A 72,089-nucleotide genomic window follows, 5' to 3' on the forward strand; every position below is an offset into this window, starting at 1 on the left:
ATTCACGTCAGAAGGGGAAAGCCAGCTCCTGGATCCAGATCTCACCCCAGAGCCCCAGGCCGAGCTCTTCCTGCCACGAACGTCACTTGGGGGTGAGCTACCTTAATGCCTCAGTCAATTAGGTTTCATCACCTGCAACATGAGCTCACGCGTTCCTCTTTCCTTCTAACGGGGAGGGAACATACCAAGGCAGTGCTTTAAAATATCTGCCCAGATTTTTCGAGCTGTCACTACATAGATATACCTCTCACAGGAAGGACACGGGACCCTGTAAAGAAGACCCGCACAGCCTCAACACCAGCTACATCTCCGTTGTTTATTGTAATCAAGTCAGCCCACAAAATGGGAGCTGGAATTGTATCGCATCTCATGAAAATGTGCTACTTACACACACACACACACACACACACACACACACACACACACACACACACACCTCTTTGCTACCCTGTAATTGACCGAGAGTCCCCTGCAAGGAAGTAGGCATGTCTGTAAGGACCCAGAGTACAAAGTTTAAGTCCAAGGGTCATGTGACACATTAAACCCCCCCTGCCCACTATAAGCTGGTCCTGCCAGCTTCCGCAGGCTGGGAACAGGTTTTCCTGTCCTGCTCACTCTCTCCAGCCCAGTCATTAGTCCTGAGTCACGGAGCACAATGTAGACGCTGTCCCAGCCGCTCCCCATCGCGGGACAGAAAGCAGCCTCGCCCCAACAGTAAGAAAAACCCCCCAAAGGTTCACATTGATTTGATACTTGCACTTGGACTCAGGAAATCCATTGAAATTCACGTTTGCCTCGCTCAGTCACCATACCAAGACGAGAAATTGTTAGCAAATATGCTTTTAAATATAGTCATTTCTGGATATTTTCACAGACCACTGGAATCCTCCTGTGACTAACAAGTTTGGGCTGAAGTCCACCCACTTCGCCGCCCCGTGCGGTGGGTTATTACTCTGTACACTGCTAGCTCCCCAGAGGGTGTCACTTAATTAAATGCAGAGGAGTCTTCATGAATAGATTTCCAATTTACCATTTCTGTGCCAAGAGTCTCAGGGGTCTCGTTTCCATTCAGAAAATTCTACTGCACAAAAAGAGAGATGAATGAAATCAAAGGTCTACTCTCTCTCCTAAGAGTGAGGCCTGCTCTATCTGAACTCTGGATTCAGGGTGTAGCTCAAAAGGGAACCCTCTTTACCCACGGACATAAGCACCCATCACAGGCCAGCATGTCCCCAGCTGGGGGCACCCCCTGATTCTAAAATTCCAGGTAGATACTGCAGGGCTACTGGAACTGCAGTCCTTAAAACTCCTACAAGCCCATTTCTTCACCCCATCCACCATCTTGGCAGAAATTCTTGTAAACCTAATTTTAAAAGTCGGTGTCAAGATCCTGTGAAAACATTAAGGCTTGTCGTGGAAGAATGTGTGCGGCATGGTTCGGTCCTAGGGACAGTTCCAACTTCTGGTCCCCCTGTCAGGTTATCTCATCTTTCTAACAAGCTTACAAGAATGTGTAACCTCTGGGGTGCAGTGTTGGGCAGCTTAACACAGAGCACCTCACCCCCATCTGTCCTGCTCCACACACAGCTTGCCTTAGTCTCAGGGAATGAACGACTTAGCTTCTGAGAGGGCATCGCTACAGAGCAAAAGTTTGTCTACTGAGCGTCCTATCAACCAGTGTACGTCATGGTAACTGGCCTGCCTACAGATATGTAATGATTGCTACTGTTTAAAATGGGAATTTGGGGGAGGGGGGTCCTATGATCCTGTTGCATCAGCCAGCGTCCGCATCCCACGGATTCTGCTTCCAAAGTAACTGGCTAAGCATCCCCTCTGTTTTCACTGCCCTTCCTCAGGTGAGAATGTCATCATTGTCTCCTAACCAATGTTCTTGCCAGCCTGTCCCATGCACCACACACTGCCTTATTATTCATCCTAAAGAACTGGTCCAGACATATGTAATACTTTAAACAATAAAGAATAATAAAAAAAGGTCACCAATAAAAAAAAATTATGAAAAAGAACTGGTCCAGTTTCTGTCATTTTCTTGCTCAAAAACCCTCAGTAGCCTCCCACTGACCACCACACTCTTTGATCTGCCATTGAGTCCTCTCCATCAGAGGGTCCCCAACATTGCCTTTCCAAACATCCTCCGGTATCCCCCTTCTCAGATGTTCCTGTGGTTTCTCATCTCCCACCCTTCACTCCTGAGAATTCAAGCCACCTTCCTACTCCCACCCCTGCCTGTCAGAATCCCACCACCATCTTTTCAAATGCTCCCTCCGCTATGAAGGTGTTTCTGACTCCAAATCCACTTCCCCTTCCCAACAAGCACACCCAGACATGACCTTGCCCTCTTCTGAGTCCCCATTGTACTTTTTGGAAGATGCCATACCCCACCCAGGATTCGAGATAGTTTTGAACTTGGTCTAACCACAAATACCTTAGTGTCACTTGCAAATGTATGTTCTTACGATGCTTAGTATGATGTGCTAAGCCCATACCAAATACTCGGGAAATATCAGTGGGTGATGTGAATGGATAATGCATCCTCCAAAAGCCACCTGTTGAAGCCTTCATCCCCAAGGTGATGAGAGTTGGAGGTGGGGCCTTTGGGAAGTGATTAGGTCTTGAGGGTGGAGTCTTTATAAATGAGATGAGCGCCCTAATAAGAAAAGACACCCCAAGAGAGATGATCTCTCTCTGCCTCTGCCAGCAGAGGGCACAGTGAGAAGGCAGGTCAGGAAGAGGGTTCCAACCAGACACCAAGTCAGCTGGCTCCTGGATCCTGGACTCCCAGCCTTCAGAACTGTGAGAGGTAAAACTCTGTTGTTTAAGCCACCTAGTCTGCGGTATGCTGTGATAGCAGCCCAAACTGACTAAGACAGTGCAGGCAAACAGTAGACATTCATTTGCTTTCAAAAATATCTAGAAGATTTTAAAATTTTCAAACTTGTTAATAAAGACTTTTAAAACAAAGCATTGTGCTGAAAGGCTTAATAGTGTACAATACCACGCAAAATAAATCAAGTGTCAATCAACTGAGTTACCCCAAAGTGAGCAAGATCCTGTGGATTTGACAGTTCTAATGTATAATATTGTGAATGCTGCTATTTAATGTCGCAATGATCTGAAGCCAGCCTTATGTCTCCATTTCCAATATGTGTCCCTTTCATCTGTAGAGTTTCTTTATAGGCTTTTTGTTAAAAAAAAAAAAAAACAAAAACAAAAAAAAAAACATTTCAAGTTGGTACTGAATTTTTGGCACTTACAAACCTATCACTTTAAAGAGGGAGCTCAAAAAGTAATGAGCAGGCCCAGGTTTGAGTTCAGCGCCCAAAATAAAACCCAATTTCTCTGCGTTAATGAGATCCAGCCAAATGGCCAGTCCAATATGCAACATATGTGCAGCCAACTGGTTGCAGTCCATGCAGTCGGTTCCTTCTGTAGATTAATGAGATTACGGCATTGTTCAAGGGAGGCCGAAAATGCTAATTTGACATCTACCGTGATATACGTTACAGTTTGGGGGAGTTCTGCATTTTAAGACATTTTTTAATTACTTTGGGACGCTGTGCCAATGAGGACCATATGCCCATTCCTGTCCCTCCATGGCCGTCTCCACGGTCACCTGCACATGCCCAGGCAGTGCAGACAGCCGAACCTGTTTATCACAGCCTCTGTCAGCATCATCGAAGGGCAGCCTTCTCCCTCCAGTCACTCACATATTCAGAGCTGAAGAATGAACTGACCTGCAATAAAAACTTGTTCACAGCAATAGGCGTTCACCCGAGTTGAGGAGAAAGCCAGCGTGTCGTCACAGGGGCACACCCCAAAGGATCTTCCCTCTGTGACTTGGAAAAGACTGGAATGTCACTCAGAGGGTGCACGTGTCCACTTTTAACACAAGTATCTGTCACGGAGCCATGTGCTCTGGGCTGCCCCAGGAGGCTGCTGGAAATGATGGACGCCACCTGTGTTAACATACAGAACGTTATTTCGTTTGCAATGTTTCTGAACCCTCTCAGAAACCACCTCAGAGCTGTACCTCCTTCCTTCCGTCCTCAGGAGAGCCTCATCACATAATCACCTCCTTGTATGCTGATGGACTTCACATGGAGAGGGGATGGGGTGCAGTCAGCACTGCCTCACTCTCCAAAGCCTTTCCTAAAAGCCTATTTGGAGCTGAGGTCAGAGTCTCCACAACAACAAGATGCAAACTGTATCATGAACAAGAACCATAGCTTGACACTTAGGAAGTAACTTATGTGCCAGACATCCTTTTAATCAATCCAGTCCATCCCCATCGTCACGCTGGGAGACAGATTCTATTATTATCTCTTTGCTACAGATGAGGAAAGGGGAGCCCAGAAGTATTAAGTGTTAAGCCCAAGGTCACCCAGTTAGCAAGTGTTAGTGTCAGGATTTGAACTTGGTCTGGGACAGACTGCACCCTCACCCACTGCACTAAACCAAAGGACAAAAATGAACAAAGACGGCCAGCCATCCTGCTGAATATAGAAAGACGGAGGAAACAAGCTCATTTTCCCACTCTCTTGAGCAGTTATTGAAATGCTTTGTTTACCATGAAAGCATCGTAACATTTTGGGGTTCCAAACTATGAAATAATGGCGTGCAGAATGAGTTAAACATTGGCTCGATGGCAGCCCTCCAGGGAGGAGACATACAGGAAAGCAATGCAAAACAGCACGCAAGCAGATGCACCCTGAATCCACCCAACAGAACAGAGACGGCAGCAAAGAGAACACAGCACCTTCTCCCCACCCAACGCCTGCTCCTCTGACAAGGTGGGACCCCTGTTGCTTTTCTTCTCTTTTTAGGGAGATAATAAAAGGCTCCAGCAGCTTCCCCAGCACGGGTTGTGTCTTGCAGAGGTGTGTAGTGGACAGAAATGTCAACTCCGGAAGAGGGTGGAAAGCAGTCAGGAGGCAGTCACAGAACGGCTCCTTGGTGCCAGCACCTGCCACCTGTTCCTTGGTGACACGCCCTCTTCTGGGGCTGCAGCCCAGGGAAACTGAAATGGAAAAACCCGTGCGGGCTGGGCCTGCAGGGAGGTGATTGGTAGGAAAGCACAAGTGAGTCTCCACCTTTTCTCCCCCCAGTTAGTAGACTGTTTCCCGGCAGTGGGGGTCAGTGGCCACACGATGAGCTTTAGAGTTAGACTGAACCTCAGTTCCAATCCCAAGTGCACCACTTTCTGGTCATGGAACCAGAGAAGTAACTCACCTGCTCCTACTTTGTTCAAGCCACCGAGTTCAAGTCCAAGCTTTTTATATGACCCTTAGGATCTGACTCCTACTCATCTCTCCAGTCTCATTTCTCACTCAAACCCATGGTCTAGCCAGAACTATGCCAGCTCTAACCTCTAGCCTTTGCATTCTCTGTTCCCTGAAAACACTTTCCCTTCCCTTCCCCCACCAACTCCTCATCACCTTTCAGGTCTCAGCTGGATGTCACTTCCTGTCTCCCATGTGTTCACAGAACACCTGGTGCTTACACTGTGGACACTCACAATCACACCCATTGCAATGGGCTGTTTGCTCCCCAGTTCCTCACTCTGCTATAAGCTCCTGAGTACCCTCCTGCTATCGCCTTCAACAGCACCCTGTGACGCCATCTCTCTTACCTCATTGTTGCTCATTTGCACCAGATTGTAAACCCCACGAGGGCAAGGACTACGTGTCATTGCTGTATCCCACAGCCCACACAGTGTTTGGCACATAGCATGAATGTAATAACATGGTTGACTAAATGAAGAAACAACCTCTCTGATCCTCAGTTCCCCGTCTGTAAAATGGGGAGAAATAATATGCATCTCAAGAAGTGTGTGGAAATCAAACCCAAAGCACCTGCTGCACGGAGCGAGTCGCTGTGGCAGCCGTATTGACTCTTGTACGCAGCTTCATGGAGCCAAGCGCCCTGTAAGTCTGGAGAAAATCTGCATTCAGTAGGCTGCCCACACCCCATCTCAGAAGTTTCTCTTTCATTTCCTTAAAAAATGTCTAGAGATGAAGCCACGTGTCTCCCTCTAGCAAATATGTGTGTTTCCCAGCCCTCTGTTAGTCAGTCAACAATTGTCTCAACATTAACATATGCTAGATATTCAACTACACTAGTCACACATTTATTTGATATCCAAAGTAACAAACCTTTGAGTCGTTCCCAAAAGTCATTTACTTTCTTTCTCTCTCTCTCTCTCTCTCTCTCTCTCTCTCTCTCTCTCTCTCACTCACACACACACACACACACACACACACACACAGTCTCCAGGACAAAGAGTTTCAAAGGGCAAAGAGTCAGTCACCACTCACTGAGGGCTCACCCAATGCCAACTAGAGGCGGAGGCGGAGGGACAAAGATAGAGGAGACAGGAGCCATGCCTTTGGGAGATCGCAGCCTATTGGTCGGAAAGGCGCATAAACAACTCCATGGTGAAGTAAGTTGTGGAACAACTGTGGGAAATTCAGGGTAGTACCACGGGAGCCCAGAGGAGGGAGCAAGAGCACAACCTGGTCAGACCTTAGAGTGGCCTTAGAAGCAGGCTCCCAATGTCTGCCATGACTTGGCGAGGACTCCAGCCCACTCGCTCACATTCTGTCCTCTGCGGAGATGAAGAACAGTTCATCAGCACCTGCCTCACAATCATGGCCCCGATCCACCGTAAAGGCCGGCCCCAGTGAACACAGCAGTCACCGAGTCATGGTCCCTGTCTCCCAAGTCGTAAGGCAGGACTTGGAATCTATCCGGTTGAACCACAGGAACTTTCTGGACACTAACTATTCTACCCTTTTGTAGATAAGCTCTTGGTTGGGGGTCGTGCGAATAGATCCGTCTGTTTCCCCCAAGGGCTGCATTCAGTGCTGGCTTGGTCCTGAGCTCTTGTGAACTTTGTGTTATGAAAAACAGGGTCCGACTGAGATTTAGAATCATGACTAGATGGGGGGAAATCCCACACCGCGTGAATTATAAGCGCAGTCAAATCTTCGCGTTCTGTCTTGCTAACGAGGAAGGACACGCTTCCTGCTGAGCATGCTTCCCGAGGAAGGCGCGTGCAGGGAGCCTTTCCAGAGGTAGCCAAGCAGTCCTCCAACAGCTGTGAGCTGGCCGCTCAGAAAGGCGCCTTTGACCAACCCCCTCTCCCACCGGTGTCCCCATCCTGGGAGGCTCCTGACGCAGAGCGCTCTTATCAGGGAAGAATAAATAGCTTTATTTTCAGTTCACAGAACAATCTTTCTGTATGGGGCGCAGGTAGAGTGTTTTGGCCAGGTTCAAGCCGCGGACTAATGCAAGGACAGGGTCCTCTCATTGCCACGTGCAAGTCCCAGCTGGAGGGCGCACAATCATAGCCAACAGCTATAGTTGTAAGCTTGAACCTGTGGTCCGAACACGTAGCCCCACGTGCCTTGTGCTACAGTTCAGGTGCATGTAGTTGAGTGAGGTTGAAACTCACGAGAATGCTGTAAACAACGTGATCACGCCCCTACTCTGCCTCATGGCATCTGCTATAAAATAAAGACATGGCTTGTGGGCGCTGGCACTGTCTCCTCATCAGGGAGCAGTGTCCCACCGAGACCCAGCTTTCACTCTCTTGTCTGTCTTTTCTCAATCCTTTCACACACACACACACACACACACACACCCCCCTCAGGGTCACTGAACCAGGCTGAGTTGGCATGGCACATAAGGCGCCCTGGGGCTGAATATGCCATGGCCGTGCCAGCTCACCACATTTCTGAGAACTACTCGATACCACCCACGCACGACATATCCAGAGAATGAGGGGCTGGGACACAGGCCTGTGAGGTGTAAGCAGGAGATGCACTGGTAGCATGGAGTGCCCCTGGCTCCGATGGGAGGATGCGACAAGGACACTGGCCCTTAGTCTGCTAGGGCTGCCATAGCCAAGCGCCACAGGCTGGGTGGCTTAAGCAACAGCACGTATTTTCTCACAATCCTGGAGGCTGGAAGGCAGATCCAGGTGTCTGCAGGGCTGGTTTCTTCTGAGGCCTTGCTCCTTGGCTCATAGATGGCCTCTTCTCCCTGTGTCTTCACACGGTCTTTCTTCTGTGTGTGTCTTTGTCCAGTCTCCTTCTTTTATAAGGACACCAGTCATACTGGAGTAGGGCTCACCCCAGTGATCCAAGTTAACCTTTATGGCCTCTTTAACGGCCTTATTCCCCAATACAGTCACCTTTGAAGGTACTGGGGATAGAACACCAACATATGAATTTTGGGGAGGCACAATCAGCCCATAACCAGGCATGCAAAGGGAGACACGGAATGAGGAAAAGAGGGATGAGGGATGCTGCTAGGAACCCCCCAGTGCGGGCATTCAAACGGGGCTGATCATGAAAAGCAGGAGGATTCCAGCCACCACCTCTCCTCTGAGGACTTCCAAGCCTGCTTATCCAGCGTGACCTCTCTCACATTCCAGCTCCACTTCCAGTGGCTTCCTGGATGTGTGCCAACTGGATGACCTGCCAACATCTTAAACAAAACACAGAAAAGCTCCAATGGAACTCATTTCTGACTTCTATTATTGTCATCACCAAACTTCCAGGAATTTTTTTATCCTCCCTCTCTATGACCACCACGGCCCTTTGTTCTTGCTTTGCTGTGTCCCTGGCATGCACCCCCTTTTCTGAGGCCGATTGCCATGACATCTCCTCCAGCCACTTTGATCTGGGCCACTGAAAGCATCTCCCCACAGGTCGCCCTCCCTCCAGGCTCTCCTTCTACCAATCCATCGACACACCCTACTCTCCGATTGACCTTCCTAAACACTGCTTTCACCAGGAATCTACCTCTGCTCCACAACTTTTCAGGGCTCCCTGCTGCCACCAGGGAAAATCTTAACTGTGCAACCTAACGGTCAAGTTCTTCCACGGTCAGGCCTCTTCAAGTGTCATAGTCCACTCCTCCCTCAACATCCTGGGAAAAAATGGGAAATGAATGAATGAATGAATGAATGGACACCCCTACACAAGCCCTCCATTCCATAAGGTAAGTTAACCATCTCACTTACTGTTACTGTCATCTTGTAATATGCCGTGCCTATGCTCATGTGCCTGACGCTCCTCGCTCTGCCTATCTCATTCCAATCCTTCCTCTCCTTCAGCGGTTCTCAGCCTGTGGGTCGCGACCCCTTTGGGGGTCAAACAACCCTTTCACAGGGGTCACCTAAGACCATCGGAAAACACATATATAATTACATATTGTTTTTGTGATTAATCACTATGCTTTAAGTATGTTCAATTTGTAACAATGAAAATACATCCTGCATATCAGATATTTATATTACGATTCATAACAATAGCAACATTACAGTTATGAAGTAGCCACGAAAATAATTTTATGGTTGGGGGTCACCACAACATGAGGAACTGTATTAAAGGGTCGCGGCATTAGGAAGGTTGAGAACCACTGCTCTACTTCCATCAGCAGCAACCCTGCCTCCAGCCTCCCTGCCTGCCTGTCCTGATCACTGAAGAGATCACTCAGTGGCTTCTGCGGTCTGTAGTACGCCGTTGGGCACCTACGGGTAATACTGCTTCCTATTTTCCACTACCTGTTCCGGTGTGCTGTCTTATTCCACAACCACATGTGCGAGTCTGCCTTACTCCCCAAACTCCACAAGGGCAACACCATGCTTTATACTCCTTTGCAATCCCCATGCCACATTAATAATAATAACAATAACCAAAACATTCATTAGTGTTTACCACATGCCAGGCACTATCTCATTTAATTCAAACAACAATCCAGCAAGGTAGATCAGCCCCATTTTACAGATGAAGTGATTGAGGGTTAGGACGGTTATATAACTGGCCCAAAATAACGTAACGAGTAAGTGGCAGAGTTAGGACTCAATCTCAGGTCCGTGCCCCTGCTAGTAGTACCTTTCACAGATTAAATGTTGAGCATACTTTTTTTAAAATTAAAATTATGCCTTCCACCAAAGCAACTGGGGTGTGAGGCAGGAAGAATAATGACCCTCAAAGATGTCCACATCTTGATTCTCAGAGCCTGTGAATATGTTACATGACATGACAAACAGAAATTAAGGCTGCAAATAGAATTAAATTGCTAATGTGAGGACCTTCAAATAAGATTACCCTGGATTACCTAGGTGGGCCCAGTGTGATCACAAGGGTCCTTAAAAGCGGAAGAGGGTGCAGAAGAGAGTCCCGAGTGATGCAATGTAAGAACTAGACCTGCCATTGCGGGCTTGGAAGACGGACGAAGAGGCCATCGCCTGAGGAATCCTGTCAGCCACTGGAGGCTAGAAAAGGCAAGGAGCCCAGTGGGCCGGTGTGGATCAGTGGTGGAACGTTGACCTATGAACCAGGAGGTCACAGTTCGATTCCATCATGGCACATGCCCCAGTTGTGGGCTCGATCCCCAATAGGGGGCATGCAGGAGGCAGCCAATCAATGATTCTTTCTCATCATTGATGTTTCTCTCTCTCCCCCTTTCTCTTCCTCTCTGAAATCAATAAAAATATATTTTTTTTAAAAAAGAAAAAGGAAAGGAAACAGGTCAACCCTCAGAGCCTCCAGGCAGGGATGCAAATCCTGCTGGCTGATGCTGATTTGCACCCAAGGAGACCTCCAGCCCACACAACTGTCAGATGATGGATTTGGTAGTTTTAAGCCACCAAGTCTGTGGCGATTTTTTACAGCAGCGCGAGGACACTAACCCAGGGTGTGCACGTTCCCCGCGAGCCCTCAATTGCCCTGGTGACCGGACAATGCCTGGTGACAGGTAAACAGGCTGCTCTCCGTGGAGCCAGAATGCCTGCTGGCACCACCCTGAAAACTCTTCGTGGGCAGAAATCGCACCACTTCCGGCGCCACCTGCTTCCTGGCCTGACCGTTTCCCACCCCTTCCGCGATCTACTCTGAATTCTCTCGGGAAGATGGTTACAATGAAAACACGATGGCGTCCTTTTAAAGCGTCGTCCCGAGTGCCTTCATGCCGAAGCTCTCCCCATACCTCACTCAGCGCAGCCGTCTGTGCTCAAATGGCAGCTTCAAGTGCACAGCTCGGCTTTGGATGGCAGTTTTTTGAGTCAATTCCAAGAATTTCACTCTTAAGAGGCCCAAATAGCACCGTTGAAAAATGTGTTTTCCAAAACGGCAGGAAAACCAACAGCTTGGTGCTTTTTGTCCTGTTAACGTGAGTGAAACGCACCTGGTCGGTGACAGGAGCCTTAGCATATAGACCCACAGGCTCATGCCCCTTGTCACGGAGCCATTCTGTCCCAAATTGTTTCTTGAGGGTCTTGATCCGTGTCTAGGCTGTGGACACAGTGATGGGCTTGGAGCTGGGAACCCACATTCCTATTCCCCACCCCTGTCCAGCGGCCTTTGATGGATTTCCCATAAGCACCGGGACCCTCAGCCCCTCTGCCATTTCCCTTGTAAATCAATAATGAGTCCATTACATCTTAGCTAGGATCAGTTGGATGTTTATGTGCCGGTGGTAATGGAAACAATAACAGCTACCACCCTGCTGTTTTCCAGCTACTTGACACACACATTATCACTGAGCAGGCAGCTTCTGCCCTGGGGAGAGGATGGACTTGGAGCTGCACCACCTTGTCTGCACTCTTAGCCCTGCCTTGGGCACATCCACTAACATGTATGGCCTCAGCTTTCCCATCTGGGAAATGGCAATGCAAACGGTGGTCCTTCTTTATCAAGGTGGTTGTGGAATTGGGTGTTTAGAAGCGTCCCCTAACTGTCAGTACCACGTAAGTGTTAGCCCTGCACGACCTTGTGAGGTATGAGGAGACGGTGGCTCAGAAAAGCATCCATTTGCCCAACGTCACATAATTTAATGGGGGGCAGAGTCAGGGTCTGGAGCCGGGTCATGGTGTCTGTAAGGCCCTGTGCTTCCACCTACTGCACCCTCTCACGCCGTCCCGGGTCCTTCTGAACCATCCTCGCCCACCTCATCCGGCTGGTCCAAAGAGGAAACCGGGTGTCCCGCACCGCACCTCCACTCGGGAACCCCACCTCCACTCGGGAGCTCCCAGGAACACCCCACCTCCACTCTGGGAGCTGCTGGGATCACCCCACCATCACTCAGGGAGCTCCCAGGATCACCCCACCTCCACTCGGGAGCTCCTAGGATCACCCCATCATCACTGAGCTTCCGGGATCACTCCATCGTCACTCAGGGAGCTCCCAGGAGCACCCCACTTCCACTCGGGAGCTCCCAGGATCACCCCATCATCACGCAGGGGGATCCCAGGATCAACGCGCCCCCCCCCCCCCCCCCATCTCTCCGGGAGCTGCCGGGACGCTAGGGAAAGCCAGGAACTCTGAAAAGTGCGCCCTCCAGCCCGGCCCAGGCGTGCCCGCTGGAGAAGCCGACAGCTCGGCGGGCCCTGGCGCTGCGCCCCTCCGGTTCTCGGCTGCACATCAGGGGAGAGTGAGGTCCCGGCCGGGGGTGGCGTTGCGGGGCGCACCGCGCGCTCGGCACCTCCCCGCCGCTCCTGCCGGGGCCGAGGGGAGGGGGGAGGGGGGAGGGGGGGCCTCCCCGCGGGGAGGAGGCAGTCGTTGGCCGCCGGTGGCCGTGCCGCCCGCAGTCGAGCCGCCAGGGCGGTCCTCCCGGGACCCGGGCGGGAGCGGGAATCCCGGCCACCGGCGGCCACGGCGCGCACCGGCCCCGCTTCCCGCCGCCGGCCCGCGGCCTCCCCCTCGCCGCCCCGTGCGGGCTGTGCCGCCCCGTGCGGGCTGTGCCGTCCCGCGTCTCCCGGCCGCGGCGGTCCCTACACGTGCCCGGGCGGGCGTCGGTGTTAGTCGCGCCGGCCAGCTGCTGCGCGGCCTCGCTCTCCGCGGCGCGGGGGGTGCGGGCGGGGGGCCGCCGAGGGGCGGGAGGGGCGGGAGGGGCGGGAGCGAGGCTGCGGAGAGCCTCCCCCTCCGCTGGCCCCGCGGGCCCGCAGCCTCCTCGGGCCCGGACAGGTAAAACCGGTCGGCCGGGTCCCGGCGGGAGCGGTTGGAGCCGCCCCACGTGGGTCTCGTCCTTTGCCCGCGGTGGCGCTCACCTGGCAGCGGCGCTCCACCCCGGCTCAGAGGCGGGGACCCAGGCAGGGAAGGGGGGCCAGCCCTCCAGGGCCCCGCAAGCGGCTCTCAGGCCGGCCAGGCGCGGTCACAGGCCGACTGGTTTGAGGGGGGAGATGGGGGGCGGTGTCAGGGCTGGAGGGAGCGGGGCGCTCTGACTGCTTCGCCTACGGTTATGAGGCTGATCTCTGATACGGCCGTTACCTAAATTTCAGGTCCTAAAACCTTGCCCTGGTCAAGTGTAGTTGGGGACCAGCAGCCCGGCGTCACGTGGGAGCTGTTACAGGCAGAACCTCAGGCCCTGCACAGGTCTACAGCGTCTCGAGCTGCTCTGTAGCAGATCCCTCCGCAACTTCAGGCCCACGAACGTTTGTGCAAATAGATGCCTTTCTCTACGCCTTCCCATCGGTGCCCTGTAGTGTCAGCACGTTACCTTCAAAATTCGCGGGAAAGGCATGGCTTGTGAAGAAATGGAACCCTGTACCTCTTTGATGCTCAGCAGGCGTCCTCTGCTAATCACTGCTCAGGGGTGATGAGTTGGGCGAAGGCGGAGCTTGCGCTCCAGTCCAACCCAGAAAAGCTCAGAGACTGGCTGGAGAGCCAAAACCCAAACGAGAACTAAATAGCTGTATGAGATAATAATTCAGGAGATGATACAAGGCAGAATAACTCTCAACTTTTACGTGAATATTCTCTCTCTATAGATTCATACAGATACCTACATAGTGCCTCACACATAATAGGCAATCAATATTTATTAAATCAATAGCTGGATATAACATAGTCTCCTGGAAAGAGAAGGACTTTGTGTTTTCAGCCAAACAAGCATGGATCTGTTCCAAAATAACATGTAGTACTAATAACCTACAGTCCACTTACTGTCTTTTAAAATATTAATTATACACATATCTACCATGTGTACATGGCCCCTGTTAAACACAATGGGTTGTAGGATCCCAGAGGGGCCCAGCAGAGCTTTTGCACGTACCCTGATAAAACATCCCGGTCAGAATAACCCAACAAGCCTTCCACATGCCCATTAAGGCTCCTGGGCCACAGTACCCTCATAGATCATAGATTATAACTTTTTTCAGTGCTGTTTCCGTTTCAGGAGTTATTGATCTGCAAGCGGAACATCCTCAAATGGAAGCTTCACAGAATGGCCTGTGCTGGCTCCAATGTATTCTGTCAAGTTCTCAAAGCTCCCTAACTAGGCACTGAGCCATGGGAGTTGTGCATAGTGAGTGCCGGTGAGGAGCAGGAGTGGAGCATCCTTCGTCCTTTGGTGCTTAGAAGGATCTTTACAATTTTTAAAATTCATGTGTTTTTGTTTTCACTGAAAGGTTTTGTTGGCCTTAGCCCACCGGGAGGTGAGGGTTCTCTTCTGCTCCTCACCAGCACTCACTGTGCACAACTCACATGCTTAGGTGCCTAGTTAGGGAGCTTTGAGAACTTAGACCTGGGGAGCGGGCCTAAGCCATCAGTCAGACATCCCCCGAGGGCTCCCAGACTGCGAGAGGGCACAGTCCAGGCTGAGGGAACCCCCCCCCTCCAGTGCACGAATTCCGTGCATGGGGCCTCTAGCTTTCTAAATAATGCTCTATTAAAAGAAATCTACACTAATAAAAGAGAAAGATGCAAATTGACCATACCTTCTTGACACCCACCAGCCAATCAGGAGCAAGTATGCAAATCAACCCAACAAAGATGGTGGGTTAATTTGCATATGCAGGCATGCAGGCGTTCCGCACCTCCCCAGCCCCTCAGGGCCTCTGGGCAGCGTGGGAAGGCAGAAAGGCAGCTCTGGTCGGAGCGAAGGCGGTGCTGGCAGCCAGGGGAAGGAAGGCTCATTCTTGCACGAATCTTTGTGCATTGGGCCTCTAGTCTTTTATAAAAAACGTGTAGGGGGGAAAAATCTGTGAGGACGTTCATTAGAAAGCATTGAGATTCATAATGGAATTTTTAAAATCCCAATCAGAATTTAATTTGTGTAAGCAGAAAAAGTAAAGAAGAGAAATCTTTACAATGTAAAACATCTAAACGTTTATCCCAGGAGGAAGTAGGAAGAGTCAACTGCACATATTTCTAGGCCATAGTTCTATCTTGTTGTGCATGGGACATTTGTCATTCTTTCTAGCCACCCAGCACCTAAACTTCTTTCCAGTGTTTGAAGAACGTCCCTCCCCCTTCTCCACTGCTGATGCAAAGGCCGCTTCCCACTGTGTACCTTGGAGATGCCGGCCCCTGGGTTTCTCAGCCTTCCTGTGACTTTGTTCATTAGATGCATCCCCTTCAGACTTTAATTAAAAGAGAAAGGCCTTGCCCTAACTGGTTTGGCTCAGTGGATAGAGCGTCGGCCTGTGGACTAAAGGGTCCCAGGTTCGATTCCGGTCAAGGGCATGTACCTTGGTTGTGGGCACATCCCCAGTAGGGGGTGTGCAGGAGGCAGCTGATCGATGTTTCTCGCTCATCAATGTTTCTAACTCTCTATTCCTCTCCCTTCCTCTCTGTAAAAAATCAATAAAATATATTTTTTTTTAAAAAAAGAGAAAGGCCTGCCCAAATGTACTGTAGAGATGGGTGGGGCAGCAGCAACATGATGTCCAGAGGTGACAATGACAGCAGTTATGGTACCAGCCATGGTGGCACCAATGCCAAGGGTGTGAGCAGTGCACGTGGTAGGATCTGGTGTCCAGAGGAGGCACTTGGTAGCACAATTTGGGCAGTCTTCATGGCCTGCAGCTTCCCAACGGATTCTGTGAGCTGTCCAATATCCTTTGCCAGGGATGGGGAACCTTTTTCCTGCCAAGGGCCATTTGTATATTTATGACATCATTCATGGGCCATCTAAAATTATCAACTTAAAAATTAGCCTGCTATATTTGGTCAGATATTTAATTAACTCATCCCTAATGCCTTGGCAGGGCCGGACCAAATGATTTCGTGGGCCTTATCTGGATGTTCCCCAGCCCTGCTTTAAATGAATTCTTTACCTTTGAAAATCATCTAGGTTTTTTCGACTGACACAGCTATTACTCGCAAGATATTGGAAAACTGCAAAATGATTTGGAGCAATTATATCCATTAGAAAGAAGTGGCAATGAAATCTCATTAGATTCCCTTTTGGGACAAGGATATTCTAAAGGCAGCAGTTTTGCCACCAAGAAAATTAAGAAAATAAACCAGGAGCATTAGTCTGCATATCTGTGCATTTAAGCATGGGAAATAGAAGTGACAACTTTTATTTTTAAGCAAATTCTAATTCTTAGTAATGTTTTTAAAGGAAGATTAAATTATTTTCAAGATCTCCTTAATCAGTAAATCTTTTTGTAATTGGTGAATAAAGTGGTCAGCAAACTAGAGGAGGAGTTCGAGAATTCTAAATGTATCACCAAACATCAAGCAGACCGTGAAAAAAGAGGCTTGAAGAGAACATCTAGGAAGTTGTGAATGACAGCATGAAATAAGCAAAGGTCAGTCTAGTTCGATGACATTGGACAGGATGCTTAACATGAAATCCATTTGATCTCTCAAAAAATTACGAAAATTCCATCTGAAAACAGTTAAAAACCAGACAAACATGACACTTGCTATTCCCTAAATTATAGCACAAAATAATAGTTAACACAAAAATAGCAACAGGAGAAACACCTTTCATTAGAGGCTCAAGGTTCAAGCAAACATTCCCTAATTAATCCTTTCAGCAGCATCAGGAAATTATTATTTAGCGTTTTCATAGATAGCACTTAATGTTTTCAAAGTGTTTTACCAACAGTAATTAGCTGTTCTTCTCATCAGCCTTTTGAAGTAGGTCAACATCATTATCCCCATTTTAAAGAAAAGCAAGGCACTGAATAAATATGTACAGAGCGCAGAGACCACTAACATAATCCCCATTTGATCAAGTCCCATTTTTTCTGCCACTCCCATCTTAAAAATATGTGAAAGCACCTTTTTTAAAGAAATGCCTCATTTTAACCCCCCTCAAAACCCCAAAGAAGCAGACAGAATTGCCTCCATTTTGCAGATGAAAGACCTGAGGTTATCACATGTATATGCACACACTCCTCGGGTCAGAGGTGGTGGCTTTTTTTGTCTGCATGTCAGTCCTAACTCAGCCCCAGCCCCAGATTCTGAGAGGACTGAAGCTGCCCAGACAGGTACTCTCTAGCATCTAAGACAATTCCCTCTCAGAGAGAAACAAGTCCCAAGCATACGGGCCACACAGTGTAATGGGTTTTGTAAGATCTGTTCTTACCATAAACAATTCTGAGCTTATTTTTTAAAAATATTTTATTGATTTTTTTACAGAGAGGAAGGGAGAGTTAGAAACATCGATGAGAGAGAAACATTGATCAGCTGCCTCCTGCACACTCCCTACTGGGAATGTGCCTGCAACCAAGTTACATGCCCTTGACCAGAATCGAACCTGGGACCCTTCAGTCCGCAGTCCGACGCTCTATCCACTGAGCCAAACCGGTTAGGGCTGAGCTTACTGTTTTTTAAAAATATTTTTAAATTACTTTCAGAGAGGAAAGGAGGGGGAGAGAGAAATAGAAACATCAATGATGAGAGAGAATCATTGATTAGCTGCCTTCTGCACACCCCACACTGGGGATCAAGCCTCCAACCTGGGCATATGGCCTGACCAGGAATGGAACCGTGACCTCCTGGTTCAAAGGTTGATGCTCAACTACTGAGCTTATTTTATTAATTTATTTTATTAATTTTATTAATAGCATTGGTGATGGGCCACAAATCCCCTCGCACAACTCTGAGAGCCATTTTGAACAGAAGGAAGGCACTTGTTACCTGCAGAAAAAACCAAAACTCTGCCAGGTTCCCTGCTGGCATTAGGAAAAGCAGTCTTGCTGAGAATAATATGAGCTGATTGGTCTTTGAGAAGAGTACTTCAAAACTGGGCAGTCAGATTTAAGAAAATAGTTTTGACCGAAACAGAGTCAACTTAAACCTATTTACAAAGGTTTTCATCGTATGTGTTATTTCTTCAGAGATAATATGAAAATTAACCAAACAAGTATGTCCTTTTTTATGCTCTGTAATTATATTGGACTTCACATTTTTCTTTCTATGAGGATGAAATGTCAACCGTGTATTTTATTTTTAATTTAGTTGGGCTCTTTGCTCAGTTAGTAATTATAGCAAAATATGAAAAATAAAAAGTTGTCAGATCATAGTCTGACCTCCTTTTATTCTCCACTGCATGAATTTTGACTATATCAAGCAAAATAAATTAAAATTACTACCATGCTATTTTCCATCCAAATAACTGACAATTACACTAAGTGAAGCAAATTAGGCCCTGAAGTATATAGAATTATTCCACATAAAAAATAAAAAAAAGAGCCAGAGCCAGTCAGTGTATCTTCGGTCGCTACCCTGCAAATGATGCTCTGTTATCTCAGAAAAGCCACGTTAGGAAACCTGAGTTTTAATACGCACTATTTTTAAAACCTGCTCTTTCATTAGAAGCACACTATGGTAATTCCGGTCAAGTGTTTATTTTCTTTAGTTATATCTTACTGAATGTTTCGTCTGAGGAAAGCACCAGTTGGAGAAGCCAAACGTGTGCAAGGACAGAATTCTTCAAATAGAAAATGACCTAAAAGTTTACATTGGGGAACTTCCAAAAGCAAGGACATGCCAAAACCGAGCAAATCAACACACCAGGAATTTCCCTTTGGTACCTCCCAGGAGTTCTTGTTACTTAGCTCCACTTAAGAATGGAAGCCAGAGACCTTCCATGAACCCTTTGTAAAATGACTTCTTTTCCTAATTTAAGTACTCTATCTTTGAGCAGAGGTACAACTGGAAATCCCCCCTCCCCTCTGAGGGAGTTCTGAGAGGAATGCTACCGTGTCCTGATCAGATGACCTTCGTGGGCAGCTCAGTATATTGGGCGCCATTTGGGACCCCCAAGAATGGTGAGCAGTAGAAATCAGCAAGAGGGAGGAGCCACGAGGAAGCCTGGGGCCCCTGGATCTGCCCCTCTCCCTGCATCACCCAGGAGAACGGCTGCATGTGTAAATCAGATTTTTGACCTTGCCGATCTTCTCATCAAACTGTCCACACTCTACAGACAAAGGTGTCCAAAAGCAGGTGCTCAGTCAAAGTTCATTGTCCCTCTAACTCGCAGGGTTGAGAAAGACTTGAGTGTCATAACATGAGGCCCTCGGAAAAGGATCAAGTGCTGCTTGAATGAAGGCACCATCATCTCCATCTTCACATTCAGGGCCATTTACTCTGCTCCAGCTTGGCATGGGTACAAAAGAGTAACAATAGCTGACGGTTGTGTGTGTGTGATGTGTCTGGTGCTGCATAAATCTCATGTAATACTTATCACAACACCCTGCAGTAGGCATGATTCCACTCCTCACAGGCCACAACACTGAGGCATGAAGAGCTTAAGTAACTTGTTAGGACTGAAGCCTCGTTTCTCTGACCTCAGAGCCCACTCATTTAACCAGTTCCGAACTAAATGTGCATACTTTCTTGGTCTGGGCTCCTCAGTGAGCAGAGCCTGCGGCTGTGTGATGCTATTTTACCAGGAGTCACAACCCCTCAGAGCAGGAGCTGGGGAAAGGGAAGGAAGGAGAACAAGGCTGCATATGGAACTGGCCACCACTAACTGCTCTTGGTTTCAGGACTTTGGCCCTAACATGTCATATCAACTGCATCTCAGCGTGGAGCGAACAAGGGAAAAGTGTATCCCTGTGTCTCACCCTCTGTTGGTGAAATCAACAAGGAATCCCAGGGCTGGCAGTGAGCGGTGTGTGCATGAGCAGGTGAGCTACTGTCAGCTTGCACCTGAAGTCAGACTGTGCAGAGAGAGAGGACCTGAAGGGGTCTGTGAGAGGTCTCATACACAGACCATGGGATTGGATTTCCAAACGGAGCAAAAGTCAGAAACCACATGGAAGCCATCGAGGCTTGGAAACCATTGGTTGCTGTGGAAGAACCATCCCAGCTCTACCACAGGACTTAGAGGGGTACAAGGCTGTGTGTACGCACACTGACGTAAAACGGTCTCATGTAGCAATAAAACACGTCATTTCACCCACTCCTCTTCAACTGTGTAAACAGCTCAGACATCACCCCCCTCTGGAAGTCCTCCCCAATTCTCCAATGATTACATATAAAAACAAACAAACAAACAAAAACCACCAAATACCAGGTTCCCTGCTGGCTCTAGGAAAACTAGTCTTATTGAGAATAATGTGAACTGATCGGTCTTTGAGAAGAGTCATTCAAAACTGGGCAATCAGATATAAGAAAATAGTTTTGAGCAAAACAGACTCAACTGCAACCCATTGAAAAAGGTTCCCTAAGTTCGGATGTGTCCCGTGCATAGAGCCCGGCCACTGCCCTTTCCATCTTGTGTTGCAATTAGCTCTTTATGTGTCAGTCTTCCCCACTGGCCTGCGACATCCTTCAGGGAAGGGACTGATCTCATACATCTTTGAATCCTCAGCACTGGACGGTGTGGCCTCGCACCCATTAGATACTCAAGGGTGCTGTGTAAGGAAGGGGACCTTGGAGGTGTGCGGACCGTGAAGGCCTGGAACAGCCCCTGTGGGCAAGGTGAAAGTGAACCAACCAGAGAATCAGGGACGAGAGTTCAGGCAGTGCCATGAGCCCACCGGGTTTGGAGGCTGTGACGTTGTGGTGGCAGCCATCTATCTACCTGTGGGACTCAATTCACCAGCAAGTAACTGGAGAGGAAAGGGAGACTGTGAGCCAGATGGCACAGGTTTTGATGAGTGTCATGACCAGGAGGTCAGAAGGTGATCATTTGACAGGATGTTAGATGGCATTTCCTGTTGTCTGAGAGTCTCAGCGGAGATCCTGATCCAAAGATAACAGGTTATAAATGTTCACAGACTCAAAGAGAGGTGGTATCAGACACCTATATCTAATACTTGCTAAGAGGCGAGGGAAAAGAAGTACTTAATATACTATCCATCTCTAGGCTATAAAAGAAAGAAGAAAGCATTTATCATTGAGAAATTATTTAAAGAAAGTTGTCCTTCTGGGGAAGAGCATCGTGGGATTTCCCCTCACCTTTTCAGGGAAGAAAGGAGGTTCATGGTCACTACCCTCGAGCCAAAAGAGGGGCTCTCTTGGCCCAGTAGCTCTACAAGGCTTGCAATTGTCAGAATTCCAAGATGACCACCCCACACCCCCTCCCCGACCCCAATGGCGCATACCCTGTATAAGCTCCCTTTGAGTGTGGGTGAGACATGCAGGTATAATGAGGTATCCCTCCCATGACTATATTACATTATATTACAAAAGGGGCTTTTGAAGATGTGGTTAAAATCCCCTAGGACTGGTTGGCTTCCTCTAAGGGACGATCATCCTGGGTGAGCCCGACCTGGTCAGGTAAATTCTTTAAAAGGCGGCTAATGGTCTGAGAGGTGTTCTCGGTTCTCTGGAAGAAAGCAGACAGCTGTGTTGGGAACGGTGGGGCCACATGGCAAGGCACTGTGTGTGGCCTCTAGAAGCAGAGACCAGCCCATAGCCTTCTGATCCAGGGTTTCTCAACCCAAGGCAATTGGACCCCTCTCCCCAGGGACATTGCTGAGCATCCTCCAATGCACAGAACAGCCCCACAACAAAGAACTATACGGCTAACATGGCACTGGTGGGTCCGAGGTTCAGAAATCTTCTCTAAGCCTCCTGTCCCTGCCCTCGTGAGCCAGAGGCAGGAAGAGGGGCCCTAAAGGACCAGAAAAGATCTCTCATCTCCTCTGTGACGCCCTCCTGCAGAACCCCAGATCAATCCCAGGACGGGAGAGAGCAAGCTTTGAATAGAAAGAGATGTAAATATTGATGGGACTTTTTCATACCTTCCCCCTCTCCCCCAATGAGACTGCCCCGTTAACCACAAGTGATCAGGAAAGCTCTGGGAGTCTGCGATACCTCAGGGGAGGGCCAGGGGAATGCAGCTGCGGCATTTAAAGTCAGTTGGTAGAGAAACAATTAAGGGATTTCCTGAGAGCCTCCTACTGGGTCCAGCTAGTTTAATATGGCCGTTATAAGGTAACAGGGTCAGAGAGAAGATGGTTGGGTGAATGGCACGCACCTCAAGGGGCAGGGGTTTTGCCAGAAGGTGGAAGTCCCATCGCTTTAGGTCAGGTTCTCTAGAAGCAGAGCCCAAGGCAGTGATCCTTGTGCAAGAGGGTCAGTAAAGGGATGGGCCCCAAGAACGCCCTCCTGTGACTTGCCCAGAGGGGCCTGAGATTTCGCATTTTTAGCGAATGAGCCGGTGATGCTGAGGCTGCCGGCCCAGGGACCACACTTTGGGACCCAGGGACGTAGGGCAGTTCTCAGAGAGGAGCAGTTGTGAGCCGTCAGCGGCCAACGCTTGGAGGGGCCAGGAGATGGGATGGGAATCAGGAACCAAGGCATGTGGGGAGTGGGAAAACCCCAATGGGGCTGCAGGGGAATCCGGGTCCCAGGAGAAGGCCAGCTTCCTGCTCTGGCAAAGAAAGGGAGAAACCTCTCAGAAAACAGGTTGTTCCAGGCCAAGAGCACCTGCCTGGACTGAGGGTGAGAGGGGACCTAGGAAGCTGCCGTTTCCGCAGTGGGACTTGGTTCCCAGGTACTTTGGGGAGGAATCTAACGTTTAGAGGTCAGTATTTTCCTACAGCATAGCCCCTGAATATAGGGCAGATACTTCATCCGGCATTTCAGCAGGAGAAATGGCACTGCTCCAAGTGCTGGGGACAACCTGTTATATTGTTCTCCAATGTAGTACATTCTGAGGTGACTTGCAAGGGTCCGTGTATAGATAATAGGATTTTTGCCTTAAATTCTGGTATCACAGACGTCACTTTACTATACACCTGTATTCATTTCCTTTTGCTCTTGTGACAAATTACTGCAAACTTGGTGGCTTAACACAACGGGAATTTACTCTCCCACAGTTCTGGAGGCAAGAACTCCAAAATCTGTTTGACTGGACCAAAATCAAGGTGTCATCAGGCCTGAGCTCCCTTCAGATGCTCTCAGGGTGAATCTAATCCTTGCCTCTTCCAGGTTCTGGTAGCTGCCAGCACTCCTTGGCTTGTAGCTGCATCATTACAGTCTCTGCCCCCATGGTCACACTGCCTTTAGTGTGTATCAAATCTCCCTCTGCTTCCTTCTTAGGAGAACATTTGCATTTAGGGTTCATCTGGATAATTCAGTTTAATCTCCGTATCTCAAGACCTTTTAATTAATCATATCTGCAAAGTTTTTTTGTTTTGTTTTTTTTTGTTTTGTTTTTGCCATGTAAGGTGACATTCAAGGATGTCAGGAATTAGAATATGAATATATTTGGGGCCATTATTCAAGCTACCAAAAAAACCATTAAAACTTTGAGAGAGAGAGAGAGAGAGAGAGAGAGAGAGAGAGAGAGAGAGAGAATTAGAAAAACATCACAGGTGAGACCACGCTGTGGTTTGATTTGGGTACCATTGAGCCAACGCAGCTAAGTTCATAGATACAAACTAACTGATCTCCAGAGGGAAGAAACCAGTCTGCTCAACAGGCTTTATAATCTGCTTTGAACACACCAGGTGGATCTCCAATTGCAATGTTTCCCACGCTTTAACTTAACAAAGCCAGTCCTAGCTCCCCTCCTCTCCATGTGTTGTTTTCAGTAAATACACATTTGGTCTCGTGCGAATGAGGAACATGCCTCACGCCCTGTTTCAGGATCCATGTATCCGGTCCCATTTGCCTGAATCCACCCCCAACCCACCCTCGCTGGTTCTTCAAGTGCTTTCAGAAACAATCAGTTTTGCTGACACATGAAATCCAATTTTCCAAGTTTCCTCCAGCCAGTAGAAGCCAGAAACTGCCTTCCATCCAAAGATAAGGATTGCATGTCTCCATGCATATTGTCAAATGTGCTTGACAAAGAGAATAAAAAGATGGAAAACTGGCTCTCAGGCATATAATAACCAACATATTTTTATTCTCTAAATGAAAAGGAAGAGATGCTTAACTGGTGCTATGTAAATACAATAAAACTTTTCTTACATTTAGAAGATTATATTCAGAATGCGTGCATGGAGAAGACCAGAAGGTGCTAAAACCTCCCTATTTACATGAGGCACTTATATCAGTTGAAGAAAGTTCCAGAGAGTTCCGGTTATATCCCCATTTTCTTTTACTGGTGTGAAGAATAATGTGAAAGAATGCAGATCTTGCAAAACTTCTGATTGCTACTCATTTGAATTCAGAATTGTTGTTTTAGAAGCAGCTAGGTCAAGGTCAAGCTTTCATGCAGGAGCTGAGTGGAAGAAAAGAAATGGCTAAATGTGTGTAGCTCGAGTTAGTGCTAAGAAACCCACCATAATAACCACGAACACCACAATAAACAGAAAAGAGAGAGTAATCCTAGAACAATAGCAATAATCTTAGAATAATAGAGACAGAGTAGTCATGGATTTATACTCCCACCACTGACCAGCCCTTACCTACCTGTCGATCCGTGTCTCCTGTTTGTACCTACCTGGAGCCATATTAATATTAAACACCCCTTCCCCAGGAATACCTACCCCATTTTTGCTCTACACTGACCAAAATCTAACCATAGTTCTAGCTCTACTTTTTCTTTAAAGTCTTCCAGCTTATGCTGACACACACACACACACACAGAGTATTTCATAGAATTGTATCAATTGTTTTTAAGTGTATCATACACTCCTTTGTATTATTTAATTACAAGGATTACCACGTAGGTGATGAAGAGGAAGTAAACCTGTTACCACCCTCACAGGGTTGAGATCCCATTCCTAGACCCATCACTGGAGAGCAGCAACCCCTCCCCTCACCCTCTCCCCCTCTCTTCCTCCACATCCCCCCTCCCCCCTGTAACGGCTGGGAGGAGGGCATGGACAGAGTCAGCGCCTGATTACTGGCTGAAACCTGAGCCTAAGACTTTTGAAGCCTTGACAATGTGCGTGGAAACAAGAATTGCATTGCAAAGCCTGGTGTTGTACAAGAAGTAGCGAGTTGCACACACTTTTCTTGGTTCTGCAAAAGCTACCTGGACGGTGCACTTACAAACGTAGGAACAAAATCCGAAGAAGAAAAGAAAAGGCCTTTGAGACTGGCTGTAAGGGGCGAGGGGCCAAAGCTACACCAGGTGGTGATGTCTGTGTGGTAGGCAGGTGCAGCCCTGCGCCTGGGTGGAGCAGCTTCACCATCATTCGCACTGGACTGGCCCTCCTAGAAAGGTGGCTTTGGGGGGCATCCCTGGCAAGTAAAGACTGCTGGAAAGCACACAACAGAACTCATCCAACTTGAGGTTTCAAAGAGTGGAGCCCAGAAGATGAATCCTAACTGTCTACGCCAGTTGTATCCATCCTAGCCTGACACCCAGTTCTGACCATGAGATGTGACAGGAAATCTCCTGGTGTATGGGGTGGTGGAGGGGTGACACCTGTGCCCCACTTTTTCTGCTTCTGTTCACTCCTTCCTGCTTTAAATCATGATGTCTAGACATGTGACGGCACCCTTATGGCCACTAGGTGACTCATACAAGGACAAAAAGCCAACACAGAGGATGTCGCAGTTGAAAGGTGCAAAGAGCCTGAGCTACAGATAACTGTCGAGCCAATTTCAAACCTAGAATTGCCTTCTTCCAGGCTTTGTTATATGAGAAAATTAAGTATCTTTATTACTAACGCTATTTCTCAGTGGGTATGCTGATGCTCGCAGCCAAATGTATCCTAAACGACAGAGCACGTCGTGTTTGTCACTGAGCATATCAGCAGCAGCATCCATGCTGGGAAGACTTGACCAGCGGACCAAAGCGAAAGAACTTGGGTGAATTTTCCCCGAACAAATACGAGACAAGTTTCTAGGGGCTCTTAGAAGCATGGCCATGGTTCTTATAGAGATAGTTGGGGCTCAAAGTCATCACAGTCTACCCCTAATATAAATAGGATTTTAATTGAACTCACAGGCTAGAAAGTTACGGAGGGCAGACTAGGACAGTCATAGCTCCCACAGGATTTAGTTGATTATACTAATTGAGTTGTCTGTCTCGGTGCTACTCATAGTGCCAGTCTGCATCGAGACAAGGAGGTGGCACCAGAATGTAACCCAACCTTCTGCTTCCTCCCTTCATCGAGAAGTCTTGCCACTGGGAAGGAGAGGGGCACTGAGCTAAACTGTGCTTAGTGATGTAGTTAATTGACATTAGGCAACAAGTTCTTTATCTCCTTGCTAATTGGCAACAGTTTGCAGATCTATAACTGGTGCACAAACCACACCGGCTAGTAAGTTACAGCTCAGTACATGGGCAGCCTGCATGTAATTTACAAGGAAAGGAATCCCATGCTTCTACTCTGAAACCTACTTCAGTAATCACAGTGGAAGACTTCTATATATCTGAATGTGCTGGCTACCAAATTATGGTACTTTTGAAATTTTCTCAAATACTAAGCGTATCTGTACGTATTATTGCCTGCTTCAACCAGGTGGTTGGGAGTAAAGAAATTTCATGTTTTGTATGGCTTCCCACTCGATCTTTCAAATATACCCCAATATAGAACAGGTTAAAAAAGATATATATATATATATATATATATATATATATATATATATATATATATATATATATATAAAATTTCTGTGGTATTATTTAGAGATTACATTCAGCAATAACATTTGGAAACTCTAAAGGAAAAAAAAAATCAGTGGCTAAACAAATTAAGGGTTTTGTTTTACTCACATAAGGAATCTGAAGTTAGATGGGTTCCGGGTTGGTATAGTGACTCTCTGATGCCATCAGGTCCCAGGTCGCCGTCTTTCTGTTTAACTGTCCTTAGATGTTGCTTCATGGTCTTGGCTTGGCTATTTTATTGTCAGATTCCTATTCCTATTCCAGGCAGGAAGAAAAGGAAGGGCAAATAGCACAAGGCACATGGTAGCAATGCTGACCTCTGTTAGAGAGTTGTAGTAAATGGTCCCCCAAGGAACCTCTACTTCTGTATCTCCTTGACCAGAATGTTGAGGCATGGCCACTGTGGTTGCAAGGAAACTGAAGAGCGCGCACACACACACACACGTTTTGTTAACACCTTGTGTTAGTTTGCTAGGACTGCCATAACAAAGTACCACAATCTGAGGGGTTTAAATAACTGGACTTTATTTTCTCACAGCGCTGGAAGCTGGAAGTCTGAGATCAAGCTGTCTGCAAGATTGGTTTCTCCTGAGGTCTCCCCTTGGTTCGTAGGTGACTGTCTTCTCACTGTGTCTTCGCATGGTCTTTCCTTTGTGTGTATCTGTGTTCACGTTTCCTCTTCTAAGGACACCAGTCATATTGGACTAGGGCCCATCCTAGTGACCTCATTTAACCTTCATTGCCTTTTTAATTATTCTGTCTCCAAACACAGTGACCTTGTGAAGTATTGGGGATTAGGACTTCAACTTGAGAATTTTTAAGGGACACAATTCAGCCCACAACACCCTTCCAAACATAATCAGGGCCCTGTTTGTAAGAAAAAAGGAGGACATTGATAAAATTTGATCTCTCAAAAAATTATTAGTTGCAGTGGTAGGCACTGCAATATCTGCCAAACCTACTATATTGCTTGATTTTCTTTAAAGAAACAAGAAAGCTTGAAAATTGCCTCAATTCAGTTTAAATATTTATAAACATGATGTATGATGTGGACCATATGGCTATAACAAAAGATCTGCTTACTTATTTCAGATATTGAATTTTTCTTATAATAAAAGACTTTTTCCGCCAAAACCGGTTTGGCTCAGTGGATAGAGCGTCGGCCTGCGGACTGAAAGGTCCCAGGTTCGATTCCGGTCGAGGGCATGTACCTGGGTTGCGAGCACATCCCCAGTAGGAGATGGGCAGGAGGAGGCTGATCGATGTTTCTCTCTCATCGATGTTTCTAACTCTCTATCTCTCTCCCTTCCTCTCTGTAAAAAATCAATAAAATATATTTTTTAAAAAATAAAATAAAATAAAAGACTTTCTCCAGTTGCCATAAACTACTCTAGGAATGCTCTGGAAGACACCAGTAGGTGTCCATTATGTTGAACAGCACTTATCACAAATGAAGGAGAATCTACTTTTTTGAGGACTACTGTTGCTAATGTTTGCCAAGGCCTTTATAATTCAAATTAAAATTAAGCAGGGCCAATTCTTTCTCCCTAACGTTTTAGGGTCAGAAGATTTTTATCTCTCAATCATTACATGAATTAAGCACACATCCTTGACGTGGTTAATATCTGTTCTTTTGTTTTTGTTAGACTATTCATCATATCAATTACATAAACATCAGAAGAAGCTACTTGTAATGTTATCCTTCAAAAGCTTGGGGAATTGCTACATCTTATAAAAAGTTTAAGAAATCATCTGTTAGGCAAAATTCTTTTGATTTGCTTTGATATACCTATCTATATAACTATACATACATCACCGTTCAAAAATGCCTTCTTTAAAAGTGTAAACTTGGCGATGTTTAGTACATTCACAGAATTGTGCAACCATCACCCTATCTAATCCCAGAATGCCTAAAACCACAAAAACCAGCTCCATTCCCATTAGTAACCAGGCCCTAGTCCCCTCCTCCAGCCTCGGTAACCACTAATCTACCTTCTATTTCTGCTTATTCTGGACATTTCATATAAATGGAATCATACAATATGTGGCCTTTTGTGTCTAGATTATTTCTTTTTCTTTTTTTTTTTTGGTCATAAAATTTAATTATGGTTTAGAAAAAAATTGAGTGAATTACTTTTCTGAAAAAATATATTGAATCTGTGTAGATTGCAGTTATGAGGGGGTGGGAAGGCTGGTAAGTTCAATTACCTATTTTCTATTCTGAAAATCACAAAACGTCCTACTTCCAGTCTGATTATAGAGATGGCTGTGCCCAAAATGGCTGAGAATAAATACCACAAGAAAGGCAAAAGCTGCAAAGCGAGGGCACGTTATGGACTCTAAGAGAAAGTCTCAGAAATACCCAATGTGGCGACAAAGAACATTTGGCTGCAATCTGGAGTTCTTTTCAGTCATCCTTATCTTTTGCTCCATGTTTAAGGATGCGTGTGAACTCAATGTAATTGACATTTCCCTTTTTGTCAATAGGCGCTTCTCTGTACAGCTCATCCACGTCCTCATCTGCAAACCGGTCTCCTGTTGTTGTCAGCAGCTCTCTCAGGTACTCTTCCTGAATGGTGCCAGTTGCTTCTTCATCAAAGCAAGCAAAAGCATTTCTGATGACATCTTCTGGATCTGTGCCATTTAGCTTCTCACCAAACATCGCGAGGAACATGGTAAAATTTATGGGACCTGGAGCCTCATTCATCATGGCATCTAGATACTCATCAGTTGGATTTTTTCCCAGGGAGGCAAGCATATCATGCAAATCTTCCTTGTCAATGAAACCATCTCTGTTCTGATCAATCATGTTGAAGGCCTCTTTAAACTCTTGAATCTGTGACTGGTCAAACACGGCGAACACATTGGATGTTGCGCGCTGGGGGCGCTTCTCGGTGGTCTTGGTCTTTGCCCTTTTGCTCGACATGGCGGTGGTTAGTTCCCTGCACCGCCGAAAGAGCCGAGCGCTTCAGTGACCTCCCCGCTGCCCTCGCTGCCCCTATCGTGTCTAGATCATTTCACTTCCCAGTATGTTCAAGCTCCCCCCATGTTGTCCCACGCATCAGCCCTTGACTCCTTCCTTTGACTATTTATGGCAGTAGCTTTCCTCTCCCTGGCTCTCTACATTCTCTACTCTACAACCAAGGTGATATTTCTCAAATGCATTGCTTTTTTTTCTTCCCATTTTTTTTCCTTTTTAACCTTTAAACATACTTCACCCATTTATCCTACCCCCAACCCCCTACCTCTGGTAACCACCAATTTGTTCTTTGCATTTATAATCTTGGTTTTCCTTTTCCCTTGTGTTGTGTTTAGATTCCACATGTAAAAGAAATCATACAGTATTTGTCTTTATCTGACTTATGTCACATAACATAATGCCCAGGTCCATCCATGTTGATCCAAATGGCAAGATTTTATTCTATTTATGGCTAACTAATATTCCATTGTGTATATACTACAATTTATTTAACCATCCATCCATCAATGGACACATAGGTTGTTTCCGTATCTTGGCTCTTGTAAATAATGCTGTGATGAACATGGAGGTACATATATCTTCTAAGTTAGTGTCTTTGTTTTTTTGGATAAAATGTTCCTTTTTATGCCTAGGTGCTATGCCATTGTACAAATCTTGCTTTGATTTTAAGATTTAATTACTATCAATGATTCAGTATTAGTTCTCTGATTCCCTGGAGAGGCAAAGAAAACCACCTTGCAATTCTCACCCCAGCTATCTTGAGTCCTTATGGACCTCAGTTGTGCCATCTACAAAATAAAATATTTTTTCCTATAACCTTTAAAGGACCAATTTCTAAGAGTTTCCATTGAGCCCTATGGTTATTTTTGCCTGCATTAAAAGGAAATCTGCAGACATATGCTTCAATTTTATTTAAACTAGATTTTTCCCTACAAGACATACACATTTTATTGAATGTTCCTTTATTTTTTCATTATTTTCAAAGAGCTAAGCATTCAGAAGCATTTAACTTTACATATGGATAGATTTGGAAATAACCAGGCTAGGGGACAAAGACATAAAACCAGAAGAGCTATGAAAAAAATTTAGTTCCCCTGGAAATTATCCATTGAAGGATAAATACTCATGTGACCTAGTTGTGCCTGGCGAATGAAAAAAGAGGATACTGCTTTGAGTATTCTAATCCTGGGCTTTTAATGAGGGAGGAATTTATCATGCAAACATCTATTCAGTAATGTATGCCACTTCTATTTGTGAGCACATCTGGCTCAGAAATAGAAGAATCTAGTGTTAGACCCACCTGCAAATTCCCCAATCTATACAAAAAAAGACAAACCACACCCATTACGCCTAATAACAAATTCTTTCTGCATCTGGTTAAACTGAGCTTTAAAAAGGATGCTTGTTATCATCTTGTGTATTCTCAGTCCAAAATATCTCTCTTTCATCCCATTCAAAGGAGATTCTGTGAGTGGGAGTTGAGAGTGTAGATGTCAGAATTGGTTAAGCCACCATTATATGTTTTATAGTGAGAAAAAAAATTAAAAGCAGCTGGGTGAGGAGTAAATAAATGTGGAATATCTGTGTATATATATAAATGAAAATAAAGGGGTTTGAAAGAATATAGAACAAATGGTTAATATGGCTAGAATGCTTTAGTAAGATACACATGAGGCAGATAAAGTCAAGGACTGCTACTTCAGTGAAGATTCTGGGAATCCAGTAGGTAGAATATCTACTCAGAAAAGTGAAGGAAAAGATGCTGGACTTTGGACCTCTTCCCACCAAGAAATGCCTAATGGACCTCCTGGGATGTGGAGATAATACATACCACATTTAAGTGCATGGTTCCCATCCCTTTACTAAGGGATTCTCAAGGTCGCCTGCTTTGCTAGGAGCTGAAAGAGAAGCTCTCCTCTTGGTCTGGGCGAGTATGTGTCTCTTACAACACTATGTTCAGTGAAGTTGGAGACATCTGTGGCAGATATGAAAAGCTGCATTTGAAGAACCACTGCACAGGCTCCTAAGATTCATAGGAAGCCATGAACCCTCCTTAAGAAGACAACAGCATGGCTCAGTGATTGAACAGGAGGTCATGGTTCAATTCCTAGTGAGGGCACATGCTCGGGTTGCAGGCTCAATCCTCGTAGGGGCATGCAGCAGGCAGCCGATCAATGATGTTTCTATCCTTCTCTCATCATTGATGTTTCTATCCTTTTCTCCCTCTCCCTTTATCTCTCTGAAATCAACAGAAACATTTTTTTAAAAGGTATACTCCAAGTGCAGGTATCATCAAATTCTTACTATTGATTGGTCTTTTCAATGTACTTCATGCTGGACTGCCTGTACCTGGTTGGCTTCCTTTCAGGCTATTTTCAACTCCTCTTTACTCTAAATATTAACATGTAGCTTTCATTTTTAAAGCTGTCTAATATGGCCCTAGCTGGTTTGGCTCAGTGGATAGAGTGTCGGCCTTCAGACTGTAGGGTCCTGGTTTGATTGCGGTCAAGGGCACATGCCCGGGTTTTGGGCTCAATCCCCAGTGGTGTGTGTGTGTGTGTGTGTGTGTGTGTGTGTGCAGGAGGCAGCTGATCAATGATTCTCTCTCATCATTGATGTTTCTATCTCTTTCCCTCTCCCTTTCTCTCTGAAATCAATAAAAATATATTTTAAAAATAAAATAAAGCTAAGATAAGTATGTCTAAGAACATATAGTGCTATAATGAAAAGCACCATATGAGATATGAGTGCATTTTACATGGGCTTTAAAGGATAGATATGATCTCAACAGATACATGAGGACCACAGGTGGCATTCACTACAGGAGGATGAGGATGAAAAGGTACAGAGACTGGAAAGTACAAAGTGTTTTCCACACCTAGATACCCTTTGGTCCTAAATAAATAATGCTACCGATTGTTAAAGGGGGTATATTAAAACACAATATGTAGGTACACAGTTGTTAATTTTGGAGAATGCAATAGCCTTGACTTAGGTAAGCCACCCATCAATCAGAAAAGGTTACACCTAAAAAAATACCTCATGACTTTTTCTAGACTGTTTAGCTGTAACGTTATTGGTCAAGTGTATTGTTTAACACGCACCCAATAAAAAAAAGGAGTCATTTGCTTTTTTGACAAAAAGCTATTATCAGGACATAGGTATGAAATCTGAGGCATCTCTAATAATCACACTATGAATACTATTCCTGGGGAAGATATGGCCACTGCACCCACATGTCCCATTCAAATGGCTTCTAGAATCTAGTCTTCCCAGCAAAATGTGGCAAAATGATACACTTGACCTTAACTATGAGGAAGCTTGAAAAACAGTCTCCTCTCCAAGAATAGTTGGGACAGCAATTCCTCTGGTAACATAGAAATGATTATTAATACTGCCTCTTTAATATCACTTAATGTTTGGCTTGGGGAGAAACTCATGTGCTTTCTCACATGGGCTAGATGGTCTCTAAGGTCAGTGCCAGCTCAAATTATATAATTGAAGATATTTAAAGGTACGTGACTGTCTGTAATCAAAAAGGTCATTAAGATATATGTTGCCCTTTAACAACCAATGGATTTATGAAATCAGGTAAAACTCTCCACACCAGAAAATATACTTTGTTTTGAAAGCAACAACATTCAGCCAAATTCCAGATATTAGTGAAGCTGACCAATATCTTTTAACACTTTATAAGTGGGACTTTCCTCTAGCAGCAAATTTCACATTTTCATCCAAGTCCTTTCTTGGTTATATTTCACAGTAAAATGTTGCAAAGCACCCAGTTCCCAGCCTGTTTTTGGATGTTACCAATTGATCAACACAGGAGTGGTGTTCATCTCAGTAGTGAGATTCTGCTGGGCAGGAAATACCTAGTAGCAAGGCAAACCAACACACTAAAACCGTTATGTCTGGTAGTTAAGATCTATTAGATGCTCTGAGTTTCAAAAATAAATCTTCTGCAAATTACCAATAGGACAGTTTCCAGAGAGAGCCCTCGTTCTCCGTTTACTGTGACTTCTTCCTGGCCCGCTTTTAGAGTAATCTGGTGGCATCCCCTTCAGGGCATGGAGGAAGCATGCTGCTTATAAATCTAGTTTTTAACATATTTCACGTGAAGATCCCCACTGCTCTGCTCTGAATGCTAAATTATGCTATAATTTAAAGGAGGCTTCAGGGAACACCAACATTATTAACTAACTGCATAGAGTAAACACTATAAAATTCCAACTGTGTTTAAGTTAAAAACAATTTTGCCTGCAACTGGAAGGCATCCTGACAAATTCTGGTTTAGTTAACACAAGCAGAGAAGTCAACAAGATACTCCTAGAGTCTCGTATCTCTCATCCGTGAACTTTCCCTCATGTTGTTCATCCTAAATAGAATCCCATAGAACTGTCTCTTTTCTCAGTCACAAGCTAAATATGTTTAAAGGCAGCTCAAAGTCGGAAGGGATGTGTGTGTGTGTGTGTGTGTGTGTGTGTGTGTGTGTGTGTGTGTATGACCCTGTAACTGCCATGGGCCTGGCTTTCCTGACATGGGAACCTGGCTGCCTTCTTGTTGTGTCCTCACCTGGAGGGGAGGCAGATCTCTCTCTCTCTCTCTCTCTCTCTCTCTCTCTCTCTCGCTCTCGCTCTCGCTCTCGCTCTCGCTCTCTCTCTCTTCTGTTTTATACTAGTAAATCCACAATTCTATTAGATTAGGGACCCACCCTTATGAACCCATTTAACCTTAATTACCTCCTAAAGGCCCTCCGTCCAGACATACTGTTCTTGGGAGTTGAGGAGCTGCAATATGTGAGTTTGGCAGGACACAATTCAGTCCACAGCCCTGGGAAATGTAGCAGCTTGCCACCGCCACCCAGTTGTGCAACAGAAAGGGCAAGAAATGGGTCTGAGGGCCACAGGACAAGTACAGGCACACTCCTCACAAGACCACAAGGAAGGTGTTGTCATTCTTACTTTACAAATTAAAAAGTAGGGGCAAGTTAAATAACTGTGTTCAAGGTCACGTACTCAGTGACAGCACCAGAGTCTAATCCAGGTCATCTCATATCATATCCAGCTGACAATAACTCCCAGTGAGCCTTCGCTTCCCCTGGCTCACCATCTCTGAACTTCTATACCACTTTTATGCTTTACCTTGCAATTCATCAGTGATTACCATCTTGTTTTATTTCCATCATTGTTGTGAAGAATAGTCTGCTATTCCACATCTCTCTAGTCGACCCAAAAGTATTTTAGATCAGAAATTTTGTAGCTCCTCAAACAGCACCCATTCTGTGGCCTAGGTATACAGTAGGTGCTGAATAACTACTTTGATTGATTACTTTTCTACCACAACATTTGCTACAGTATTAGAAGAAAGCCTCTATTATTTTATGTTAATAAAACCCTTCATCTATTTTCCAAAATGTCATAGGTCTCTAGTCACCAAGAAAAATGTTCTGTGACTCAAGGAAATCATCTATTTAGTTGATTATTTTAGATGTAATCCCATAGAATGGCCTATTGGTATGAATGGGGATCTTTAAATACTTTCCAATTTCCCCCTTAACTGGGTTATCTGTCAGAGTTATCATTTATCTTCTCCATTATTCATCCTTACTGTGAAACTGCCATCGTCTTTTGTCATAACTGTCCTGCAAATATCCGGCTTGGTCACTACTGATCAGAAAGATGTCATGGCATCTTTTGCAGATAAAATTTATAGAAAAATCTGAAATTCCTTTGCAAAACCTCCTAAGGGAAAACGATAAAGATTTCTTCCATCGTCACCACCTATGTTATGAAATATGCCATGTTTTTTTTAAATCACTGAGAATATTATGAGCATAATGAGACATGAAACAAGACCAAATTTTATAGTACAGTACTCATATTAAAATATCAAAATCATGCTACCTTTTACCTTACCCTACCTCAGCTGCCAGTGCTGGGACTTGTCATAACTCAAAAATCCTTTCTTCAAGAATCTAACTCCCTGATGACCAGCAATTATGCCCTCACATTATCTCCTCTGGCCCCCTGCATAAACTCTTCACCCACCCAGACTTCCAGTGCAATGACCCCACCCCCCCCGCAATCACGACCACACACTCCACTCCCTCCTATCGTTACTGCCCTCCTTGCCCCCAAAGTCCTCCATTTCCTCCATCTTTATTCAAGCTGCTGAACATTCTTGGAGAAAATAACATAATCAGGCGAAATTATTTCTGTGCTTGTGTCTTTTCCCAGGGGCAGGAGGTTGCTGTGTCTTTTGTTTTGTTCCTGTTTTGAGGGGCGTGAGGGCTGCCTCTTCTCCTAAGTTTTAGGGAAGATTGATGGATGGCTCCTGTTAGACCCAAACTATACTTAATTTTTTAAAAACATTGTACACACTCACAGTTTAAAAATTCAAGCAATGTGAAAGGCATCGAGGGCAATGTAAGTCTCCTCCACCCCTGACCTCGGTCCCAGGTTCCCCTCTCCAGAAGAAGCCAGTGTTTTGTTTTCTCTGCTCTTTGATGGAATTATAGTATCCCAATCAAGACAGGCTGGTGAAGGCTCAGTTAGTCTGGACTGGAATGGCCATGGAATTGAGGACCACTGTCTGTGCTAGTGATGAGAGGCCAAAGGATGTGTAACTAAAGGGGAAGAATTGATGAACCACATAAACAGCATGTTCTTGCTTTTATTACTTGACTAAAATATTCACAGTGAAACAGCCATTGCTTTTGCAATACAGAGAAGTTAGTGTACTTAGAATTAGTCATTTAAGGTCTGAAATATGGATTATTATTTTCCCTGAGGTCATATAAACCATTTTAAGATGCTGATGGGGTTAATATATCAGTAAGGGAATACTTGTTTCTGTCATAATTATAACTCAAGTAACTCTTTTTAGCATGTTGCTTTGTCATCTTATTATGTGCCATATTACTTTAAAATGACCACCATACAAAAATTACCTAACTAGAGAGAAACCAAGATGGCAGCATAGGTAAACACCGGAAATTGCTGTCTCACACAGCCACTTCAAAAATACAACTAAAAGACAAAACGAACATCATCCAGAACCACAGAAAGGCTGGCTGAGTGGAAATTCTACAACTAGAAGGAAAGAGAAAAGCACACTGAGACTCAGAGGAGGTGCGGAAGTAAACTGCAGAGGTATGGAGGCGCACGTGGAAAGGGCTGGCAACTGAGGACGCGGTTGTCTTTTTCAATCAGGAAGGAGACACAAGCTCCCGACTGCTCTGAACTCCAGCTCTGGGCGAGTGTCTGGGGACCCAGACTCATACGGGGAGAAACTGGACTGTCTGGCAGCAGTTGGAACTTGAGGGCGGCTTTCTCTCAGAGGTGCTTGCAGCGATTACCGGGACACTGAGACGTGGGGCCTCTTAGGGTAGGACTGAGGAGCAGCCATAGCTGCTTGCTCCACCCTGTTGATCCCCTGAGACCCCACCCCATCCAAGCTGTGCAAAGAGGCTTTTGCATATGAAAGGCCTGGCCCTTTGCAATCTGAAAATTGCCTAACAAACTGCAGCTGGGCCAGACAGACCCAGAACTTCCAAAAGAAGGCCCAAGGCCCCACAGCAGCTTCCATTGCTTCACACCTGGGCCTCATCTAAGCACCTCCAAACCCCAAACAAAGAAGAGGAATCTGCAGATCTCTCCATAGCTCCTGCTGGATAGCCTCAGGAAGAGGCTAAATTAGCACCTCCTTAGAGATTCAAGAGCCAGTGTACCCAGTGGTCAGAGTGGGAACACCCAGATTACAACTCCTCAGATCCATAAGGGACACACTCAGGGGGCAGACTCAGTGAGCACTAAAGCCCCACTGAAGCAAGTCTTGCCCCATAAGGGTGTCCCCAGCACAGAAGTTCTCCTACTGCAGACACAGCTGATTCTCACAGCCAATTGGCCTGGAGGTCAATTCCTCCCAGTGATCCTACAACAATCAAGGCTTAACTACAACAAGACTGTGCACACAGCCCACAAAGGGGTGCACCAAGAGTGTCCACCTCAGATAATTGGGGAGGCTGAGCCACTGGGCCCTATAGGACACCTAGCACAGAAAGCCACTCTATCAACACAGGAAAGCATAAAAAATGCAGAGACAAAGAAACAAGTCACAAATGACAGAAATGGAGGAAAGCAAACTACTGGGTAAAGAGTTCAAAACCACACTTAGAAGGTTTTTCAAGATTTTTCTAGAAACCACTGATAAATTTAGTAAGACCCTCAATAAGTGTAGTGAAACCGCCAATAAATTTAGTGAGACCCTCAAGAAATCTAGTGAGACATTCGAGGTTATGAAAAAGGACCAACTAGAAATTAAGCATACACTGATTGAAATAAAGAATATTATACAAAGATCCAACAGCAGACTAGAGGATCACAAGAATCAAGTCAAAGATTTGAAATACGAAGAAGCAAAAAACACCCAACCAGAAAAGCAAAAACAAAAAAGAATCCAACAATATGAAGATAGTGTAAGGAGCCTCTGGGACAACTTTAAGCATACTAACATCCGAATTATGGGGGTGCCAGAAGAAGAGAAAGAGCAAGATATTGAAAACCTATTTGAAGAAATAATGACAGAAAACTTTCCCTACCTGGTGAAAGAAAGAGACTGACAAGTCCAGGAAGCGCAGAGAACCCCAAACAAAAGGAATCCAAAGAGGACCACACCAAGACACATCATAATTAAAATGCCAAGAGCAAAAGACAAAGAAAGAATCTTAAAAGCAGCAAGAGGAAAGAAGTCAGTTACCTACAAGGGAGTACCCATACGAATATCAGCTGATTTCTCAACAGAAACTATGCAGGCCAGAAGGGAGTGGCAAGAAATATTCAAAGTGATGAATAGCAAGAACCTACAACCAAGATTACTCTACCCAGCAGAGCTATCATTCAGAATTGAAGGTCAGATAAAGAGCTTCACAGATAAGAAAAAGCTAAAGGAGTTCATCACCACCAAACCAGTATTATATGAAATGCTGAAAGGTATCCTTTAAGAAGAGGAAGAAGAAGAAAAAGGTAAAGATACAAATTATGAACAACAAATACACATCTATCAACAAGTGAATCTAAAAATCAAGAGAATAAATAATCTGATGAACAGAATAAACCAGTGAATATAATAGAATCAGGGACATAGAAAGGGAGTGGACTGACTACTCTCGGGGTGCGGGGGGGGCGGGATATAGGGGATGCGGGAATAGACTGAACAAAAATCGTACACCTATGGATGAGGACAGTGGGGGAGGGAGGTAAGGGCAGAGGGTGGGGTGAGAACCGGGTGGAGGGGAGCTATGGGGGGAAAAAGAGGAACAACTGTAATAACCTGAACAATAAAGATTTAATTAAAAAATAAATAAATAAATAAAATAAAAACATTCAAACCTGTAATAAATAAATCAATAATGCTACAATAAAAATTTAAAAAAAATGACCACCATACTTAGTTTTTTTTTTCTGATTACACTATTTTCTTTTGACTTCACTTTATATAAAATACATACAGTATTAAATTGAAGTGCTTCAAATGAATTTTCTAAACTTAAAACGTATGAACTGTGGCTACAAGGCTCTGAAAGCTTAAGACTAGGAACCCAGGAACTTCTGCTCCTACATTTGAATTTTATGGTAATTAAGATTCAGTTTTTATCCCCAAGTCTGTTGATATCAGTTGTACTAATTATTATAATTATATAATTCAATTACATATTACACAGAATTAGAAATATGAGTGCAAATAAGTTAGGCTTTGATTCTGTGAAAACTTAAATCAAATGCTTACAGATGCTTAAAAGGTGAGTTGCTAAAAAAAAAAAAAATCAAATTATATGCAGGTGAGGTAATTGTTAAAAAAACTTCTTTAATTGTAAAAATCCAGAAAGATTCTGCACTCAGACTGCTCAGCAATGTCTTTATAGTCTTTCTCCATATTATGAAGTGGAAACTATACAATTAAAAATGATATAAATGAGAGTGTGATTTATGCCAAAAATTTTTTTCAAAAATACAATTAGTATTTTCAAAACTCAAAGGAAAGAACTTGGCTCCACTGAAGAGTTGGTGAGTGAATGCACAAGTACAAGCTTTCATTTAAAAACATATTATGTGTTTTTGGATTATTTCCCCCTTCAACCACTTTTTATAATTGAAATATAACATATAGCATTTTGTAAATTTAAGGTATACAACATGCTAATTCGATACATTTGTAAATTTACAATGATTGTCATTATAGTGATAATCAGCACCTCTACACATCACATAATTGCCATTTCTCTTTAGTAGTTAAAATAATTAAGATCTAGTCTCTTAGCAAGTTTGATATACTTGATTATAAGTATATGAAAACACACAGTAAACAATAAAAAAAAAAAGTGGTAGAAAAGTGAGGCCCCTAAGAACTCAATGAAAGAGAAAAAGGAGGGAGACAATTTGTTAGCTCATTTTAGGAAGACTTCGAAGTATTCTGTTATTTTGCACTCATTGAAGCATAGGACAAATTATTTCACTTCTGTAATTGTCTACTTCCTATGATCTTCCTTCAAAGACTGAATGAGCATTTGCCAATAACAGGAGCCCAACCTAAACCAAAAAGGAAATTCATCAGCTCATGTAACTTGGAAGTCCAAAGGCTGAACTTTATGCATAAGTGAATCTAAGAACTCGAGATGACATTGTCCTCCTTTCTCCTCTCTCCATCTTTCAGCTCTACTTTCCCCGTGTTGACCTAGATTCTCCTCAAGAGGTGTCAAAGTTGTCCACCGGCAACCCCAGGAGACAGAGCATACCACTCTTATAAGACCTCCAACGAAAGTCCTAGGTAACATTCTCAGTCAGATGTTAAGATTGGCCCATGTTAGGTCATGTAGTCATCCCTCCTCCAATAACTCAGTGTAGAACAGCGATTTTCAACCGGTGTGCCACAGCAGGCACACTGGTGTGCCCTAAGAACTTTTAAAACATGCAATACCTGACTATTTAGTCAGGGGCACTGATCTTGTTTCCCCGAGATTGTCAAATTAAAAAATAACAACAACTAACACAACAATAGCTTTCCGGTGTGAATGAATCAAAATCATACCTTTTTTTGTTGTTATTGTTTTTTGTCTGATCAGATCGGCAAAAACTATAATATATTTTTTGGTGTGCTGCAGAATTGTAGTAATTAGTTTATGTGTTCCAGGAGATGAAAAAGGTTGAAAATCACTGGCTTAGTAGAATGTTTCAGCCTCCAGTGTAACCACACCTGGAGCAAAATCAAAGCAATATTACCAAAAGGAGAAAAAAATTCTGGGCAGGCAAAAATTATAAATGTTAATTTATTAAATTTCAATTACATTTCTTTTTTCCCATTACTCCTTTCTTTTCTCTTTAGTCGCTTTCCTTTTTGGGAAAGGACTTAAACCAAGTCTTCCTTGAACTTTTTCAAGTGCTTCACTGTTAACTTGATAGTAATAAATAAAGAAGTAAACTCTCTATTGTTATGGGTTGAATTGTGTTCCCCCCAAATTTATATGTTGAAGTCCTAACCTCCAGTACCTCAGATTATGACCTTTTTTGGAGACAGTCTTTACAGATGTAATCAAGTCAAAATGAGGTCATTATGGCTGATGTTCTTATAAAAAGGAGAAATTTGGAGTTACACACATACAGGGAGAAGGTGACATCCTATATAATAAAAGCCTAATATGCCAAGTGTCTGGTCGTCCAGTCATCCATTCAACCAATCAAAGCATAACATGCTAATGATATGCTAAGGCCGCTCAACCGCTTGCTATGACGTGCACTGACCACCAGGGGGCAGATGCTCCAACTGATAGGTTAGCTTGCTGCTGGGGTCCGGCTGATCAGGACTGAGACAGGCCGGACACGCCCTGGAGCCTTTCCGCATCCCTCCCCAGCCCCAACTGTGCACCAGTGGGGTCCCTCGGCATGGCCTGTGCCCTCTGGCAATCCAAGGCCCCTTGGGGGATTGTGCCGAGGGACCCCACTGGTGTACGAATTCGTGCACCAGCTCTCCAGTATATATAGTAGGTCTTCGGATTACATCATAGATCCATTCCTATGGCCACAATGTAACACAATTTTTGCCCTAAGTCGGAACCCACCTACATAAGCACCTACGTCACTCACATGGAGCACAGACACAGCAGTAATGAAGTGAAACAGTAAAAAAAAATGTTAAAGAAAGATAACAATTCCTGACCTTTATTTGTTGTAAATAAATAATAAACAATATAAAGCACATATGTACATACGTCGAAATGATGGAACTTTTTTTTTATATAAATACTGTAAATAGGAGATGGCGACGTAACCACAAAGTCGAGTCTGACGTAACCCGAGGACTCCCTGTGGATATGAGGGAAGGAGACAGGCAGGAAGATGGGAAGAATGTATAGGTAGATGAAAATTATTGTTAGTATTTTGGCTCTTGGTTTGGGTGACTATTCACCATACCTGTCTTTGTGGGGAGGGGTGGCAAATAAAAATAAATTTTAAGAATAAAAAGTATAATATAGAAGAATCATTTATGGATCAATGATGATAATGTATTATGATTAATTTAATTCTATTTACCTGTGATCCAAATAAAACATTATGTCAGTGGTTCTCAACCTGTGGGTCGCGACCCCTTTGGTGGTCGAACGACCCTTTCACAGGGGTCGCCTAAGACCATCCTGCATATCAGATATTTACGTTAGGATTCATAACAGTAGCAAAATTACAGTTAAGAAGTAGCAACGAAAATAATTTTATGGTTGGGGGTCACACCATGAGGAACTGTTTTAAAGGGCCAGAAGGTTGAGAACCACGGCATTATGTAGTTAGAAATCAATAAAAGAATAAGATCAATAACTTCCAAATTACCAAAATAAAAAATAAGAAAGTAGCCCAGCTGGCGTGGCTTTGTGATTGAGTGTTGACCTGTGAACCAGGAGGTCATGACTCAATTCCTGGCCAGGGCACATGCCCAGGTTGCGAGCTTGACTCCCAGTGTGGGGTGTGCAGGATTCTCATCATTGATGTTTCTATATCTCTCTCTCCCTCTCCCTTCCTCTTTGAAATCAATAAACATATATTTTTTAAAAATAAGAAAGTAAAAAGTTAAGAGGAAAGGGAAAAAGCACCTTCCGCTCTGAAATCCATTACTTTTTTGTTTTTGTTTTTTAGTATATTCACTTTTCATTGCAGATTAGAGAAAATCTCTTCATGTACCAGGTACTGAAAACCGGCGACCTAGACTGAACCCCCCAGAGTCCCAAAAAAGGTTAGACTCTCACCACTCAACTTCACATAGTGTCTTTAAAATTGGGGCAAAGGGCTTTTATTAGTTTTGTCTGAGTCCGTATTCTTGAAAGCAAACATTCCAGTGACCATAACTATGAATACTATTGCACCTTAGAAACACATGGCTTAAGATGTATGTTAGCAGAAACCAGTCTGAAGATGTCACTCAACAAAAACATTTCCAGAAGCTTAGCACTTAATTGGCCTTATTAGCACCATCTGCTCATCAGCTTACTTGTGGAAAAGTGTTTTCATCGGCAAGCAACAAGTTGAAAACTAGGCAGATCACCACACTTTGTTTTGAATTTGACACCACATTTTGCCTGCCTCTTATCACAGTTTTAAATCATCGAATTAAATAAGTGAGCTGAATCCGAGCCCGTGCATGCCAGCTTAGGCCCTGGTTTTCTGGGGTGCCTCCGGCATGTGCTCATGTCCAGAAGTCCTTTTCTCGCCAGACCTGCCCATCAGACTACTTAGCCAGAAATTCAGAGACAACTCCTTTTAGTGGGAACATCTGAGCAAATGGGTTCACACACTCAGTTGTTTCCTTGTACAAATCTAGTTGTTCTAACGCATCAGGTGTAGAGGGTCATGCAGAAATCAAAATCAGGTGCTGGGAGAAGATCCGAAGTAAGCGTCATTCTGACTATGAAGGCATTTTGACAACTAAGCCCTAATAACAAGTGAGTTTACTGTATGGATCGTCACTGTATGCCTTCAATGTTTACTTTAATTCTGTGAATTTAAACATAGTTTCTTTAAAAGATACGTATAAAATAAACTAAAGAAATGTGATAGTTAATCATAACATTCGTTTCAGAATTTGACTGAACATTTATAAGTTAAAATTGTCTTCACTCCTTCACACTTATACATCACTCTACATGAAAAAACCGTAACAAAAAAATGGTAATTTGCCAAAGAAGCAATTTAGCCAAAGCAAACATAACACTTATTAAGAAAGAGAATGTAAACAGCAGCTTTCTTTCTTAGCCATCTTGGCTGTTGGCATAACTGTTTATGTTACACCAAATTAATACTTTTTATTGAAAAAATAAAATTATAAACAAGAAGCTCTATCAGAGAACATAAAAGTCGTTCCCAGGAGAAAACAGCAAAAAAGTAATTTTACAAAGATGTAAAATTTTGTTTTGTTTTGTTAATCCTCACTGGAGGACATTTTTCCATTGATTTTTAGAGAGAATGGAAGGGAGTGGGAGAGACAGAAACATTGACGTAAGGGAGACACATTGCCCTGACTGGGGATCAAGCCTGCCTGCAATGGAGGTAGTTGCCCTTGACCAGAATCAAACAAGGCCCTTCAGTCCATGGGCTGACACTCTATCCACTGAGCCAAACCAGCTAAGGCACAAAGATGTAAATTTAAGTTTACCCTTCTGTTTTTTCATAAGAAAAGCACACACACACACACACACTGCCTTGAGTTTAGAATACACTACCTGCAGTGGTTCTCAACCTTCTGGCCCTTTAAATACAGTTCCTCGTGTTGTGACCCAACCATAAAATTATTTTCGTTGCTACTTTATAACTGTCATGTTGCTACTGTGATGAATTGTCATGTAAATATCTGATATGCAGGATGGTCTTAGGCGACCCCTGTGGAAGGGTCGTTCGACCGCCAAAGGGGTCGCGACCCACAGGTTGAGAACCGCTGTTCTAGGCAGAGGGAGCCCAAGTTGGCAGGTGTGCAATCAGAAAAAGCTCCAGAGCAGGTCAGGAATCAAGACAGGGGAGGGAGAAAATTCAGCAGTATGTGGGGAAGGTCGGAGGCTCTTGCTCAGGGAGGGAGAAAATTCAGCAGTATGTGGGGAAGGTCAGAGGCTCTTGCTCAGGTCTGAATAAGCACAGGCAGGCTGGATGTCAGGAGGCCCTGGTTGGTAGGCAGCAGGAAACCAGGCAAAACCTTGATGTAGGTGGGTGACACTTCAAGCAGAGAACCTAGCTATCCCGTACCCCAATCACTGAAGCACAGACTCTGTGATTATACAATTATGGTATTTTAAACCATTAAGTGTGTGGTGATTTGTTGTGCAAAAAGAGAAAGTCAATACAGCAGATATTGACAGGAATAGAATTTTTTATCTTGCTGTTTACAGGTTCAGTCTGCCCACAATACCCACAAATGAAGTATAAGACAATTTAAATATGTACACTTTAAACTATGCATTCAGTAGAAATGTATCATTAGTTATTTTACAAAAGTGGATTATTTTATCCACAACTCTCTGCATCTATGCTTTCACACTCAAAAAATACATCATTGGAACCCTTCTGAGAAAATATGAGAAACCTCTAAGTCATATATTTGGCTGCAAAGTATTCCATGGTATGGCACGCCATTCTATTACTTCCTTATTCGTGTTTTCCAGTTTCTTTACACTAGTAATGATGCTTTAATAAATAGCTTTGTTCCTATGATATTACATATTGGTTGCTTAGTTTGCATAAGATAGAAGTTCATGGAGTATGATTCCTGGGACAGAAAGCATATGCATCTTTTGATTTAATAGATCGTCTGATAATATTCCAAAATATCTGTGCCTATTTGCATTTGCATCCATGATGTATTAGAACCCAACAACTCTAAGTATTTTCACACCACAATTTTAAAAATTATGAGAAGTAAAAAAGACATGTCTTACTTTACAAGGGATTTCCCTACTATTATTAAAAAGGATTTTATGATTATTGATCATTTATATTTCTGTTCTTTGAGTGCCTATCTTTTTTTGAGTTTGTTTTGTTTCCACCAAACATCTTGTAGGTTTGTTTTTTGTTTAATTAATTGCAAACGTTTCCACATTGTAAACTATATACCTGACCTACAGTTGCACTCCCTCATCCTCTCTCTCATCCTCTCCCTCTCTCCTTCTCCCTTCCTCTCTGAAATCAATAAAATTATTTCAAAAAGATTAAATTATTATTGTCTTTGTATTACTTGACAAGTTGCAATTGCTTTGTTCCTAATTGCTTCCTACTGGAAACTGTTCTCTGCTTTTCTCCCAAGGTGTGGGTTAATAGAGCAGCTGCTTCTGGTTTGAAAGATGTTTTCATGTTGGCTCATAAAGATTTTTCTCCTGAGCCCCAGTTGGCCCTCCTCACCTGTAAGTAAAACCCTCTCGCAATCAAAACTGTGTTTATTCTGTTCTGAGCGTTGGTGCTATTATGGTGAATAATATTTACTCTTTCATCTCTAACACCTAGCATGGAGTCCATTTGTTGAATAAATGAATTGGAGGTATATTTCCTGTTTTTAGGGTATTTGGAGTCAGATGGGAGAGCTTACCGTTTGAAGCTGTGGGTCCCTGGAATTCCTGTCCTCACATTTGATCTTTTCCCTTAAAATTGCCTCAGGCCTACTCACTAGATGTTTCAAGCTTGTTTAACTTTTTCATGATGCTGACATCTGGAGGCAGTTCATGGGAGGGGACATGTGGCCCAAGTCAATGCCAACTTTCCCTGTAGCCTGACTGTAATAAATTACTTCCTTGCAGTTACTACCAGAGTCAGACTGTGCCTGGTTACATGTTTCTGTTTCTGGTTTGAAGGATCCCTTCAGCTCTCTACTCATTGATAAAGGATGATTGTTCCTGAACCCATTGGTTGGACAAGACATTTAGCTCTTCTTTCTCTCCTAAATCCTCTCCACGTCTTCATAGGTACCTTGAGGAAGGATGATCCAAAATTATATTTCCATAGTTTTCCATTTTCAAAACTACTTTTATTCCCCAATGAATGTGCTCTCACAGTTAATGTTTGAAATTAGAAGTTACACCTTCTGTTTCCTAGACTAGTGCCATTTTCATGTTATAATACTTTTGAAGATTTAGTGACTTTTGGAAATCTGTGATTAACTTAATGATACTTATTATGGTACTTAATTATTAATCATTGTGACAATTGTGTTCTAAATCAAATTTCTCTCTTTTCCTTGATGGCCTAAAAGTCTTTTAAGAATTGTCTTACACATTTTTTGGTCACTTTATCCTTGATCACTTTTTCCAGACTTTTTCAATCTGGCTTTGACATTTGTCACCTTTACTCAGGCTATAATTGCCCTAGAAATTTCTTTGTGTCCTAGAAATTTATACACCCACTGTTTTTACTGAGTTCTACCTTCCTGGACTTTTTAAATTTAAATTTTATTTTCTTGTTTAAAGTATTACAAATAGTAGTACATATGTCTCCTTTTTTCCCCACTGACCTTCCCCTAGCCTCCCATAAACCCAGGCACATGCCTTTACCCCACCCCACCCCCAGTGTCTTGTGTCCATTGGTTATGCATATAAGTCCTTTGATTGATCTCTTACCCCCACCCCCGCAAAACACCTCAGCCTTCCAGCTGTAATTTGACAGTTTGTTCGATGCTTCTCTGTCTCTGTATCTATCTTTTTGTTCGTTAAGTTATAATGTTCTTTATTATCCATAAATGAGTGAGATCATGTAGTATTTTTCTTTCACTGCCTGGCTTATTTCACTTAGCATAATGCTCTCCAGTTCCATCCATGCTGCTGCAAATGGTAAGAATGCTTTCTTTTTTATAGCAGCGTAGTATTCCATTGTGTAGATGTACCACAGTTTTCTAATCCACTCATCTGCTGATAGGCATTTAGGCTGTTTCCAAATCTTAGTTATTGTAAATTGTGCTGCTATGAACATAGAAGTGCATATATCCTTTCTGGTTGGTGTTTCTGTTTTCTTGGGATATATTCCTAGAAGTGGGATCACGGGGTCAAATGGGAGCTCCATTTTTAATTTTCTGAGGAAACGCCATTCTGTGTTCCACAATGGCTGCACCAGTCTGCATTCCCACCAGCGGTGAAGGAGGGTTCCTTTTTCTCCGCATCCTCTCCAGCATTGTTGTTTGTTGATTTGTTGATGATAGCCATTCTGACAGGTGTGAGGTAGTACCTCATTGTTGTTTTGATGTGCATCTCTCGGATGATTAGTGACTTTGAGCATGTTTTCATGTGTCTCTTGGCTTTCTGAATGTCCTCTTTCGAAAAGTGTCCTTTGCCCATTTTTTGATTGGATTGTTTATCTTCATTTTGTTAAGTTGTATGAGTTCCCTGTAAATGTTGGAGATTAAACCCTTATTGAAGATAACATTGGCAAATATGTTCTCCCATGCAGTGGGCTTTCTTGTTGTTTTGTTGATGGTTTCTTTTGCTGTGCAGAAGCTTTTTATTTTGATGTAGTCCCATCTGTTTATTTTCTCCTTAGTCTCTCTTGCCCTAGGATCTGTGTCTGTAAAGATATTGTTACGACATATGTCTGCAATTTTGCTGCTATGGAGTCTTGTAGGGTTTTTATGGTTTCCCGTCTTACATTCAAGTCCTTTAGCCATTTTGAGTTTGTTTTTGTGTATGGGTTAAGTTGGTGATCTAGTTTCATTTTTTTGCACATATCTGACCAAATTTCCCAGCACCATTTATTAAAGAGGCTGTTTTGACTCCGTGGTATGCTCTTGCCTCCTTTGTCAAATATTAATTGAGTATAATGGCTTGGGTCAATTTCTGGATCCTCTATTGACCAGTGGTTCTCAACCTGTGGGTCGCAAACAATGAAAATACATCCTGCATACCAGATATTTACATTATGATTCATAATCGTAAAATTACAGTAGCAAAATTACAGTTATGAAGTAGCAACGAAAATAATTTTATGGTTGGAGTCACCACAACATGAGGGACCATATGAAAGGGTCACGGCATTAGGAAGGTTGAAAACCACTCTAATTAGAAAAGAGGGTCAGAGTGATTATTTCCATCCAATATGGCTAGAACCATGACAGAGATAAGCACAGGATAGCACTGGGCCCCAGGGGAGGGTACCTCGCACAGACAGGAAAAGGTAATTAGAAAGACTCTCCTAGAGTACATGCCCTTGGCCAGAATCGAACCTGGGACCCTTTAGTCCGCAGGCTGATGCTCTATCCACTGAGCCAAACCAGCCAGGGCTCTTCTACTCTCTTCTTTTTCCCTTGAAGAAGGAAAGGAGAAAGGCAGAGGGTTTGGAATCCGTACCAAAAGGAGGGAAAAAGAACTCTACATGGACACAGAGCAGTCCAAGTAAGACCCCAGAGGCTTGAAATAGTGTACAAGTTGGGGAATTATGATGTGTTCCAACCAGAAAGGGACAGAAAGGATGGAAGGAGATGAGGTTGGAGAAAGGGGTCCCAGGCTGTCCTCACATGGAAGTCATTACAAAGCCTCTCTTTCTCACACTCCCTCCTCACTCTCTTTCTCCCTTTCACCAGGTTCATCTATTTGCTTTAAAATAACCCCTCAATTGAAAATGGAAAACAATTCAGGAAGGAAGCTTTGCAACATAAATGGCATCTGTGAATGCTCTGGAAATGAATCCTCTCCCTCATTGTTTTTGAGGTTGTTTTCACTTCCATCTAAAGAGTCTTGACTGGTTTGGCTGAGTGGATAGAGCTTTGGCCTGCAGACTGAAGGGTCCCAGGTTCGGTTCCAGAGAGAGAGAAATGTCAAGGTCACTGTTAGAAATACAATATTGCTAGTTCCCAATTTCTTTACATACCAAGGCAAACCAGAGCTCCTGTCAGAACTGTACATAATAGGGGTTAAGGACAAATGTAATGGTAAGCTCCTGATAAGAGGCAGCTCCTTTAAAAAAAAAACCAAAATGTTAGATCTTCATTGCACATATCTTACTAAACTAATGTATACATTTTATGCCTGAAAAATTTGGAACAAATATTATCACCCAGTTATTTGCAAACTAGTGAGTTATACCATTGTCATACAGCAACTATTAGAGTCAACCATTTTCAATGATTACAAAACCATTCTTTTCTAGAGGTATATTAGGGAAAATAACTTTTATAACAGTTGATAGTTGGGGTGCCTCTGGGGCTAAGATTCATAGATAAACAGTCTGGTAGTTGTGATCACGTCACTTTTATTTTAGGACTCTTTGATTTCTGGTAATAGGAATATACTTAAACTTGTGTAGTCCAAAGAGGAATGTATAGGTTCATGTAATCGGACAGAGAAAAGGCAAAGGTAGGGTTGTCCCTAGAGTAGATGGAACCAGGAAATCAAACACCATCCATGTTCTCGCTATTTTCTCTCTGGGTGTTCACTTCATTATTTTGGTTTAGTTTCTCCATGAGGACAGAAACTTTGTTGCCTGCAGATCTCAGTACACATTTCCACAGCTTACTGAGCAGAAAGAAAATGGCATTAACTTATAGCTCAAATTTGAAAAATCCAAGGGAAGGTATTTCGTAGGCTCAGGCTGAGTCATGTGTCCATCCCAGATCCAATCACTGTGGAGACCATGAGAGGTCCCGAATGAGTCAAGTGCTCTTCCTATTCCATGATCAAAGTCAAGAAGACAGGGTCAAGTAAGAGAATGGCTGCTTCCAGACAAATCACGTAGCTGCATTTTGGCTTTATGTGTAGGTGTGAGGGGAAGGTGGGGGAAAGAAAAAGGATTCCCCAGAGAAAGGGGTGAGTTATGAAGAGTATTTTCAACGAGAAGTTTACTGGGAACCAACAATCCACCTACTTATGTCCAGCAAAAAGATTAACAAAATCAACATATCTATAATCCAACTCAGAACTTTCTTTCCAAGCTGTTCATCCACCCTGTTTCTGTTAAGAGGACCCCATATTCTCAGAATCTAAGGGCTGACTTTTTCACAAGAAGAACATGATGTCACCTTCCTCTCCCTTTCCACAGGATTTCCCTCCCCTGCCGGCAGGTCTAAGCAGTCTTCTCCCTCCCACCCCACCGTCAGCTTTTGAAAGTCTTAGTCGATTAGCATTTCAGAAGGGAAGCTCATTCTTACAGGTGAGAGAAGATCCCAGTTCCTTCTCATTCAAGCAGTGACACTGGAGTTGCAACAGGTAGGTCATCCCAAAAAGAAAAAGGGAAAGAACCATTCTTTTAAGGTTTTGTTTCTCCAATTGCTACCCATTCCCACCGAACCCTCTACCATCCATCTACCCTGTTGTTTGTCTTTGACCATCCGTGAGAGACTCCATGTAGAAGGAGTTCCTTAGGGGAGGGGGCATGGCACTGTTTATTTCTATTACTTACACTGTGCTTTGAACACATGACAGTCCCTGTAGAGTGGGTGCAGTCCATGGTGAAGTCCAGGGGCAGGGAAAACTTCAGAGAAAAGCACAGCAAAATACGAGTGTTCTGGAAGAACTGCAATAATAAACTAGAGATTAGGATGAGATAATAAGTAGTCAATATACCCATCTCTCTCCCAATATTCTCTCTTGATGTTCCCACCATCTTTTAATGTACATAAACATGTACACGTGGTTATGCTAGGGTGAGGTGAGAGCAGGATACAGGTGTGACAACTCATCCGAGAGGTTTTTGAGCCTGAGTATGAGATACAACTGTTCAATTGGCTTTGCGGAGAAGAAATCTAAGAGGATGAGGTCAGAGGAATGGGATGGAAAACAGACACACGGTGCAACTTCTTCACTAGGTCAGGCAACCTGCTCTCTGGAAAAGGACTGTTAAGCCAAGACTTTCTTCCAGACCGAGGCTGACCAGAGATGCCTTTTAGTCCACAGGGAGTTCTCCTGTTACTCTTTCAGAGTCTGAGAAGGCTTCTCAGCAGCTAGGCACCCATAACCTTATTCCCTGTCTGTTCTCCCCAATTTTCTCGGGGGAATATTTCTGAATATTAGAGACATGGAAAAAAACGACATAGTCTCCTTTCTCTCTCCTCATGTAGGGATTTCCCAATGTAACTCTAGGCGCCCTGTCGAATTCTTTCTCTGTCAGTGATCAACAAGAGGCAAATGTGAGGGCTTGAAGCTCAACAAGTGGGCTTAGTTGAATCTACCAGGAAAAAGAAGTTGATTGAAACCCTCTACTTTAGGCCCTAAAAAAAAGAGAGGAGAAGAGTGCGGATTGGTTTGGCTCAGTGGATAGAGCATCGCCTGGGGGTTGAAGGACCTGAGGTTCGAATGCAGGCAAGGAAGAGAGAGAGAGAGAGAGAGAGAGAGAGAGAGAGAGAGAGAGAGAGAGAGAGAGAGATTCAGTATTCATAATGGCTAAAATCTGCTTTGTTTTCAATCTAAAAAGTTAACAATTTTATCTTCCCCCTAAGCTTGTTGTGCTAATTACAGGCAATAACACGTAAAAGATCTGGCACATACTCAGAGAACAGCAGCCATTATTATAGTAAAGCATGCAGCAAAAGTTTGTAAATACATATTGTAAACTAGAGCTGCAGTATTTCAGGAGATTTTCTCTATTTCCTGTTTTATAAAGTAATTAACAATTTTGCATTTCTCACCAAACACCTTGTTAGTTTTATTCCACAATGTAGCAAAGACTTGTTAAGACTTACTGTCAAGGGTTCACATTGCTAGAACTTGTTTGTTTGTTTGTTGATTTTTAGAGAGAGAGGTAGGGAGAAGGGGAAGGGAGAGAAAAATATTGCTCCCTGCACGACCCCCACCCACCAGGGATCCAGCTCAAAACCCAAGCTTGTGCCCGGACCAGGAATCAAACCAGCAACCTTCTGGTGCACAGGGCAACGCCCATCCAACTGAGCCACACCGACCAGGGCACTAGAACTGTATGATCACCCACATAAAAATAATACAGTGTGGTTATTAGTCTTGTACACAAAAAATACATATTTTAAACCAATTATTCACACATCTTAGGTTGCATCATTCTTAATATTAAAATTCATCTGTGAAAATATGAGATCTCACAGGGGGAAAAAAACACATGAAGACACTGTAAGAAGATGGTCAACTACAGGCCAGGGAGAGAGGCCTCAGAATGAAACCACCCCCACCCTCGTCTTGATCTTGGACTCTAGCCCCCAGGATGGTGACTAAATAAATTTCTGTTGTTTAAGCCAGAAAGAAAAGAAAACATGAAATCTGCCAGTCTGCAAAGGATGCCTCTTTCATGACAAATAGTACAGTACAACATTTTACCTCATTTAGTAGCTTTGAATTAAACTGCATTATCAGCAAAGAAAATAAATATTTAAAATGTACACGTAAATTAGTGGAGTGAAACATAGCTATGGTAATACATTTATTAAGAAAATCTAGCCCAGGTGGTTTGACTCAGTGGTTGCGTGTCAGCCTATGAAGCAGGAGGTCTCAGCTGGATACCCAGTGAGGGCACATGACTGGGTTCCAGGCTCCATCCCCTGTAGGGGGTGTACAGGAGGCAGCCAATTGACTATTCTCTCTCATCATTGATATTTCTATCTCTCTCTCCCTCTCCTTCCTCTCTCTGAAATCAATAAAAACATATATAAAAAAAGAAAATCTAATATCTGTTCAAATTAATCTTAATGTCATCTCTCACCAAAAATGCTTAATGTGAATCTAATCGCGAGAGGAAAAGATTATAGTAATCCAAACTGAGGAACAGTCTACAAAACTTCTGGTCTGGATGCGTCTATGAGATCAATCTCATGAAAGACAGAAGAGGCAAGGGAAGGTTCTAGATTAAAGGTGACTGAAGAAACTTGACAACTAGATGCAAGGCAGGGTCTGTGACTGGGTTCTGAAGCAGAGTTTAACATCATTTACGTAGGATATTATTGGGACAATTGAGGTCATCTGAAAATAGACTACATATTAGATAATAATAATGGATTAATGTTAATTTTATGAAGTATAATCATTGGATCATTATTATGTAGAATGTCCTTGTTCTTGAGGGATACATGCTGAAGTATCAGGACGCTAGCAACTAACTTTTAAAATGAAGAAAAAAATATAAATCTATAGTGAGAAGCAAATGTGGTAAAAAGACAATCTTACACACTGTTGTCTGTTTTTTTCATATTTCTAGAAAGAATGATATTGTTAAAACAGGCATCAAAGTTGAAGAGCATTGTATTGTACTAATTATTCTGAAGCAACAGCAATTTTCAATTTACTTAAATAAAATTAAACTTCCTCATAAAATGTTAACATATATCTATTAAAATATTACAACATCAGATGAATCAATACCTATTTCTTCAATAATGTAAAAAGACTCATAATCAATAGAGCCTTTAAACGTTTAAAATGACAATAGCTATTAAATATAAACTATTTCTGAAATAGAAATTCAATTTTTATAAAATTAAAAATTTAAATAACCATTAAGTGTATTGACATATACATTAATGCTCAAGCAAATTGTTCTGAAATTACATTACAAAAGAAACAAATTCCTTTGGTTGAAACAAAGCCTTCCCGATTACAATAGTTTAGATTTTAATTTTGAAATAATAGTCCTTGAAAGTTTAACATTAGTCTCAGAAATTATTAAATTCATTTTTCATCATTTTGCATTACATAAAACAGTAACTTTATCCTACTTAGGTATTAGGGTGGCATTTCCATTTATTCTTACCTGTATGTATTAGGTGGATTCTGTCAAGCCCCTTCAAGAATCTTTGGAACAAAGCAAAGCATAAAGTAAACAAGTGGATTACATATATGGCTGACATTTCTTTTTTTAACATGTCTAAGTATCTTGTGTGAGCTCCAAAGTTGAAGACAAAAGGAAACACTATACAGTGCTATTTACCATAGTCTTACATGGGAGCTGTAAGAAGCTGAAATAATACTTCATTTTATATTAAATAACAGGTGGTAAGATACTAAATTATTGCAATAAGGAACCCTACAGGTAGATTCTGAAATAACCAAAGGTTATTAGCTCACAGAAGATGTTACAAGATGGCTGTCACTTTTATTTTATTATTCCTTGTGGCAAGCTTTACACATACTTCTAGTTCTTATCAAGGCATCCTTAACTCAGGCATGACTCGTCAAAATATCAAAAAGAAAGCCAACTGTTTCTTCAGGTCGTCTCCCACACCACATCCACTCCCATCCTACCCCACCACCATCCTAGAAGCAATTCTGATCATCACCTCTCCTTCCCATCCTATCACCCCACTCTCAATGCATTTCTAGGATTCTGCAACCACTAAGCCTCAAGGATACTTTCACCATCAGGGCAGATAGGATTGGTTGCCTATCTGTTGTCATTTCCCCAGTTTTTTTGTGGTTTATATATCAATTTAAAGGACCTTCAGTGTTTTCTACAGCAGCATTTTCAGAGAAGGTGGGTCCTCTCTACAGGGTATGAACCATGGTTGCTATAAACCTAGAGTGTCATCCCATGATCCTTTGTTAATGTTTGGTGTGACCTCATTCTGGCTACTTCTGATCAATGAGATATGAGGGGAAGTCGGCTACGTGCACTTTTGAATAGGATTTTGTTTAAGTAAGATTTCATTTCTCCTTGAACGTTTGAAGATGCAGCCATCTTGTGACCATGAGGTGGTAGGTCTGGAACTATAGGACAACATCCTGAGGGGGGCAGAGAAGAGGGAGCCTGGATCTTTGAGCTCCATATCTGGAATCCCCCATCTTCAGGCTTCTTGTTTTAATGTCTTTATGGACCATGTAATTAATGGTTGGGTGATCTGCTACTTGTGGCAGAAAATCTTCTCAGCCGATTTTCTGAAAATTAAAAGATGATACTTTGCCTGTTCCACTTAACTCAAGCATTATCTAAAGCCTTCTTAATAACAGCTCTTTTAAAGAGAAATGTTTCATCTTCTATGTTTCCCCCTCTTTTATGCTGTGTACCTATTCTCATCTCTGACAAGATCTTATTACCATAATAGGAAGCTTTATGAAATTATCAAGAATGAAGTACCTGTAAAGTCCCCATTTCAAGAACCCTTTTCCCAGCATTGTGATGTGCCAAGTTTTAAAGTATTCAATCTCCTCCCAAACCCCACCATCAAAAATAGAACATGTTTTCAGGAAAGCATATTAAATAGTTACAGCCTTAGTGTAATTTTAAAACCAAGATGAAAGAGGCCCTTACGCAGTTGATATTCTGATGCGTGCACACAGATCACCTGTGTCAGAATAACCTGCAGGGCTAGTTTAAAAAGCAGAGTCCTCAGCCCCATCCCAGAACGAGCCAAACTGGAGTCTTCAAAGGTGGGACCCAGGAATATGTATTGTAACAAGCTCCTCATGAACGATTGAGAGCCGAAGGCTTAAGGTAATCTATTTTTAATAGAGCTGGTTTAGAGGTGAAGGAGACTCTGAGATGGCATGCCTGAGACCCTTCAATAATCCTGAGGAAATGGATCAACTGGGGCTTTCTTGGCCATTTGCCATGTTACAGTGTTTCCTCGTCAGTGAACATGGGAACTTCTAAACTTTCACCAGAACATGGCCCGATAAGGCTTCCATCTTCTATTAAAATTATTTACATAAATGATAACAGAGAAATACAAATTTTTGCCTCTACCAAGTCATCTCTGAGAGGACATCTCTTATGGAAGCTGCTTTTCAGCGCTCCACATGAGAATCAAGCAAAACTAGTCATCAAAGGCCCCCAGGAAGGAAGCAACAACCAGTTTGTGGGTCTGGGGTTCCACTCAACAAGTCTCCTTTCTGCCTCCCCTAGGCCAGGTGGTTGGGGTGGGAAAGAGAGGATAGGGTCTCTAATTCCTGTTTGGATCCGTGAAATAGTTCAATTGTAAAAGGAAAGAGACTTCACCAGGGCTGAGTAACTAGTATAAGTAATATTTCCTTATGTATTCATATTACTTTGAAGACAATAAAGAGACTTTGCTGAAAAATAATTCCAACTGAAACCTGAAACCTTCACTCACTGATTTAGAAAATGACCTATGGTTTCCACAAATCTAACAAGGAAAAGGAATTTCCCCAGATCATTGGCCAAAAAGTCCCCTAAAACACACGGCAATCGAGAAATCTGGTTGGGTTGCACCTGAGATATGCAAAAACTTGAATGACTTAAGCAGCTCTTCTCCATTGTTTTGCCCCACCTGAATCTTCAGAAGACCCAGGAGCTAAACAGAAGGCCTGTATATACAGCATCTCAAAAAGTAAGAGACAACCTGGGCCCTAGAGAATAGTGGGGGGCAAAGGGCAGAGAGACGTGATGAGATACGGAGGTTGCCATCTCGAGGGCCCCAGATGAGGACAGATATATCTATTACATGAAAGAAATGGGCCAGAGGTCATTGACAATATCAACATAGAAAGAGCAAAGACCCTCTAAAATCTAGCCCAGTCAAAAGGTACCATGTAGAAACATCGCTGAATGTGGATACGTCTTTCAATATTTTAAGGGACGCTAGAAAACGGAATGTTTATGCAAAAGCTCCTAATTTCTAATGTTGGCTCAAAACAATTTTTAAACACTGTGTGAGCCAACAGTAACATCTTTAGGGCTGGGTTTGGCTTGTGAGCCTACAGTTGCAACCACAGAGTTCTGCCTTCAAACATACAATAGAAGAGTAAAAGACCATTGAGAGTTTCCAAATTAACTGGGGAGAGGAGGGTTATGTATCTTTTCAAAATTAGTAATGTGTTTTATTCTCCCCAATCTACCTGAAACATTGAATCATCCCTTGGCCTGAGGAAAAGATGAGGAATTTTTTACAGAAAACAAAAATGTTTAAGAGAAAGACCAAAGTAAATGAGTTGAACATTTATGTCCACAACTGTTAATTTTCTAGAGAGATGCTGCTTGGGAAAGTCTTGGTGCATTTTGCCCGGCTGAGTTAAGGAATCTTAAAAGGAGCTCATCAAACCAGCCATTAATGAGTTACCCACAATCTGTTCATACACTAGCAAGCAAATAGGAGATCTATGTGAGAAGTTCCTGGGATTCAGACTCCACCGGCCTTGCTCAGTTGTCACATTTATTCACAGTTGCCCAAATCACGGGGTGGGGGGTGGAGGACGTGGAGCGCATAGATTTGCACGTTTCTATCACTGCCGGCCTCATACAGTGTCACGAACTGGTGAAGAGCTCGAGGCAATCTCAATTACAGTCTCCGTTCTGTTTCTTCCTGGCTGTGTGACCCTTCATCTAGGCAGGTAACCTCTCTGAGGCTCCATTTTCTTCCCTGTGTAATGGGGGAAACAGTAGCAATTAGTATCTCATGGGTTTTAAGGCGCACGGGAGATCACGTATGGAAAGCATTTCATTGAGCCCATGACATACTGTGAGTAGCATAGTCGTCCTCAAGAGCGTCTCACGAATTCCCCCTTGTGCTCAGCCCTTGACTAGCTTCTCTTTCTGGTGATGACAGCGATGAGCGAGCGACTGGAGGGCTACGTGCCATCGCCTCTCCAGCCCGGTTCCAGCTCGGGTGCGCGCGGCGAAGCAGAGGTCACGCTGGTGGGTGGCCTGGGCGCCTGCATCGCTGCTTCTCGGCTGTTTCGCGCTGCGTGGGAGGAGGCAGAGGACAGCCGTGTAAGATCGTAGGCGTCGCAGCCAGAGGGCTCGGGCTCTGCCACTTGCTCCACCTCTTTTCTTCAGCCTCCTCACCTGTGAAGCGGCGATCGTACAGCACCTGCCACGGGATGGCCAGCCTTAGCTTGGGAGGGTTAAATGATGAATTCAGAAAACGTCCTCAGCACAGGGCTGGGCACATAGAACACCCGATCGGCGGAGGTCCTGCTATTATTTCTAATCGGCTACATGAACGAATTGAGATGCAGCATGACATCTCCGGTGAGAGTCAGAGCCACCCCCGCAGCCCAGCACCCCGCCGCCCGCAGCTGGCGCGCCGCGCGGAGCCCCGGCCGGACTCGGCTGAGCTGCGCGTGGACCACAGGGACGCCCGGCGGGCGCTTCCATTTCTTCAGAGCGGCGGGGGGGTCCCCTGAGATCGGTCACTTATTTAGCCCCCTGTGTAAGCACAGAGCTCCGTGACTGCCAATGCACTCAATAGAATAAATGACGACCGACACACGCGGCCGCCCAGTAAGTGAACCTGGGTAAACATTTGGAGTTGGTACCCTCTCTCTCGCTGCCATCGGAACGCGCCGGGAGGAATGGTTTGGTCCGAGGCTTCCCGCCCAGGTAAGGGCAGCACAGTGTCTCCTCCTGGTTCCGAAGGAGATGACCATCCCCCGTAACCCGAGGCCCCGTCGGGGTGTCCGCTTCCAGAAATGCACGCACTCGCCTGCCCCGCTTGGCGAATTCCCCCCAAACTGCCCGCAGCCAGTGGCAGCGCTCAGCTCTGGGCCCCGCCCGCCCTCAGGTGTGCGCGGCCGGGCTGGCGGGCAGGTGGGACGTGCGCACCGGCTGGGCTGGACGCCGAAGCTGCCTTTAAACTCCACCCCGGAGCGTTTAGACGCCAGAGCAGGGGTGTGTGCGGGAGGAGGGGGGACACCGACGCCTCGGCTTCCCAGCGCAGCCCTGGCTGCGTGTGAATATGATTCTCCACCAAGGCTATTCATTGAGTGTGTCATTACATGTCATTGGACATGTATGTCTTTTCATGTTTAAAATAAATAGAAAAAAAAATAGCCACGTGCCCAGATTTGGGGGTACGAGGGGAAGCCGGTCCACAGAAGAAGTCGAGGTTTCTACAAGAAGCGAGAGAAACGTAGGCTTGACGAGGAGATGCTAACTTTGATCCAGCTCCTCCCTGTGCACCCACCTGGGGCTTTAACTCGTTGACTTCTCACCGAACACACACACACACACACACACACACACACACACACACACACACGAATTTCATCTGGGGAAGTCAATCAGCTCGAAGATGCAGAGCCAGTAGGAACTCTAGTGTAAGGATGGATCCCGGATCGGACTCCCCCATCCAGGCTTTGTTCCCAGGACCGCGGGCCTCCGAGCGAAGGACGCCAGCAGTCACTTGGGTTGTCTGCCTCATTCTAATCGAGACAACCTAACCAGAAAGTTATTTTTTTAATATATTTTATTGATTTTTTACAGAGAGGAAGGGAGAGAGATAGAGAGTTAGAAACATCGATGAGAGAGAAACATCGATCAGCTGCCTCCTGCACATCTCCTACTGGGGATGTGCCCGCAACCCAGGTACATGCCCTTGACCGGAATCGAACCTGGGACCTTTCAGTCCGCAAGCCAACGCTCTATCCACTGAGCCAAACCGGTTTGGCCAGAAAGTTACTTTTTTTTTTTTTTTTTTTTTTTTTTTAATATATTTTATTGATTTTTTTACAGAGAGGAAGAGAGAGGGATAGAGAGCCAGAAACATCGATGAGAGAGAAACATCGATCAGCTGCCTCCTGCACATCCCCCACTGGGGAAGTGCCCGCAACCCAGGTACATGCCCTTGACCGGAATCAAACCTGGGACCTTTCAGTCCGCAGGCCGATGCTCTATCCACTGAGCCAAACCGGTTTCGGCTGGAAAGTTACTTTTTAACGGTCCCATCGCTAGTGCGGGGTAGAGCCAAAGCGAAAATGTAGACATTGGGATCCAGGCTGCCTTCCCACCAGAGTATATAATGATGTTACCATTTTGTCTTTTGCTTTTAACCGAAACAGAATCAAAGATGTGAAAAGTATTTTTAAAAATATAATTTTGTAGATTTCAGAGAGGAAGGGAGAGGGAGGGAGAGATAAAACATCAATGATGAGAGAGAATCATGGATCGGCTGCCTCCTGCACGCCCCCTACAGAGGATGGAGCCGTAAACCTGCGCATGTGCCCTGACCTTGACCTCCTGGTTCATATGTCGATGCTCAACCTCTGAGCCACACCGGGTGGGTGAAAAGTATTTTTTAATCCTTTCCTTTAAATGAACTAAAGTCTTAAGGATAGTAGTAGTAGTATTCTTTTTTTTTTTCTAAAGCACATATTAAACAATAACCAACTATGCTGCAGTACATGTACTCTTCTGGGATAACTTGGGTGTAAGTAGCTGTATATAGCCTGGGCTTTTATGTCATGTGATAGTGACTTGAGTATTATTATTATTACTAGAGGCCCGGTGCATGGAATTTGTGCATGGAGGGGGAGGTGTCCCTCAGCCTAGCCTGCCCCCTCTCCAATCTGGGACCCCTGGAGGGCAGTCGGACATCCCTCTCACAATCCAGAACTGCTGGCTCCCAACCGCTCGCCTGCCTGCCTGCCTGATTGCCCCCTGCTTCTTCCTGCCAGCCTGATCACCCCTTAACCACTCCCCTGCCAGCCTGATCGACGCCTAACTGCTCCTCTGCCAGCCCGGTCACCCCCAACTGCCCTCCCCTGCCTGCCTTGTCCCTCCCAACTGCCCTCCCCTGCTGGCCTGGTCCCCCCCAACTGCCCTCCCCTGTAGACCTGGTCGACCCTAACTGCCCTCCCCTGCCGGCCATCTTGTGTCCACATGGGGCGGCCATATTTGACCACATGGGGCGGCCATCTTGTGTGTTGGAGTGATGGTCAATTTGCATATTACTCTTTATTATATAGGATTACTAGGGGCCCGGTGCAGGAATTCATGCACAGGTGAGGCCCCTCTGGATGGCCTGCAGGGATCAGGCCGAAACCTGCAGTCCAACACCGCCTGCAGCTTTTACCTGCCGCTCCCGCTCATCCTGGCCCCATGGTGCATGCCGCCAGCTCACGCCCAATCGATCCCAATTGGCAGAGGCTGGCGCTGCTACAGCAGCGCTCACCAGCCATGAGCCTTGCATCTGGTGCCCTTCCAAGAGGAGTGGCCTGAGGGATCGGGCTGAAACCAGCTCTCCCACATCCCCTGAGGGGTCCCTCCCGGATTGCAAGAGGGCACAGGCCAGGCTGAGGGACCCCACTGGTGCACAATCAGGCTGGGAAGGGACCTTGGGAGGGCTCCAGGGCGTGTTAGCCCATCTCGCTCCGTCCCGACACAACGGAACCCAGCAGCAAGCTAACTACAGGTCAGAACATCTGCCCCCTGGTGGTCAGTGCACGTCATAGCGAGTGGTTGAGCAGCCTTAGCATATCATTAGCACATTACACTTTGATTGGTTGTTCGGTTGTTCTACCGTTTGGTCTATTTGCATATTACCCTTTTATTATATAGGATTATTATCTATACCAGTGGTCGGCAAACTCATTAGTCAACAGAGCCAAATATCAATAGTACAACGATTGAAATTTCTTTTGAGAGCCAAATTTTTTAAACTAACACTATATAGGTAGGTACACTGTTATTAACTTAATTAGGGTGGTCCTAAGGCTTAGGAAGAGCCACACTCAAGGGGCCAAAGAGCCGCATGTGGCTCGCGAGCCGCAGTTTGCCGACCACGGATCTATGCTAATAGAGCTAATATGCTAATGGTTGGGATGCCATAAGGGGTAATGACCAGATCATTAGCATATTAGCTGGGGCGTTGCTCCAGAGACGGGGCAGAAGTGGGGAGGCGCCCAGAGGAGGCAGGACCATCCCATGCTGGGCAGGACAAGGATGAGAGCCCATAGCACCCCCCTTACCAGTCCTTTGCCACCCACCGCTTGCACTCTGAGTGCCCCACGGCCCACCTGCAGGGGAAGGAGCACGGCGCAGCAGGTGGAAGGCTTCCACGCTCTCCTCCAGTGCCATGACGGGGCAGAAGCGGGGAGGCACTTGGAGAAGGTGGGACCAGCCCAAGGCGACTTGAGGGACTGAGGGCGGGGCTTGAAGCAGCCAGAGAAAGCCAGAGGGTTTGGGGGCTGGGCCAGGCGCGCTGGAGCTCTGCGTGGACAGGTTTGGGTGTCAAGGCAGGGCTGCAGGTGGGTGGGCGGCACCGTGCGATTTTGTGCGCTGGGCTCCTAGTTATATATAAAAAGGCACAGCTTATTTTTGCCTTTTCCATAAATTGTCTATGGCTTGAACCAGTCATTTTCAAATAGTTTATCCATTAGTGAAATTGGTATGAGCTTACAGTACCTGAGTCACAGTATATTCATTTCTTAATAAAGCAAAAGATATTTCTTGGTTTATAATTTTGGTAACATGAAAAGCTTCAAAAGAAATCTGTGAAAAGTTAACTGGTCATTTTTATTTTTTGGAGGAGGAGAGAAATTAAAGCGGGAAAGCACTTTTAAAATTCTCAAGTGGTAGCTAAGGATTTTTAAAAATATTGTTTTTATTCATTGCAAATTATTTACATCAGTCCTATAAGCAAGATAATATTTTCAAAAGACAAACAATGGGTTATTTTGGGTAATCTGCCTAATACCAGAGTTAGAATTGTAACTTGAGCTAGTCCAGTATTCACAAATGGTTACTGCGTATGCGCCAGACATTGTGCTAAAACTTTGCAAGTATTATTACCTTCAATTCTTAACCTTAGCTGTATTAGTTAGCCAAACTATAATTTCTAATTTTATATGAGGGAACAGGGGTTTAGAGAGTTAAGTGACTTATTTATGAGAATTAAGTGATACTTAACCATAAAGATAAATTTTTTAAAAAGATTTAACTGATTATCCCAAGTTCTAGGAATTACTTATTTAAATTCTTAAGGTGTGTGCTTGATGAAATTCTCATAAAAATTTTACATAAAAATTTCAAATTAATAATGGCAAAGTTTAGACTTAAAATATAACATTTTAGAATATAATATTTGCTTTCAGTTTATGAAAATAGGCTAAAAATGGATCCATTCTTGCAATATTGTATTTCTTCTTCCATATAAACACTGCCACTTCAAATTTTTAACATTTTTTTATTGATTTTACCTGAATAAATTACTTACAGCTGCACAGCTTCTTTTAAAACTTAATATTTAAATTGTTAAAAGTATTGAAAAGATAAAGGTAAATGTTAATTGTGTTGGCTTATATAACAAACATGTATATAACAAAACTCATAACCTCTCAAGATATGTAAAGAGATTTGGGCCTGTTTGGACCACGTGGGCCTATTTGGTTTAGTTAGAAAATAAATTTTGGACAATGTCTATTCACTGCATGCCCAAAACATTTGCACATTTATAGAGTTCAATTGGGAAATTAGGTAATGTGGTTTCCCACAGGAAAATACTTTCATATTAAAGATATTAATAGGGGTTATATGATAAAAGGATTTCATGATCAAAAATGTTGAGTTAAACAAAATTTAACAGGTTTCTTTATTGAGAAATTTTCAGAACATTCAATATGTTGATATGCATGATAAATCTTCAAGAGGGGAATATGACCAAAGAATCCTTTATTTATGGATCATTTTGCGGAACTAATATTCTATGAAATAATTTGGGAAATAGTAATATAGAGACTCAGTCTAATTAATTCATGTAAAAATAGATCTGGTACAGACAATATTATATTGTCAACCTGTTGACAAAAAGTTAGTAATTTGCCAAAATGTGTACTTTAGTAAGTCCCATCCAATCTACAGCCAATGGGTTTTCTCCCTGGATTTTATTCCAAGCTACAGTGTGTTTCTTGCCCTAATAGTGTATGAGGAGGAAAAAACCCAGAATGTTTTAATTTTTAATTGAAATGTGATCATTTGGGTATCACTCATTCAACAAACATTTATAGAGTGCCTAGCCAAGCACTGTGTTGCTGCTAAAACTAAAAGAGTAGTTGCGGGGAAAGATACATTTTTTAAAAAGAGTAGGATACCTTAAGAATATATTAATATATATGTGCTAAGTCCTGCACAAACTACTAAGGAATATTTGAAGAAAGTTTCTGATTTACCACTTACTAGTATTATAAAAGTCTGCTTAGCTTATGTCACTAGGACACATTTTCTATTTAGAATTTAGATCATATTTGATCATTAATCCAAGAGAGACAAGTTCCCTCCACCCATAACTCTTCTTTTTTAAAATGTTTCTTGTCATCTCTTTGTCTGTTTCATCTATTTATTATTCCATATGAATTTTAGAATAATTTTTTCAAGTTCTTCAAAAAGAATACCTTAAATTAATTTGAGAACAATTCTCTTCTTCCAGATTTCATATAGCTCTAATTCAGCGGTTCTCAACCTGTGGGTTGCAACCCCTTTGGGGGTCAAACGACCCTTGCACAGGGGTCGCCTAAGACCATCGGAAAACACATATATAATTACATATTGTTTTTGTGATTAATCACTATGCTTTAATTATGTTCAATTTGTAACAATGAAATTGGGGGTCATCACAAATGAGGAACTGTATTAAAGGGTTGCGGCATTAGGAAGGTTGAGAACCACTGCTCTAATTATAAAGTTTTATATAGATCAGTGATGGCGAACCTATGACACGCGTGTCAGAGGTTGACATGCGAACTCATTTTTTTGGTTGATTTTTCTTTGTTAAATGGCATTTAAATATATAAAATAAATATCAAAAATATAAGTCTTTGTTTTACTATGGTTGCAAATATCAAAAAATTTCTACATTTGACACGGCACCAGAGTTAAGTTAGGGTTTTTCAAAATGCTGACACGCTGAGCTCAAAAGGTTCGCCATCACTGATATAGATTCTACACATTTCTCATTAAGATCACTTTAAATTTTGTGTTATTGTTGTCATTATGCTATTCTAATGCAGTCAGTTTATTTTAGTAAAATAAAAGGACTAGATTGTGGAAACTTGTTGAAGAGAGTAACACTGATGCTACTTCAGATCTAAAACTTTTGGTAATTAAAGGGACCAAACTTTGTTTGAGCCTGTCTTGGTCATCTTGGACTGTTATAACAAAACTAGAAGCCTGGTGCACAAAATTCGTGCACTGGTAGAGTCCCTAGGCCTGGCCTACAATCAGGAATGATCAGGGCCTTCTGGCTGCTGGCTGGGGCCTTCCTTCATTCCAGGCCTCCCCCTGGTGGTCTGCACAAGTCATAGCGAGCAATAGGACTCCTGGTGGAACTCCCGCCAGGAGACTTTGCATATTAGCCTTTTATATATATAAGATATATATAGATACCATAGACTGGTTGGATAAAAAAACACATTTCTTTCTCACACTTCTGGAGGCTGAAGTGTTCTGGTGAGTTTAGTTTACCAAGACAGAGTGCTTGCAGATTTGGTTCTTGCTAAATGCTCTCTGGCTTGCAGACGGTCAGGTTCTTGCAGTACCCTCACGTGGTAGAGAGAGGAAGCTCTGGTGCCTCTTCCTCATCTTATAAAAGCACTAACCCCTTCATAGGGGCATTACCCTCAGGACCTCATCTAAACCTAATTACCTCTTAAAAACCCTATCTCCTAATACCATCGTATTGGTGGTTAGGGCTTCAACATATGAATTTGGGGAGAGGACACAAACATTCAGTCCATAACAAAACTCAGTTAGCTAACATGATTATATTTTCTGTTTGGTGTTGCAGGCAAGATATCTGAACATACTGAACTTGAGACTGCAGAGGAAAAAATAAAAGAACTGATGAGTTGGTGAAGGAGCTATGGTTATTAATATTCAAACCAGAACCAGAGTGGGTAAATGTTACTTGGAATGTGTATTCATGTCCAATATCAGAACTGCCTTGTGTTAAATGGAATCATAGTGTTTAAGGAACTGCTGAGCTATTTGGCAGAAATAAAGTCAGGATTTCTAAAGAAATTCACAAATTTACATTAGCATGAGTTATGCTTTTTAAGTTTCTGCAGCTGACTTTAGAGGAATATATTTGAATTTTTAAAGCATCTGCCTTGTTAACATGGTTCCACTTAAAGAGGAACTGATTGAAGTGAAAGCAAACTATTCCCACCAAGAATCCATAGTATCCCTAGGATTTTGAGAATGAATATATACATCACACATTACTATTCTGAACTTTCTGGCTTTGTGGCCAATTTCTTGTAATATATGAGCCTTCCAACTCTGTTATTGTATATTATATTCTCTCCTGAAACAGTGGAAGTTGAATCTGAGGGCTGCTTTCAGTAGTGTAAAACTGGAGTGGAAATTGAGATGTGCCCTGTCTATATACAGTCCTTGTTTTATTTTGTATTTAATAGCTTTATTGAGATAGAATTTATATACCATGGAATTCACCCATGTAAAGTGTACAATTAAATGGTTTTTAGTATATTCACAGATATGTTCAACCATCATCACAGTCAATTTTAGAATATTTTCATCATTGCAGAAAAGAAACCCTCTACCCTTTAGCTATCACCCCTTCCATCCACTCCCTTCCCCCACCCTCCTCCACTCCTCCACCCCCTATCCCACTCACACACATACCAGCAGCTTTAAGCAACTGCTAATTTGCTTTATGTCTCAGGATTTCCCTATCTGGATTTTCATGTGAATGGAATCATACAGCATGTGATCTTTTGTAGGTGAGTTAGCATAATGATTTCAGGATTCATTCATTTGCAACAAGTAATTCTATCTCATTCCTTTTTATGGCCAAACTAGAGGCCCGGTGCACAGATTTGTGCACTGGTGGGGTCCCTCAGCCTGGCCTGTGCCCTCTCACAATCCGGGACCCCTCAGGAGATGTCGGGCAGTCTGACATCCCCCAAGGGACGCAGTAGTGCGCGAAGTGGCAGGCAGCCACGGAGGAGCCTGAGCCTGGGCCCGGGGCTGCGCAGCACTGCTCCCGCTCATCCCAGCCCCGCTGCACCTGCTGCCGCTCAGTAGCGCTGCCACAGAGGTGGGAGAGGCTCCCTCCCCACCCAGGCGGAGTGGTCCCACTGCCAGAACGCACTGACCACCAGGGGGCAGCTCCTACATTGAGCGTCTGCCCCCTGGTGGTCAGTGCATGTCATAGCGACTGGTTGATCAGTTGACCGGTCAAATGGTCGACTGGTTGCTTAGGGTTTTATATATATAGATAATACATATATCATTGTATGGATATACCACATTTTGTTTACACATTTTTTAGTTGACGAACATTTAGGTTGTTGCCACCTTTTGTGGATTCTGACTAATGTTACCATAAAACTTGTATACAAATCTGTTTTCATTTCTCTTGGGTATATCCGCTGGGTCATGTAGTAAGTAGATGGTTAATCACTTGAGGAACTGCCTGTTTCCCAAACTGGCTGCACTACTTTACATTCCTACCAGCAGTGTATGACAAGGGTTCCAGTATCTCCACATCTTTGCTAATACTTGTTATCTGACTTTTTTATTCTCTCCATCCTAGTGGGGATGAAGTGGTAGCTCACTGTGATTTGGATTTGCATTTCCCTGGTGACTAATGATGTTGAGCACCTTTTCATCTGCTTAGTGGCCATTTGTATTTGTTCTTTGGAGAAATATCTATTCAGATCTTTTCTCCATTTTGAAATTAGGTTATTCATTATTTTATTATGAGATCTTTATATATTCTAGATACGGTTTGCAAATATTTTCCCCATTATGTGTGGATTTTTAACATTTTCTTTCTTGTGTCCTTTGAAGCACAGAATTTTAAATTTTGGAATCCAATTTATTTTTTTGATTACTCATGCTTTTGGTATCATGTCATATCTAAAAATCCTTTGCCAAATCCAAGGAAATAAAAATTTCCCCTATGTTTTCCTCCAAAAGTTTTAAGTTTTTGCTGTTACATTTAGGTCATTGATCCATTTTGAGTTAAATTTGCATATGGTATGAATTAAGGGTCCAACTTCATTCGTTTCCATCTTTTGTAAGTTATCCCAGTACCATTTGTTGAACAGCCCTTGGTTTTTGAGTAAAATTTGGTCTGTTGTATAACAATATTCTCATTGATTTTTCAAAATTTATTGAAGACTAGTAAGTGGCACTTTTATGTGAGTAAAGCTGATTAGAATATTTGGACAGTATAATACTAAATACTTTTCAATAGTTAATAGACTATAATTCTATTATTATTATGATTAAAATGTATGTGACCCACAGACATATGGATTTCTGATTGTGGTTCACTACTGGAAAACATGGATATCTCTGGAAGATGTGTTTTGCATAATATTCATTTCCACTCTGTTGTACTAGCTTCTGTCTTATTACTAGACTAGAAGCCTGATGCACAAAATTTGTGCAAGGGCTTTGGTCCCAGCCCCCACCTGCCGCCTCTGTCTCGCCCCGGCCCACTGCAGCTTTGTCTGGAAGGAGGGACATCCGCAAGGATGTCCGATCTAATTAGCATACTACGCTTGTGATATTACCCTTGACTTAAAGGAATCAAAATATGTGGGGACAGGGTGGGAAGATGGCGACCCTCAGGGACAGGCTGGGAGCCGGGGCGGTGGAGGGGCGAGAGCAGCCCGGGCAGGGCAGCTCGGGAGTGGAGGTCCCAGGCTGTTGTTTGTAAAGCTGTCAGGTGCTAGACTTGCTGCCCGAGAAGCTCATAACCGAAGATGCCAGCCTCCTCTCTCCCGAATGCAGTGTGTGCTAAGGTCTTTGGCATATATACTTAGGAGTGGAACTACTGGATTGTAAGGTAGAGAGGAAAGAGATAGAAACATCGATGAGAGGAACATCATTGATCCGCTACCTCCTGCACGCACCCCCACCGGGAATCCAGCGCTCAACCTGGGCAAGTGCCCTGGCCTGGAATCCAACCGGCAACCTCCTGGTTCCTGGGTTGATGCTCAACGGTTGAGTTACACTGGCCGGGCTAGAACGGCTATATTTTTTTTTTTTTAAATATATTTTATTGATTTTTTACAGAGAGGAAGGGAGAGGGATAGAGAGTTAGAAACATCAATGAGAGAGAAACATCAATCAGCTGCCTCCTGCACACCCCCCACTGGGGATATGCCCGCAATCAAGGCACATGCTCTTGACCAGAATCGAACCCAGGACCCTTCAGTCCGCAGGCCGACGCTCTATCCACTGAGCCAAACTGGTCAGGGCAGAACGGCTGTATTTTTAAATATAAAAGCAGATAGCAATTAAAAAAAATAGCAATTAAAAAAAAAATCTGTGGGGACAGTGGAAACCAGTACTGGATAGCGATTATGAGAGGGATAGTATAACAAGAAACAAGGATTAAGAAGGAATGATTTAAATGCAGCAGCAAGAATAGTCAGAAGTATGTATTGGATTGGAGTGGCATCTTAGGGCTAGCACAGTCAGGAAAAACTGAGAAAGTTTGGAAGCTGTAAGTAAACTTTCTAGATCTGGGTTGGAAGTATTATATAATGTTAAGAAGAATTTGCTGCTTAAAATAAAATATCATTAACCTTTTCTATTCTCTTCAGAAATCAACCTCTATTCTGCTCTTCCATTTTCAAGTAAAATGTAAGACACAGTAATTGAATATCTTCGAGGATTAGATAGGATAAGATTTTATAGGATATTGATTTTAGAGTCAAACATCCATTACAATATTTAACTAAATAACTTATCAAGAGTCCTTTTCCAATATTTTAGGGAGAAGTATTGGTTTATAATACCATACCAATCTTTGGTAGCTTGCTTTTTCCTTAATGGTTCTTATTCTTTGGCTCATTCTTGTTTTATAAATTCTCCCTAGATTCAACTCTGTGGCTTCAATGATCACTTTTATGAAGATGACTCTCATGCCTTTAGCGCTGTCTCCTGAGTATCCACACATATTTTTAACTGTCTCCTGGCTATTTCTAAGTGGGAGTCTAATGGGCAACTCAAATTTAATTTATCCCAGACTAAATTTCTTACTCCTCTCTGCTTTCAGCCTACTTTGTCTTTTAATGACACCAGAGTCCACCTAGAGACCTAAACCTGGATCATCAGTAATGCTTGAGCTCTCCACTCCCCCACTTTTTCTTTTACATATTCATTGGTGCAAGACATCCTCAGTTCTACTTTGTTTTAAATCTACCCCGCCCAGCCCTGTTCCCACAAGCGAGCCCTCATGTCTGACTTAAACCATTAGCTTTCTGATTCACATTTCTCCAGCCTCTCACATTCCATCTTTCTTTCATTTAGTTACCTAGGCTTCTTTCTGTTTTAATTGAAATCACAAAAGTAACAGAGCCTCGTCAAGAGTCCAGATAAGATAGTACTGTACCAAAGAGTATGAATACTCAGCTGGATACATATTTCTAAATTGTATGTTCCCCACAATGTCACTAACTGTTCTTTTTCTTTCTAATGTAATACATTTGTATGTTTTAAAAATGTTAACTTGCAGTTACTCTAAAATGCCAATTTTATATTACCCTGGTGTAAAATTCTTTACCTGTCAAGTGTGGGGTTTAAACCCAAACCCCACACTTGACAGGAGTAGTAGATCCCAGCCCCTTACCTAATCTGCACTTTAACCAAAGCAATTTTGCATCATGAAATACAGGAACGTTCTTATGAACCTATATATTTTTTTACATATTCATTTCCCGCTTTGGATTGGTTGATTTCCTTCCCTCCTGTCTTCCTCTGCCTGGAAAAGTATTTATCATCCACTAATGTTCAGATTTCACCTCTTCTATGAAGCTTTTCTCAAAATCTCCAGGTATCTTTGGTACTTTCACAGCACTTTTGATGCAACTCACAGTCATTTATCTTACTGCTTTAAATTTATTTGATCTATTCTTCCTCTGGGATGTGAGTTACGTGAGGAAAAAGACAAGGTTAGTCATTGGTATTCATTGTTTCCAGCACATCACAGGCTTGTGGAATGAAGGATCTATAGTAAATAATAATAAAAATGTTACACATTCATAAGAAAAATTCATCCCCCAACTTTGGATATACAAACTCAAAATTACTTTAAGAAGCACACTGTCTTCTGATACTCTTAGAATACAATAGTATTCCTACAATTACAGAAAATCAGACTCATTTATTCAGAGGGCATACTTACCTCACAACATGTTAAATGTAAGTTACATCGTAGACAGAATAGTTTCAAACCAATAGTTTTCAGTGCAGTATTTTCTTAAAGAGCCAGATTTCACAACTATGATGTTTTTACAGAATATTATGGGTAGAATTAAAGCCCAAAAGATTTAAGGTAAGATTTTAAAAACTTTTACAGAAAGCATATACGATGCACAGTAAGTTCTTCAAATTAAAAATACTTTAGCATACATGAAGTATTATCAAGTACTACTATAGGTCTTCTAAATTCATAATGTAAGCTATTTCCCCCCCCACCAAGCAGAAATTACATCGTTTACCTGCATATGATCATGAGTAATCATCTGAATATATTGGAGGAAGCTAATGAATGTTGATGGTAGAATTAGGAAGAAGGCAATAATACCAAGAAAGCTACTTCAGAGGTGCTTTAGAAAAGGAAGAGAACTCAACAGTGGAAGACAGAAAGAAGCTGTGAATTAGAATCATGACTATTAAAGTAATTTGGGTTTTGGTGCTGTTTTTTCAAAAAGGAAATAAATATTTTAAACGTCTAAAGAGCATTGTTAAAAACAGTATTCATGTGTGGGTAT

At 43.3% G+C, this 72,089-nt stretch overlaps 1 protein-coding gene and 1 long non-coding RNA gene across 2 annotated transcripts; both read right to left on the bottom strand.

The window, feature by feature from the left end:
* Positions 1-24,166: 24,166 nt before the first annotated feature.
* On the bottom strand, positions 24,167-59,860 carry LOC118656803. Its single transcript, XR_004967699.1, has 6 exons — positions 58,078-59,860; positions 57,697-57,979; positions 54,418-54,458; positions 51,109-51,222; positions 26,845-26,991; positions 24,167-24,393 (listed from the first exon to the last, which is right to left on the bottom strand). It is a non-coding gene; the product is annotated as an uncharacterized LOC118656803 (long non-coding RNA).
* Positions 29,133-29,701, bottom strand: LOC118656802 (myosin regulatory light polypeptide 9-like). The gene has a single exon (XM_036310462.1). It carries the CDS (start codon positions 29,660-29,662, stop codon positions 29,144-29,146), a length of 519 nt encoding a protein of 172 aa, XP_036166355.1. The 5' UTR covers positions 29,663-29,701; the 3' UTR covers positions 29,133-29,143.
* Positions 59,861-72,089: the final 12,229 nt, after the last annotated feature.

This window comes from Myotis myotis, unplaced genomic scaffold, assembly GCF_014108235.1.
Source record: "Myotis myotis isolate mMyoMyo1 unplaced genomic scaffold, mMyoMyo1.p scaffold_m19_p_5, whole genome shotgun sequence".
Taxonomy (NCBI): Eukaryota; Metazoa; Chordata; class Mammalia; order Chiroptera; family Vespertilionidae; genus Myotis; species Myotis myotis.

Bases quoted from the DNA above. Each gene is read 5' to 3' on its own strand.
- LOC118656802 (XM_036310462.1), bottom strand. From the start codon at position 29,662: ATGTCGAGCAAAAGGGCAAAGACCAAGACCACCGAGAAGCGCCCCCAG.